Consider the following 56,333-nt stretch of genomic DNA (forward strand, 5'->3'; position numbering starts at 1 on the left):
CAGACAGTCAAAAAACCTGATCATTTACCATGGGGGACATACCCAGGCATCCTTCAGCGCTGGCAGCCTTCCGTTTCCAATAAGCATCTGCCTGTGTTTTTTAGCTGCCCATCAATCAAAATGTTCGCATGCCGGACATCCATACACAAATAATGTTTTCTCTCTGTACTCCACCCCTAATGTGGGAGAGTGTGCTTGTATGTAAGTTTAGACTAGAATTTCATGGGTGGCGACTATGTCCAAGGAGACCTGGCAAGAAATAATACCTGTCATACACAGACCACATCAAAACGTTTTCGAAGGTTGGCTTGCTTTAAAATATTGAGCCAAAATACACCAGGTGAAATGTGCATTTATATGATGTGCATAACTGCTCCCTGAATATCAAGTTTTGAAAGGGTTTTTCCATAATTGAATCAAGAGTGACTAGTGAGAACTATTGCAATAACGTAGCTTTTTTTTTTTCTTTCTTCTTCTTCTTCTTTTTCTTCTTCTTCTTCTTCTTCTTCTTCTTCTTCTTCTTCTTCTTTTTGCACCGTTTTTTGCCAGAAGTAGGTTGCTGAGCAGAAACTTATCATTCTTAAAAAAAAAATCAAACATGTGACTGTAATAAAAACCACTCCAAAGATCAGAAATTAAGTGTTGAAATTTATTTATCAGATGGTAATTCAATATAAATTTAATTAAATAGCACATAAAAATGTTAGTTGACCAAGGTGGTTCACAATGACAGCTACAATCACAGATACAAATAATCACAAATAAAAATAACAAGCCAAGGTATGCTCCATTTGAAGGCCAGGGAGAAGATGTGTGTTTTCAGTCTAGACTTAAGCTGTCCTAAAGACTGAGAGGACCTGACGGACAGAGGGAGACTGTTCCACAGTCGGGGCACAGCCACAGAAAAGGCTCTATCACCTCTGGTTTTATGGCAGGATGATTGTGTAATATACACATTCAATTTAAAATGTGTAAATAATTATTACTATTTTTTTCTATTTTGGCAACAACACAAGGTTGAAACTCTACCTAGAGTTTTAGAACCTAGACCTAAGGGTCTCCAGTCCATACTCTGTATAGATGTTTCTGCACACTATGTTGGCTACAGGTTATGGTGTATTCTTTTCCTGCCAGTATCTTACTCCCTGCTGTTAGGTGCTGGATTGTTTCAGGGGCCTTTCTCCACAACCTGCACCTGGGTTTGGTAACTATCGTAACAAGTTTGGGCGGGTGCAGGTTGGTAAAATTAGACCCTGCCGACAAACTCGGTTGCTTTGCCTCTGTTAGAATTACGGCTCCACAAAAGGCCATTGTTAAAATTTGTGCCCTCCTTTTTCTCACTCTACTTCTTTTGTTAATCAATTAGGCATAATTTTATCGGTTCAGAGTGGGCAAGTAGGGGAGAACGGGGTTGGCTGTCACACTTTCAATTTAAATTTCAATTCTCAAAAATTGGCAGCCTCAGATAGATCCATTTTAATCTGTAATGGAAGCCTAAAGGGCCATGTCAAAATTCATGGACTTTTCACTCCTCAATATAAATCTTTTCCGAAGATATGGACTGCCATACACTGCCATATACTTTACACTATACATATACTAGGGGCTTCTGTGACAACCATCCCCATTGTGGGGTTGGTTATCACACACTATGGGGTTGGTTGTTACAATGCTATTTCAATGGAAGGAAATAAAATAAAAAAAAAGTCAACTGACAAAAATGTGTATTTCATTGAAATCTTTTAATTTAAAGCATTTACTTTAATATTTTAGTTGAAACAACCGTTTATTGAGGCTACAACCTCTCATATATCAAGAATATTCACAATTACTTGAAAAGAAACAGTATAAAACTGTGTATAAAAACAGTACAACAGATCAGACATAGGCCTACTAAAATCTGGTATTTCTTTCACTTATACCATGAACTTGTTGAATAATTTTTGTACTTCAGTGTCCGTGTCAGAACCAGAAAATTAGTATCAAGAACTATATATCAGACAATAAAAATACACCAGAACAGGCCTGCTGCCAGTTTCTGTGTTTATGCAAATGATGCTTCATAGCTGCAAATCCGCGATTAGCCGTGGATCTGAAGGAGATCTTCCTACTCTTCCGATTCCCTGATTGGTATTGATTTTGGTTTGGTTTATACAAAAAGCTCCCTTGGGGTAAAAGTAAGAAGATTGATAAGAGTAATAAGATTTTGGTTTGTATAGTATTTTGGAATTATATATTTTTGCTTTAAAGTTGTATAAGTAAAGAGAACTGTTTTAATTAGTGTTTATTTGTTAATTGTTAAGTTAATTATTTCCTCAATTAAGGACACCTTTCCGTTAATTGGTTTTTATTTCACTTTAACTGGACAAGATATCCCGAACATTGGACACCTTTTGTTGTTTTTTGTTGTATTTGTATTTGAACCTGGATTTGTATTAAATTATTGTATATATCTTTAAGTTTGGTCCGGCTCGTTTTGTTGTCGACCCTATTCCCCTGGTTTTTGAGACGGGGTCGTAACAAACATCAGGGGGTGTCTGGCCCATTTTCTATCTACAAAAACAACAAAATTACTATATGTAACACACCATGCATGACGGTGCCAAAACTGGGGTTTTTGCACATGTGACAACCAACCCTGGAGAGAGCGTGACAACTATCCCCAACAGGCATTGTTAGCTAGAAGTTAAGCTAGTAAGCATAAACATAAGCCTAGAAAAAAAAATTTTGAACTGTAGCTCTCCCTTTATATTATAAAATAGTAATAAGTGTTACATTTTAAAATGCAGAAAAACAAAAGTTACATTTTAATGTCAAAAACATAAAATGTCCTCTCACCTCAATGTCAAGAGTCAAAATGCTAAATTAACCGTGTAGCTAATCTATGACCACTATTCAGAAAATTTCAGTACCACTGTCTTTCAACAGCTTCCTCCAGTGGTTGAGTTGTAGCCACTGTAACTACCAACCCGTGTGACAACCGACCCCGTTCTCCCCTACTTCCAATTTGATAAACATACGTAAAGCATCCATTACATCCGTGAATACTACGCACTACGTAATGTGTTTTCCTCTGCGCATGCATGTCACTTCAGGGCCACATACCATTCACACTTGAGTGTGATGAAGGTCGCATTGAAATGATAATGTGAACGACCACGCAAATAGGATTTCATTAAAATTAACATCAGATTTGAGCATTAAGACCTGCAGTGTGAAAGTAATGTGTTTGGCTCCTCTGGTATTTTTACTAAATGAGGCGCTCTCTCATTTGACTTTTAAATGTAAGAAGGCGTTCCTCAAAATTTTGGAGCAGACACTACATTTTTGAACGGCTTCCCCTTAGTCCATCACAATATAGAAGTCCATTTCCTTTAGAAAGTGAAGCTGGTGTTCCCAAAAAAGAACAGTCTAAAGCCCAATTCTGCCTTGAGATTCATATCCATGATAAATGAATATAAAGTTCAGACCTTAACTGTATGTTGGCTGTCATAAAATATGGCTGAGTTCAAGTAAGAGTTTCATGGGTCATATTCTGTCAGCATATCTCAAAAGAAAGCAGCATTTCTGCAATAAAATCTACTAGTCAGTTGCCAGCATGAACAGCAGAAAGCAAAATATCCCTCAGCATAAATGGAAACTTACTGTTGGTCTTTTCCTAAGCCAGGGACTTTATTATCATGAAACTCTGCATGAATCAGTCATTAAAATATGATTGTTATGGACCATTCAACATAATCTGGTATTTATATGCAGCACTTAACACAATCAACTCAAAGTGGTTGCTTAGTGTATGCGTTGCAAAACAGACTGGGATCATTGGGCATATCGAGATTATATATATATATATAAATATATTTATTTTTAATTTAATTTTAATTTATTCTACTTTATTAATCCCAGCTGGGGAATTCTTTCTCTGCATTTAACCCATCCTAGTTGCTAGGAGCAGTGGGCTGCCAGGCCAGATTCCAGCGCCCAGAGAGCAGTTGGGGGTTAAGGGCCTTGCTCAGGGGCCCACAGTGGTTTACTTTAGTTGCCAGCTGGGTGTCCTGGGTGGGTGCAGGAGTCATAGGAGGGTGGCCTGGCAGTAGAGTAGCAGACGTCAGTATTGTACAGGGAGACTTCAGCTGAAGTTTGCTCGTTCAAAAACGACTGGTTCAAAGCACGGTAAGTAAGCCACATCAATCTAGCAGACTGTGTGCAGAAGCTGGTCCTTGTTTTTGTTGTTTTTATTCATGCATATGACGAGACTTATGACACCACTGTCCTTTTCTTTATTCTCCTCCTATTACTCTGCTTGTCTCCAGCTTCTGCTTATTAAAGGAAAATGACCAATGTTGTTTCAGATATATTTCACTGGGTTAAATTTCTACATTTACTTAATTCAAATTAACTTAGCGTATTAATAGCAATTTGCTGTTTAACCATCTTTTATCTGTATAAATCATAACCAGTTGTGAATATAAAGTTTCATCATCTATAATTAAACGTTACATCCATCATCGTGGACCATCATTTATTGTGACCTACTGCCTGCATGATGGAGCTGATGGGGTATAAGCTAGCTGGTGCAGCTACTTACATTCACAGCTCATTATTGCAGTTTTCTTACCCAGTGAGGTAATTATACTTCTCACATGTCTCAGCTGGAGAGTGGCTAACATCTTTTAGGATGGAATAAACTCTATTGTCATTGAACAGTAATGTGCAATGAAATTAAACTTATTTCTTTAGCACATTTAAAACAACCTCAGTTGACCAAAGTGTTGTACAGGACAGTCAATAAAAACAACATCAGACACAATAATATAATAAAATAAGTAAATTAATAAATAAAACACACTTAAAATGCAAAAACCAATACAATGTACAACAAAAATACACACTCTGCCTAAGATGCAGGATTTGAGAAATCACTAGTACAGTATGCACATTAACTTTATGTAAAACCTACACTCTTCAGTCTAAAAATTAAACATGTTCAGGGTGAATGCAATGTAGAATGCCCTGGATTTTGGACATAAACTACTTTGTTCTGACATACAAGATGTTTTGTTTTGCTTTGTTTTTTATAAATAATATTGGTTCATTATTTATAGTAAGAAATATCATGTACTTACAGTTGCAATAGGTCTGTGAGTGGGTGGACACAGATTTTTTTTTTTTTTTTTTTTAACAACGGGTAGGTATTTCAGTGTGGAGAGAGATGTTAGTATTTTCTCAGCCAAAGCTGCATATCTGTGCTGTCCATCACCTTAGATTTGGTTTTATTTGGCTCCTTCCCTGGCATCTACTCTTGATTTTACTGTGCTGACATCATTGGGTGACATACATTTACATATTTTACTCTGAATGATCTGACAACAATATAAAGACTCCTCTGAGCAGCACCTAAAGTGACCAGTCATTACAAGCAATGAACATGTTAGATGATTCAGTAATACCCTGTAACTGTAATTGCAGTTCAGTAATTTGGTACTTGCTCTAAGATATGGAAGCGAAAATAACAAATATTCCCAATCACTGACAAATAAATCATCTTTATTAGCTCCAATTCAGTGTCTTTTTGAATATTCCTCTGTGTGGGTTTTCCACACAAGGAATTTGAACACTTGGAAATTTAAATTATATTTATACTGAGAAATCACTAGTACAGTATGCACATTAACTTTAACAAGACTTTCCAAGATTTTTGGATACTTTTTTCTGAAATGACAAAAGTTATACAGTAGTAAGTGGGCAGTACTAACAGTTTTTCTCATTTTTATGCTGAAGACAGATTTCAATGAAGTAGCTGGTATGTAGCCTGATTTTTGATGACTGGTGTGGAGAACTCATTGTGGTTCTATGATTTCATGGACTAGCATGCAAAGGCATTTTTGTATGTCCAATGAGGAGCACCAATAAACATTTTCGCCCAATCAAGGGTTAAGCCCGACTATTCTACAGCACTAATGCTCTCTGCTCTGTTTGATTAGGCCAACACACAGGAGGTCCACTGCCACGCTGTTTTCTTTACCTGGGCCCATAACTCTTAAAAACACACAAACACTTGGGTTGTAAATGACCTGTTCATCACACAGTGACAGAAGAGGTGATTCTGGACTCTTGGTGGGCCAGGTGTGCAGATCAGGACAGTTGTGGCGTGCCAAGACCTGTTGGCATGGGGACGCAGGACCGTGGAAAGTTCTGGAATCTGTCGCTGCTGGCAGGGCAGAGCTCCTGAGCAGGACTGGTGTTGGCTTTGCCTCCAGCTGTTTCTGTACAGACGTGCTGAATGCCAACAAGAGCCAGAGGCCAAGATCAGCCCAGAAAGTCTGGCCACACACAGGCCACTTAAACACATACACATATACACAGACATCCACAGTTATACAAGCTCACATAAACAAACATATATGCATCTTTTTGCAATAAGAACAACAAAATACCCTAAAACTCAGAATATTTTATGATACATTTATTATACATTATATTTTATTATATTTATTATATTTTATTGTACATTTCATCTTCAATGCATACTTATTTGTTTCTGTGTAAAATAAATTTTCTATATATGTCCGTCAAAAAAAAGTCGCAACCTGGATTTAACTAAGAAAATTGGTATGAGCCTGGTATTGGATAATTGCTTCATGGCCGATTATCTTTCGGCTGGCAACAAGTTATTTAACCCCAACTGATGCAATGAGTGGCATCTCATTACTTAAACAACCATTTCAAAAGATACATCATGTGGTCCTGAAAAAGATGTTAGTCTGAAAAAGGGTCAAATTATTGTCATGCGTCAAGCAGAGAAAACATCTAAGGAGATGGTAGAAACTACTGAAAATGGGTAAAGAACTTTCCAATGCCATAATAAAAACTGGACGGACTGTGAGGAATCATCATCTTCCAAGAAGAAATGTGGTAGAGCAAAAATTTTGAATGATGGTGATCGAGAATCACTTTTTTTTTCAACTTGTCCTGTTCAAGTGTCCAGAATTTGCTTTGTCTAATAAAAAATTTTGTGTATAAGGCTCCTCTTGATAAACTTTTTTTTCCATTCTTATTTATTTTTTTATTTTGAATAGTTGTTTATTACTGAATTTACATAGGATTGCTGGACTTGACTGTGGGGGACATGAAAAGGATAAAGAGTGAATAGAAATGGACAGTGGAAAAAAGAAAGAGGAGATAAAGATACACCAGATAGAAAACAATGACCATTCAATACTAACAGAGACAGTGTTGATTGTGTCAGCATGCAGAAAATGAGGAATGAAGAGTGCTCAAGAACTGAGTATGATCATGCAAATGCGACCATACTTCTGCAAAGGCCTGAAGCAGACCATGGGAGCCCTGAGACCTGGACAATCAGCAGCAATCCAAGCCACCACACCATGAAGACAACCATACGTCCGCCCAGAAATCTGCAGAGAAAGGTCCCAGCCAGAACCCTCCATGGTCTTGGGGCACTGGCCCCAGTGGGCCAAGATTTGCAGCCACTGACCCCACTGGGCACCGGCCACCCAGGTTGGGCCAAGCACAGGGCCCAGGGCCCCCAGAGCCTGAACCCTTGCTCTGACACACCTATCTCATCTTAACTCTTCCACTATGCCCCGTGAGAGACACCCCTGGTGGGTAAGAGGACAGCAAGCCCCAAATCTGACCCACACCACCATAATCAGCTGACTACCTGAACATACTGAAAGAGCAGGTTATTCCATCAATGGATTCTTCTTCGCTGATGACACAGCCATATTCTGAGATGACAATTTCAGAATGTGCTGGAGAAGACTTTGAGCAGTGGCCAGACTCTTCCATCATCAATACAAGATCTTGTTGAAAATATAATGCATTACTGGATTTTTTTTTTTTTTTTTTTTTTTTTTTTGGTCAGGCAGTGTGTTATACTAGTTGTGCTGTATCTTAGGTTACATCAGGATATAGGACAGTAACTGTAAAACACTTCAGTCAGATTGAATTTTTATTTGTTTTCACTAGTGATTCAGTCTTGTACACAAAACAATTATAACTAACATACCTATTTGTTTAAGTACTTAGATCAATAAATAATCAACCAAGAAATGTATTCTGCAACTAAATAACTTTTTTAAAAAATAATAAATTAATTTATTAACAGATTTAAACAACAATGAGCACAATATTGACTTGAAAACATACTATACAGTGTCAATTAGCTCTGCAAAACAAACATTTTCATTGAAAAAATACTTCACACATTACTGTTTTCACTCTGAGCAAATATACAAAACAAACCCTTTCATTTTTGACTAAACATAATGTGGCAGTGTATTACATAGTACTGTAATGCTTTTGATTGAGGAACCTTTGAAGGCGGTGTCAGTGAATAATCGCTATGTTGAAATGGTCCACCACAGAAAAATAAACTTGCCATCTTTTGTTTTCCTTGTGTGGTTGAGGGTAATTCATTGAATAAAGAGAAATGAAAGGGAATTCTTTTGAGGCCCTTGTTTGCTAATTCATTACCTTCTGAAGACCGGGGAAAAGTGGCTACGGAAATTATAATTTATTGAAATGTATTTCAGTGGTAAAGTTGGCTGTGTTTCTTGGAGAGTCAATTCCTTTTTAAAACTATCACGGTGAGTTTTGTTCAATGAAGAGGTGAACTACTTTTGTGGCTGAACCCAAAGAAGGAATGTGTAAGTTTTGTGACCAGTGGAATCCTGAAGTGATGGGAACTGGTAGTATTGGCATGTTGAAAATAGTATGTAGATTGAGTAGAAGTTTTATGTGCCTCAAGTGAAGGTTCTGAGTTTCCTGTTCCTGGGGTGCGTCAGGAATTCAGCATCAACATCATCAACATCATCAGGAATTCAGTGTTACAGCAAAGTGAAAGTGAATGAGGCATGTTTTAAGTGGTACTGTTCGGCTGTTTGTCTGCCTGCAAGGTCACCAAACGGTACTAAGCCATATCTAATGAAGCTTGATAAAGAGGTGGAGCATCGACAGAACAAAAAAAAAATATGGATCACTTTCCATAAACCTGCACTCTGCCCTTCTGGTTCACCACTGTCTAAGGTTTTAATGTTGATCATCAATCTGCACAAAAGAGGTTCATGGTACACCTCAGGTATAATGTAGTATACTAAGATACATATTTGAATATGGCTTATGCAGCAGTCATGCTCTTTCAACTGATTTGAGTTTTAGTTTTGTGACCACATCTCCATCCCTCTTCATCTCTTCAAAATGAAACCACTTTATGCAGAGCACATAGGTCCATTGAAATCTAGTTTAGCACATACATGCTGGAGTTAGATGAGCTCCATGTGCATTGTCTGGATATATTAATCCAGTTTTTAGACCTTCAGTCTGTATTATTTTGGCAAGAACAACTCGGTGACTCTTTAACTATCGACCTTGAGACCTACTCTTCTGCAGGTTTTTGATGTGTCCTTTCTGTAACACACTGGACTCAAATAAAATAGCTCTCCTCAACACCTTTTTATTAAGTTCTGCACAAGCCTATTAATGTGAGTCAGATGCAGCCAGGAAACATTTAGAGGACAGCTCTCGAGGACTGGAGTAGGAGATCCCTGGACCAACATGTTAACATCCATTTCTAAAATTCCAGTTTTGGTCAGACTAGTGTCATGTGTGAAAATAAAAATAAGAAAATGTCAGAATATGCTGAAAGTGAATGTAAATATATAAAAAATGAAACAAGCTCTGTGATGGACTGATGATCTGTCCAGAGTGCACCTCTTGCCTGATGACAGATGTAATAGGATCTAGCCTCCATGACTGAATTGGATAAATGGGGTAGAGAAAATGGATGTTTAAAGTGATTGCATTTGGGCTGCTGGTGGCAATAAGTGGAAAGAAGTAAGTGTGCAAACACATCAACACAAGCAGAGTCCAAAAACATGTAATGTAAAGTGAAAATGCAAAAAAGGTGCAAGTAATCGCTCAAGAAGTCATGGGCTATTATTTGATTTTTAGTGATTTAGTGTTTTGTCACCAAGAAAAAAACATAAGCCACTGAAGGGAACGCTGGATCTTTCGACAATAAGGAGCACTCGACTGGAAATTTTTTGAAAAAAGTACTATTTTCAATGTGATGATCACTAAAATAAATTTTGATGTACATGTGAAGTTTTATTGCGTGTGTCCTATTCATCATGTCACTCTGTCTATTCATTATCCACACATTTAAAAGCTTGTTTAAGTATGACCTAAAGGTAAGACTTCCTCTCTCTGGGCGCAGAGTTGGTGGATATGGTTAGCAGCAGTCATAACAAACATTTGTCAAAATAAGCTTCATCTGATGACAAGCTTGGACATATTGAATGCCTGAAAGTGTTTTCAGTCCAGGTTTCTGATGATGTTGTCTAACAAGAGCTTTCTCTCAAATAGTATAGACGGAGGAAACAGGAAAAGATGTTCTTGGAAACAGAGTCGACATAATCCAGGAAAGCAATGTTTTTAGCATCATGCGCACAGCTGGACATGCAGTTTCCTCAAGCTGTTACAAAGATTTTCATTGAATTCGCCTCAAATCATTATGTTGTCACTTCAATTTCAGTCCCACATGTGGCAATGCGTACCTTAGCATGTGTGGTTAGTACATTTATTGCTTTACCAGAGTGTGTCCATCAACTTGCAAAGTTTCACCAATAAACTCATTTCCATTTAACATCTGCTGCTGATGTTATAAGAACATGCTTTGTTTCCACACCTGTGGTGACGGCCAGCCCTCTCATTTTGACACCTGAGGCTGCCATCTGAAACAGTAAGAGCAATAGAAAGGTGACAACAGTTTTCCTTCCTAGTTTACCTCCCTGCACCACACTGAGTCTGACAAGCTGCTGAAAAATAGGACCAGGTCACATTTCAGCCTCAAAAAGAATGTGCAGGGGCTGTGAGTAACCCTGTGGTCTGCCTTGGCATGTTTGGTTTGGCTCTTCATAATATCATGTAGTGTGCCATTGAGGACCTAATGCACGAACACCAAAGAGAAGAGTTGAGGGCGTTCCTACTTTGGACCAATGTGGATGCCAAAACCTAATAGTAGCACTGTAATCAGTCTTCCCCCTAATATTAGCACCATAGCTTTTTCTCCAGGGTGGCAGTTGGTGTGTTTGGCTCACTTCGTCCTCTCTGACCTTAAACTCAGACCTGCGGCTGAGTAAAGCACCTCTTGGCACCTTCAGCAGGTAACACTTTAATGGGATACAGCATTAGCCTCCTATATGATGCTTTTTACCTTAGTGTAACATAGAGGACAATGATCCCAATGATATCCAAAACGTCCTCATGTCAACATTAATCTTGCATAGCAGAAGAGATTACAGTTGATCCATTATGTTACCCTGCATGTCAGAGGCTATTGCTGCCATATGGTTTTATCATTGAACACTGCTTAGAAAATCTCATGACGGGGGTTTCTTTTTTATCAAAGCCAGACGTTCCTTACAGTGTAAGGCTAAAGCAGGCACTGAGAGCAGGCCCAGCTACACAGAGAAATAAATTGCGTGTCCCGAAAGGACTGGATATTAACTGAAAGATAACTTGGTCAATATACTTTAAATCGTAGCTGATATTCAATATCACCCCTACTAGCTACTGTGGCAATTCTAACACTGCACAGTTGCTTTCTACTATTACACCTGTGCTGAATTTGCAGGAAAACTCATATCCTCACCCTAAACGAGGAGATTGTGTCAATTAAACCAGAAGTCGATCTCTGGTCAATCAAGCCACCCAGCATGAGCCCTCACTGTAAATTAAGATTAAAATTGATATCCCCAGCAAGGCCAATATTTTTTTGTTCTCCCACTAAATGTCGGCGATTTATCATTCAAACATCCTCGGGTTTTGTGTAGGTACTTTTGGACCTCAGGTTCAGTGGGTTTGATGCTCAGCCAGAGACAATATCGAATTTATGCCAAAAGTCCAAGCTGTGAACGCTTGTCTGAGAGTTACCGTAAATCCTTCTACTCCCACCACTAAGAACCTCAGAAAGCCGCAGCCCTGCTATTTGCCACCCCTGTGGTCCTTACAGGTAGCCACTGAGACTTTCTAAATTATGATCTCCGTGTATAGGAGAGCAACGCGAGAACAGAGCTCAATGGATAAAGGCTTACCTGTTGCTCCTTATTTTCCGCAGTGGATACGTTCTGGGGCAGTCAGCTATCCTCTGCTTTGATTAATCTGGCTCTTTATTGGAAATGATGGAGATGATTAATAACTTATTATCCTGCCCCTCTGACTAAAAGCTCAGTTTTCAGATACTTCAGGACAAGTTCTGATAGTTCTGTTATTCTGTAACAACTAAACTTCTTTTCTTGTTTTTCTGCTTAGTGAGCCTTTCAAACTGTCCTGTGAAGATATAAATTATGACTGTATATGCTGTGCTTTACTCAGGGCATATACTAATGTTCTACTTAAAATTATTAATAAACAATAAACATGATAATGTTCTTAATTTAGACTTCTTTTTTTTAGGTGGAAAGTGTTTAGTCAAAAGGGTCCAGGAGGTGAAGTCCAACACTGCCCCCACCAGGAGTTCCCAGCAGGGTCCTGGAATCACACATCAAGGTCTGTCGCTGGCCCTCGACCCCAGCCCAGGCCTCTGTGACAGGGAGGGGCCTGGACTGAGTGGGCCAGAGGAGACAACACACCATAGCTGTGTGTAACTGCACAGTGAGTCCTTTCGCTCATTGCCATGTTGTAGCTGACCGCAGGATTGCAGTGTTTATTTAAGAGCCGGTGCATAAGAGAAAGGCGGACCACCGGCAGTCGCCACCCGCCAGGCCCTGGTCAGGATCTGGGTCTCATCTTTGTTGAAAATGGCTCTAGAACCTGCCACCGCCCACCAGGTGGCCTATATTTAGCAACAAACTTGAAAACTTCATTCTTAAAAAGCTGTTTAGATTTCCATTGAGAAGGGGGTTCAGAGGAGGACGGGTGGGGATGATGCTGCTCTCTGGGCTCACCTGTACAAGATAATTGTGTTACAACTTATCTGAGATAGAAACAGCCTGTAAAAGGTCTTAAGTTGTAAAGATGGAAAATCAGAATCAGAAATACTTTAATAATCCCAGAGGGAAATTGCTGCAAATCCAGTTGGAGGCATTATTAGGCGACTCATTTCTTTACCTAGATGGAAACTAAAACTTGAACATTTTTCATTTCAGACCCACAACAAACTATGGGTTGAAATAAATGTGAGCTGCTCTTTGCTTAACACTCAGAGTAAATTAGGTTACTCAGGATTAAAGATTGTCACAAGTTCAGTTTTTAAACCTCCATTACATTTAAGCCTGAATGAAAACAAAAACCAAAGAACTACAGAGGAAAGTTCAGCCTCTTTGACACTATATCATATGATGATTTGCTGATTCTTTCTTTTTGCTTCACCTTTCTCATTTCTCAATGTTTCATTGATCTTCGGAGGAGAGCAAATCCAAGACAGGACATGCGTATTACATGTTTTCATTAGCCCTCATATATGCCTGAATAGTGAAACAATCCCCCTTTTCATGCCCATGGTCTCATTCAGTGGGTGGCGAGAGCACCACTGTGATTGTAGATGAGGGAGCAAGGTGATTTTTTTTCCAAGGTGAACACCTCATGGGAGATGACTGTTTGCTGCCATTAGTATAAGTGGAGGAGTGTCAGTTAACCCGACACTGGCACCAGCAATACTTAATACCAGATGGAAGGAGCTGTCCTTGAAGTCTTAACAAGCAGGCACTGAGAAACAAGCCTTTATTCAGTGTGAGAGAACATAGAAAAAACTGATAACTTTGCAGGGTTACCACAAAGTATATGTTAAATCCCACATCGGAAAGGGAGGGATAAAGGAGATTGAAGGGGGTGGGGAGGGGCAGAAGTCCAAAGTGGATAAAAACACAGTTTAGATGTTGCTGACTGTAATTTTTTTATTGCGTTCAAAATAGGCAGGAATATTAAACAAAGCAGTGGTTGTCACGCTTAAGGATCCAGCTGCTTAAGAGGTGTCAAATTATTGTACCTCAGCTGGATGCATCAGCGTTGGACGCCAGGGGGTGAGAAAAGAGCCAAACCCAGCAGACTTTGGCACATTTGTCCTTTACCACTGGCACGGATGAGCCACGCTGTGAGGATTCAGAGCATCGATAGGCCCCCAGTGTTTTGCTACCCAAAACTATGAGCTGCTACAAGATTCAAGACTGCCTCCTGGAAGAATGATATATATGGTGACAAGTGCTTTTTGCCCACATGATGCACCCAGTCTGCTCTCCAAATAATGGAGCCAACTGGCACCTCATTCTGCCAGCAAGACACTGAGGCCCAAAAGTTTCCATTTTCAAGATTGAAAAGATAAGAAGATATCAGCTAAAGTAGAAGGTTTGTCTTGGCTGCAGTAGATACAGAGCTGAGAACTATTACTTAGAATAACTTGATACCAGAAAGCCCCCACATCAACCAGCAAGGAAATTACAAGCACAGGTTTGTCAGTCTATGGAGGCACCTCACACAAAGATCCCCAAAGAGGTTTCTTGTTGTCAGCTTTGATAAAATACGCTGTTTTTCCATTTTCGGTACGTAATATGGAAATTGACCTCAAGGTCTGCCAATGATTGCAATAAAATGCTGCATTCATTGAGCATTAAATGGTGGTGTAGAGTCTCTGGTGATTGTCCACTTTTCATTCATCACATTAGCTTAACACTTCCAGACAGCGATTTTTCATTTGAGCGAGAGGTTTGTGACCTTAGAACCCAGGCATCCACAAAAGAGGGGAAACATTGGAGGAGCATGGCAGTGTCATAACAGACATCTTACAGGAGCTTCTTTTTTTTATGTCTTTTTTATTATGAATAAGTCTTTGGCTCTTCCCAAACTTGTCTGGTACCAGTGTTTAACCATGCAAACAGAAAAACTAAGCAAAGGCAGATCTGTTGAGCGACTCAGCCAAGTAAAGCACGGAAATATTTCTTTCCTGTTAACTCAAGAGTCTGGCAGTCACTTGTGTGAGGTCGCCCTCTCTTTTTTAGTCGTGGACCATCAGCCACTTTCAAAAAGGCACATTAAAAAAGAATCTACCTCTTAATTAACCTTGATAGTATTTTTTTCTGAAATCTATCAAATGAGATGAGTCCTTTAATACCATATGATGCATGTATAACATAAAAACGTTGGCATTACTGGATGTTTTTGGTTTAAAATTCCCTTCATTTCTTAAAGTATAAAATTACTGTATTTCTAAGTCTTTTACCCTCCGGAGCTCAGGTCTGTGCTAGGGCACAGAGGATTTATTTTGGCCACAGGGAGGCAGCAGAACAAACTGTTAACACAACATTGACATGACCTCATTAAGTTAATTTCAGGAGCTAGTAAGTGAACAGTTGCCTATCCTTACATTTAGATATATTTTCAAAATTAGCTGTGTTCTGTACTTTCAAACTGTAGATGTAACTTGGTATTTGAGCATCCAACACCAAGTAAACAAAACTTGTGATGTAGAAAACGCAAACAAAAATACAATAACTCTAATTGTAGACAGAATGAAGCCAGTACATTCAATGTTTTGTCTTGTCATCTTCATTTAAGTTGTTAATATAAATTCTTTTCCTTCAAGCCTGGCAGCACAATCAAAAAAGTTGGGATGGTGGCAATTTAGGGCTTGTAATGTTGTTTTTAAAAAGATGGAGATCTTATTTCAGGTGATGCCAAAATGTCATTGTAAAGTGGACCATTCTCAGTAACGTTACACTGTTCATTTACACTGCCTTGTTGGGTGGCAAAAAGCTAGCTGGGCCCCGCTCCTTAACTATTGACTATTAACTGTTTCTCATCATGGGTGGTGCTAGCAGACTTAACACCTTCCAAACCAGTTCAGTACTTATATGGTCAGGTCAGACAGTGATATTTGCATAAAAATTTATGATTTTCCAAATTCCTGGTAAAAAAAAAAAAAGAAAAAAAAAAAACTCAACACACATTTAGCCCGTGTTCAGGATCAGCAGGCAGTCTGTAAAAAGTAATCCCGTCCATGAGATGTCGATCATCCAAAGACAAAGCACAGATGTACCATTATTATTATTGTGCTAGCCTTGCTTTATTGGTGAAACTGGAAACCTCTTCTGTTATTCTGTTAGGTAGATTTTCTGTACCTTGTGTGATCAATCTTGTGATAGAGCATCTATGGTAAAATTGACCTGTCTTATTCTTTCATTCAGTAGTTGGTTTTGGGGCTTTCAGAAGAATCTTTTTCGCCCTATGACCTTTGATGGTGGAGATGAGCTGTACGCTGTTGGGGAAAAGTACTTGCTGTTTGCATCTGAGAGTGAAATGTAGGTGGTTTCAGTAGTCTGCAAGCTTCCTTGACATCCTTTTATATTCCCGCATTATTCAGGATGAGGACTCTGTTTGTTCCACATGAACAAAGATCCAAATTGTGCTTCTGATTGAGAACTTCTGAATTACTGCTTCAAAATTTACCAGCAGCTGTAGGAAACACTTTCAGTGGGCCTCTTAAAATAATACATATGTTTATATACGTCTTTGCCCTACGAATAATGGAGATTGATGGCCTGCAGTAAATTTTCCCCCAGATGATCCAACATGATGTCCCATGAGTGCCACAGTGTGAACTTCTTCATTCACTTCACACACAATAATGTTTACTTTAAGTTCAGTGAGGACATGAGCAAGTGTGTCTCTATATTCAATCGCCAAATAAAACGGGAAAAACCCAAATCATAATAGTAATACAAATATATAGAGGAGTACTTAACAGGCAGGTGGCCAAATGGGCATCAACAAGGCCAGAGAGGTAGTCTCATTTTTCCTTCTGACAGAAATACCTACAACTAAGTGTGTGTCCTTTAAGTAGAGTTTGGATTGTCAACAGATGAAAATATACTGTGTGAGCATTACTAGATGGCTGTTCCAAGGCCAGGACACACAAATCTGAACTCTGGTGAAATACACAGCTCCTGCTGCCCGCATCCTACCCTCCTTATTGGACAGGAAACTGCCCAGGACTTGATCTTAATTAGTTTGGCAGTGAGTAATAAGAGTAATAACATCTTCAGAGGATTAGTGATTATTGTGATAGATTAGAGCAGGAAAACTGGCCTTTTAAGTTGTGCATGGCAATATAAAATGCTCTGATTATGTAAGGATGTTAAGTTGAAACTTTTGTTAAACTAAAAAATACTTTTGGACCAAGGAACACATGTAGCCCAAAAGGGGACACACCTATAATCTTACAGTGTGTTGAAACTGTGCAGGATTGATTAATTTCACAAGTATGTATTTTGTTGTGTCAGTGGAATTGGATCAGACATTCACTGGGTGGTAAAGGTTGACTTTTCCTAAGGTACTTCTGTGGTTGGCTCAATTGGGATTTAGAAATGGATAAAAATCCAAGATAAACTCAACTGAGGAGTCTGTGTTCAACTTTTTTCTAAATGATCAGAAATTCTCTTTTAAAGCATGAATGTTGGAGTTTGTGTTCATTTGAGATGGACCATCTTTTCCAAGGACAACATAACATTTAATAATTCAATTGCCGATTCAACTTTCTGTAACTGCTCACTGGTTGTTATTTTAAATAAATTGCGTTTGTCTGTCATTTAATTTGTTCTCTTGATTTATGTAAGAATCATCGGTCAAGAAGTGTCTGGTTGACATCAGACTTAGGACTTCCATTTAAAATGAACTCATTTTGAAAATGTGAGTGTTGACGATTAAAGAGTAGGCTTTGATCATTTTTCAGAGGCCATGACTGTTATGCTTAAAGAGGCGCTCTCTATGATTCTTGGCCTAAACCTTATTTTCTGTGTAAATTACATACAAAGAAAGCTTAAGAGGTGTTTCTCAAGGGCTCAACGTTTTTTACGCTTACACTCCATTGGCAAATCGAATATGGAAAAGTTGAACTATACTTGAAGTGCTGTGTTTTAGTGTGGTCTGGGGCTGAGGCGGGCATCAATTGCGTGGTTTCTGCAGCAGCATCCCAAAGAGGCCAGTCTGAAGGACAGGTGGGGAGCCGCACGGTGCCACCTCAAACCACTGTCCCCACAGCTGTGGGGGTGATGTTATGCCCAGAGACCCAAGACAGACAGAACCTGTTTTAACACTGATATGTCTTAGTGAATTATTTCATCGGTTAATCCATCAATTATCTTTTACTTTATTCAAGCATTTTAATTAACGATGTCAGAAAATCCTGAAGAAATTGCTTTATTCCAATCATCAAATTTGCTGCCATCATTTTCATTTTCATGCTGCCATGATGTTCTGAAACTCACCATCAAGAAACAAAGTGACAAAGAAAAAAAATTCTAGCCCATAGTTGCCTTATTTTGTCCAAGCAAAATTATTTTCAATACTTAACACAATGCTGCAAAAAAAGTCACAAATCCTCACATTTGTTAACTATTATCCATCAACTATTTTCCAAGTGGTTTGTGCGTGCGTGCGTGTGTGTGTGTGTGTGTTGGGGGAGGGGTATTATTACGTGTTCTCATAGGATCAGAGCACATCTCTCTGAGCCCTACTACATTTATGAGGTTGCTTTCATTATTTATTTCATATTTTGTTTCTGAATTACGTGATTTTGCTGCCCCCTTCCGGCGAAGAGGTGGGCAATCTACATCGCTTAACATTTGCCCATTTGCTATCTTGATGAACCTCTATAGACTATCAATATAGACTGATTATTATCAGCTATTAGGATAAGACCTATATCATGCTATAAATACGGCAGACTGAAAAAAACAGCTGTCCCATTTTACTATTTAGTGCCATTGAATCTTCATTATCATTTTACGCCTATCCTTTACTTTAGATTCAGATTTGTAACTTTTAACTCTCACTTGTTGAAATCATATAACAATTAAGCCTATTACGACAACTAATACAATTTTATAATTATAAATAATCGAGAGGATTTATGTAAAGCCGTTGTATAAAACACGCAACCTCCGGTTCCTTTGTGGCGGCTACTTGCCAGTTTCCACTCATAGCAAGCCAATCAGATGGCGGCTCACTGCGGTCCTGCATCCAATGGCGAAGCAGCTTGTTTTCTGGCCTTGTTGCGACCGCGGACAGACAGAAGCAAGTGGACCGGGTAGAAGCTAAGCTAATTCAGTCATTTTAAAGCAAGTTATTGTTTATTTTTTCGCGGGTTTCATGTTCAGCACATGCGTGGATCCGTTTTCGAAAAATAAATAACATTTGCAAACAGTCTCGCTGCTTGGCTAACAAGCAGAATTGCATGTTTATTTAGATAAACCGCCTCTGTGCTGTTAGCTTGTTAGGTAGCGGGAAGGCGCCACTTCTGTTTGACAACAGCGCTATTCGCTCACGTTCCCGGTGTTGTTTTTTGTAGCGGTTCTCTTAACTGGCTTATTTCCGTTAGCTTCGAGCAGCAACGTGCGAAATCTCACACTGGTTTAGAAATAAGTTAGCATGGCAGAATTCCTCGAAGATCCGTCGGTTCTCACTAAAGATAAGCTGAAGAACGAGCTTACAGCAAACAATGTGCCCCTTCCCAGCGGAGATCACAAGAAAGAAGTGTACGTGCAGCTGTATCTCAAAAACCTGACCATACTGAACAACAAGAAGAGTCCGCCTTCAGATACCTTCTCCAGCGATGAGGAGCTACCTGCTCCTGTGGTGTCCAACAAAAGCCGCTCTGGAAGAGTAGGTTTTTTTTCCACTTTTAATTTTTATTTTTTATTATTATTTTTTAATGTTATTAATTGGGGCTTATCTGCCGCCCAGCTTCTGTTTGGACTGAAGTTTTTATCCTTTCTTTTTTTCGTCACAATCACTGATGCGTTTTAAATGTTTTAACAGAAAGCCACCAAAAAGACAGATAAGCCTCGCACAGAGGAAGTGGAGGTGACAGATCTCGCAGATGAAGATTTAAAACAGCAGCTGGCAAAGCATGGTGTGGAGTCGGGACCCATTGTCGGTGAGTTCCCGGGTGCTCTTTGTCATTATAAACTATTTACAACAATAAAGTCCAATTCAGAAGATTTTTTTAAAATTTATTTAAACAGGTAAGCTTTTGATTTTTTTTTTTTTTTAAAGTGTAGCGATATATGTAGTATTAATTCATGGGAACATAACCAAATTAAAAAGCAATTCACATTTAATCAGCTTGGACGTTTAATGAAATGTAAAAAAAAAAATATGTGAAAGTTTATCACTTTTTAAAAATTGTGAGACATGAAAGAAAAGTGCTTATTTATTTAGTTTTGAGAATCACTTTGGTGTTTTTTTTTTTTTTTTTTTTTTTTTTTTGATTTAGTGTGTCAAATGTAAGCATTGACAAATATACAATACTTCATACTGAATTGTCTGAGTGTAAAATAAATATGGACTCTTTTAACATTGTAAATGCATTCATTTTCAGTCTTGGGTCCTTGTGTTTTTAGTAGCATTTCTGCAGAGGTGCCAAGTGAGCTGAGCCAATAATAAAAAGTCACATAGAAGCACTTTAGACAGCTGATTGGTCAGAGAGTCATCACCTGTGTGTGTAAAATGACTTTACAGCAGCGTTACTCTCTTGCTCACACTGACTTCATTCTTTACCCGTGTGAGTAAGTAAATCATTTGTAAATGTGCACGATTGCTTATGGTGTATGATCAGTTTATACAGATTTACACATGGCTCTTTTTCCTCTGCTGAACTGTGTAGCACACAGTTATGTTTGTAATATATAGTAAAATGCAGTTGCCCCTATTAGCATGTTAGCATTTTGCATAGAAGCAGTGTCACTTGGGGCTACTATAACATGCAGATCCTGTTAAGGTGATATTTTGGATGTGCAATGCAGGACAAACTATTTCCATGATATAGAAGAAATAAAAATCCTGAAATACTTGTCTTATAAACTGTCAAAAAAAGAATTTGCATTCTCAGCCCCTTTCTTTCTATTTAGCTTCTACTCGTAAGGTATATGAGAAGAAGCTGCAGAAGCTTTTGGATGAGCCTGCAGCTGAACCTGAAGCTCCTACAGATGTCACAACTATCCCCAAGGCAGACAGTAACCAGAACGGCAACACAAATTCTGACCAGTACAGTGACAAAGAAGATGGTGAGCTCTAATCACAGTTCTTGGGATGTTTTCAAACTTTACCTCACTAGAAAAGACTAAATAACCTAAATATTCAGCATTACAAATCTGTGGTGTTAAGCTATTAGGAAATGATCCTTAGAGATGTTTACTAAGACTGTTTTTTGTTGGTTGGTTGTGTTTTAGAAGAGATTGCTGCCCCTGAACCAGAGCCAGTTCCTGTGGTAGAGAAGCCTGTGAGAAGCAGAGGGAAAGCTCCTGTCACTGTCCGGACCAGCAGCAGACGGCAAACCAAGGTGAGACCCATCTTACCATCCACTAATGTAGAGACTGGAGTTTAGTTTGAGCTTTTTTTTTAGTATGTTTTGTATTACATTTGCAGGTAGTGGAGGAGATTGTTATTGAGGAGACCCCCAAAAAGGCCAGCGAGAGTGTGGTTGAAGATATCCTTGCCAATGAAATAAGCACACCCACAGGCATTAGGTAACACTTGATCATGCTTTTTATTTTTCCTTGTTTTTAGACGCTCACACACATTTGTAAATTTAAAGCAACAGCGTTATTAAAATAGTATGCGGATGATATTTTTTGTCCCATCAGCGCAACATGCAGACGTCCAATCAGAGGGGCAGCTGGTCGACCCATAAAACCAAGTGAATACTGGTTGGATGAGTCCCAAGTGCAGCACAGCGTCCACACCGAAAGCCGCAATTACTCCGAGTCCAAATCCCGACCGAGCGGCTCCGTCTCCTCAAGCAAAGCACCTGTCCGACGAGGCTTTCTGTCAGTGTTGTTCAAGCTTCTGCTTCTTGTCGTGGTGGGCGGCTCGCTCTACTACGTCTACCAGAACCTGGATTCAGATCAGATCAACACCCTTAAAGGCCTCCTGGACAGCGTGATTGTCCCACTCCAAAGTGCAACAGAGAAGGCAGCCACCTACCTGGGCATGGGTAGCAGCGACGCCGCAAAGAGCACCGGCAATTAAAGACCCTCAGCAGTCCCTCGCCATGCCCACACCTCCTCCCTGCCACAGCCCACCGCAACCCAAGCAGTAAACAGGGATCACATCTTCTTTTCTTATATATTTTGATGAAGACACAGATTTAAAAGAAACAGTAAACACTTTTGTTGCCTGACTCCAGCTTTCCTCTGACTACAAGAGGGAGGTATCCTCAGACAGTAGCTTCTGGATCATCCTGTTATGTGGAGTCAAAATAGACTCATTTTAATGTTGATTTTATTCTGTGAATTGTTTGTGTCTTTGTGTGTATTAACCCTTATATGTAGAAATGAGTGTGGAAAAGGAGAGGCCAGTTTATCCGTGCATGGTTGTAGTTTTTAACAGTCATACTGTAGTTTTATCTAACGCTCTGTGCCAGGTGTTTTTCTGATGAAGTGCCTGGACACTTGTTAGCACTTAGTGCCCTCCCGTTTATTTTATATTCATGCACAAAGCAGCGCTTCTACTAATACCAGTACTGGAATGTGTCCAAGTTTTCATATAGATTTCAAAAATTGCTTTGTAGCTTTAGAGGTAGCTAGAGTGATTCATTATTTCAATGGTGCTCAGGTTGATTCAGCTCAAACTTTTTTTTTTCTTTTTTTTTTACTGTGGTCTGTGGTGGGAGGAGACGTCATGTAATCAGGACACATCACTGCATGAGGAAAATCAGCTGATTCAAAAAAAAAATCTTTTCTCTCTCTTTCAGTGGCCGATCACTGCTCAGATAAACTCACATGGAGCTCTGCAATTATGAATTAAAGTACAATTAAATCTTCATTTAACTGACGGTAAATTGAGGTAGAAAACTTTGACGTGTTAAAGTTTCTCAGACAACTTCACAAGTGAAAGAGCTGTTTAATGTTGATTAGTTGTCATGTATTTCAGAAAAAGCCCTTTGAGGTAACTTAAATTGCATTTAATTTTTTTTTTTTTTTTTTTTTTTCCTTCTTTATTTTCTTTATCCATCCCTACAAGTATGCCCATTTGAGTTTACATGCGCAGGGTTTTAGTGCTCTGTTGTGCTTTTCCTTTTATTTGAATTTGTGGGTTTGTTTTGTAAGATTTCTGATCCTTCAGTCCTCCAAACAGGACTGGCTGTTGCAGTGCACCCACATAGCCCGCCTCACGGACTGCATACGTCCAGACATGGAAGATCTGCAAAGAAGACACAGAGAACGTAAATCCTTTTTGAGACAGTTCACCTGGTTTATTTTTAACAGTGCGACACATCTGCCTGGGCAAAATTACATCAAAAAGGCTTCTCTGAGTCGGGTTGGTTACCTGCTAGAAGCGAGGATGCGTTCGCTGGTGGCGACGATGGGTTGGAAAGATTTCTGTGGAGGTTTTGTTTCAATTTTGATATTTTTCTAAAGTGGTGTTCAACTTTTTATAGCATATTTTAAGATAACATTTTAAAGCAATATGTGATACATGGAACTAATACTGTATCTTAATCTGAATTTTGCTGACTTAATCCAAGTGATTCATCATCAGGCAGCTCTCCCACAATGGACAGAAATGACAGGGGTTATGTGGGTAAGGATTTTTAATCTGTTTATTTATGATGTAGGCTGTGTATCATAAAATAAACTTGGGTGTCACCATTTTTTTTTTCCTTCTTGGATCCCTAAAGGCCGACTTCAATACTTTTTTAGATGTGGCCAGTTTATTACAACAAATGTATACATTAGTATTTGCAGTCTTCCTATAAAATCAGGTCTTTTTAGGAATTTAAGAGCTTTTCCACCTCATGAATATTGCCAAATTTTTAGGTTATAGGCAAACAAAAAGTTAGCTGTGATTTCAAGCAAGTCATACGAGGAAATAACTTCCCTTGTGGTGGTATCTTCCTACCCTTCAAATCTTAATCTCTGACTCGTTCATACTCCTAAACATTTGATATTTTGAAGTAGTTCTATATGAATCAGTAAGTTACAGGGTATTTTTTATGTTGTCTTGTCCTCTGACAACTAAATTCCAGTCAGCTGATCCTTCAGTCTTAAGTGAACATTTGTGACGAATGTAATTAGATCTCCCGGCATTCCTGTTTTATTATCTTCATAAGAATCTGCCAGTCTTGAGGTCATAGTCAGCAGCTTGACCTTTACAGAGTACAGGTGAGTTTTATGCCAAATTTAAAGACGTCTCAAACATCTTCAAGACTTTTCACAAACAACTTGAACCTATGATGCCTTCCAGGCCACAAATGTTTGAAAATATTCTGATGACTTTTCGTCAGGCAGTATAATATTGAGCTTTTTAATAACTAAGACATGAAAAAAATAGACACTCATTTAGTACAAGGCTAAAAAATTCAAGCATAGCTTCCCCTTTATGGCAAATAACACTGATTTGGGTATTTCCATTTTATCCTGTTGATTTTACTCTCCAATGTGATTTTGTGTCCCTCTGCTGGTTTCCTGCTGTATGACAAAATGCCCTCAAGATGCTCTGATTTAAGGTTAGAGTTAAGGACTCAATAACCAAACATCTTCTCTTTAATATTCCTGCCAAAATAAACTGGAATCCACCTCTTCTGGTGCAACTGGGAGGCCCCTGGTGCAGCACTGGGATGAGTTTGAGTCACTTTCATTGTCAACACTTAAAGTTCTATTTGGAATTTATAAGATTTGGAAGGATTGGATAAACATCTTTTTTAAGGTAAAAAGAAAAACACATAATGGGTTTAGCAGGAAATATGTGTGGAAGCAGCTGACGGAGGTGACCCGTTGGAGTGCCAAAGTGAGACATGGAAGGGGGATGGAGAGGCTTAGTTAATTAAATCCAGTAGGCTGCAGGCTGACTGCACAGCATGAAGAGGAGCATGCAGATAGTAACACGCCACTCCTGAGTCCCTCTGTAGCTTTGGAGAAAGAACAAGCAGTTACTTAAAGTAGCCGGAGTCTCAAGACAGCAGGTGAACAGCCATGTTTTCATGTGTAGATTAGAGAAATCTGACTGTCATAGATATACTTTATTTTTATTTTATTCATGTATGTTTGAAATAGATTCCGTGATGTTGAAGTCATTTTTGAGTACAAAAGTAAAACTCTTTTTGGTTTTGTATTAATGGCAGAAAATGCTCAGCTTTGTTTTGCATTTTCTTCTTAACCATCTCTGTACCACTTGTGCTCATGCATTTGGTCCTTTTTAAGAGAGTCACATTTCAATTTAGTTCATCCAAACTAAAGGGGAAACGAGTGGATGACGTTGGATGTTGACAGCTTTGTCTGCTTATCCAGATGCACCAACAGAACATCCTCAGTGTCACCAAAAAGATGGTTTTATGATACTTAATGTTGATGAGATTTTAGAAATTATGTGCTTATGTCTAATACAGTAAGCACTCCATCTGTATAGAGTGTGTATGTGTGTGTTTTACCTTGAACTACGGAATGTATTTTGGTCTGGGAATAATTACCAAGAAGATAATATAAACTTAAAAACTATAATGTCCCTATGAAAGTATAATCTTTACAAAGTTTAACTTTAGTTACAGTATTTAAATGTTTTATGTTTCGCTTTACTTACTGTGTATATGAACACACTTTTCCCGAAATTTAGAGGGTATCTCAGGTCATTTGTGTTGAGGTCTGTGGCTTATTATTCCATCATCTGAGCATCATCAGAACTTTAAACAGCATTTACTCCAAGGCAATGATTTATTTACCAACTGTGCGTTGATGAGCAAACCGATGTAAACTGCTGTCCCTCCTGACTGACCTTGGTGCTAAGCCAACTCCGTCCCTGCTATTGTTTACATGCTTTGTAGGTAATCCAGTTTCACTCGGGGATAATGAATGGACAGTTTCTCCATTACATTGTCAATGCCTTGTACTTGCTCTTAGAGATGAGTTAATTATGTAGGTATCTTTGCTCAAGGATAATAGTCAGCTGCATGTGTGTAATGGTATTTACGAAGTGGAGCATCTAATTTTGTACTATTTCCAAAGGTGTAATTCAGATTCTCTTAACCCTTTATCAGTCGTTCATTAAATACATGGGCATTTAAAACCATAGAAAAAAGGTTACTATAATATTGAATGATATTACAAAACTTTAAAATAACTAGTTATACAGCAGAAAGTGGTCAGTACTAAAAGGTTTTTTCCAGTTTTATGTTCTTGGGTAGCTGGGATGTTGCCTGATCTTTGGTGATTGGTGGGGAGAACTCAGCGGGGTTCTTTGATTTCATGGACTAGCATGCAGAGGCATTTTGTATGTCCACTGAAGTAAGGGTTAATGATATTATTAAAATAATATGTTAGATGATTTAATTCATTTTTAAGGTTGTAAATAGAAATCAGCTTGCTATGACACCCAAAGTTGCTGCTCGTTTATAGTGCAGGTGCAGCAGATGGAAGCAGAGTTAAGGGATTACAGTAACTCCTTTAACCGTCTGCAGTCAGTCAGTCCAGTCTGACATCCGATTATAGTGCTCTGTTCTCCATGAGGGGAGGAGGATGGAGGGAGAGGAGAGGCGAGGAGCTCTGAGCAGCTCACAGCTCCTCCGTCCGGCCCTCAGTCACATGTGCTCTGTGCTACTGCAGCAACTGATACCTGCCTTGACTCTGGATTGCAGTGACTGTGTGAGGTGTTGTGGATGCAGGGGTTACGCAGCTCTGTGGGAAACATACCTTAGGTATCCACTCAGTTTGCCATGCTGATTACATGGTGGTATTTATACCTTACAGCTCGGAGCTTCGCCGATCAAAGCAAGTATTGCTGCTGTTTTTGTGTCTGGCTGCGTGTCGTTTCAAGGTGATCTCTGTGTGGGATGGAGTGCAGTCCCTGTGATTTTAGTTGGGCTAGATTAAGATGTTACTCATGCTTTTGTGAGTGCTGTTGGGATGAATGCCAGGCTTAATTTTTAATCCCTCTAGGCTTTGACAGGCTGCAGTATTTATGAAGTTTGAACATGTTAGCCTGCAGGAGAGTTTGCTTCTGTTGTGTTTGAGACATGTATATCATCTATTTATCATCTGTTTATTAGTAATCATCATATTACTTGACTAGATCCACTTTTCCCTTCCTCCTTTGGTTTACACTCTTCAGCACTGAGAATGGCTTCAATCCTGCAGAAGCTGATCACCCCACTGTTCAGCGGTACACCAGATCCCCCCAGGAATAAAGTGACAGTTGTGGGTGTGGGCCAGGTTGGGATGGCCTGTGCCGTCAGCATCCTTCTGAGGGTAAGAGTCCTAATGTTTATGCTTAGATTACCAGCCTGCTGCTCTCACAGTATGGGGTAATACGTAGGATCCTCCTAGACTGACACCGGATTACTGATCTCTTGGCATCTGAACTCGATCTTATCTTCTCTCTGTCCATGTTGAAGGAAACATGTCATTGTCATTACAATCACAAAACTTCATCTGACTTTCCACTAACACATTGCAGCTGGTTTTACTTCTTTGCAGATAAGGGCAGGAAAATCATGTCCAGACAGTTGTAGGAGCAGGAAGCGTGACATCCACAGTGAACATTCCCTTTACTTGCAATTGCATTTTAGAAAGTTGAGACTAAACTATCAGTTATATGACTGCTCAACGATTATAGGAATTAGTGGTATCTAATAGGTCAGAGTGCAGTTTACAATTAACTGTATATTTTCCACCTACTCCAGAACTGCAATAACAAAATAAAAAAGCCCTCTGCTCCAGAGTTAGTGTTTTGTTTGCCTCATCTGGATTAGTCTTTCAGTATAGTGGAAAGGCAAGGATGGTATTCTAATATGAATGAAAACATAGATGAGGATATTTTGTTTTATTTCTGCCATTAGAGTAGATTAAATTTCCCACTCTGGAATTTTAAAATAAACAGCCTGAACTTTTGTAAGTGCAGAAAGCAGTTTTGTTGCTCCAGCGTCGACTGGATTGTTCTGACAGCCACTGGGTGTGTTGCAGGAGCTGGCTGATGAATTGGCCCTTGTGGATGTGGTGGAAGACAAGCTGAAAGGAGAGATGATGGATCTGCAGCATGGCAGCCTCTTCCTCAAAACCCCCAAAATAATTGCATCTAAAGGTAAGTTTATGTCTCAAATATAGAAGGTAATTCCGTTTGTATAAACCTGTTCTGGTGCACCTTTGTTGCACTTCACTGTTCAGTTTTTGGGCTCACAAAGTTGTTGTGCCTCTGGGCTGAAGGTTAAAAAAGGAAGTGAAAGTGAGACTCAGCATAACGGAACAGGTTGATGTTGTTAGTTGCCTTGCAGTAAAGGCATCCGGTTTGACAGTAACGCTACTTGTGTACAATGAGAAAAATTTTAAAGTAAAAAATGATCCGTCTCCCACCACAGTTCAAAACATTGAAATTTACATGCCAACTAAATGTAAATGTCTGTAAAGTCTTCACAACTATGAGTAAAGCTTAATAAATATTCTTTCTTTTTGACCTGCACAGGCTAATCTACTAATATTGCACCCTAATATTTGGAAGAAACAGTAGATAAATGAGCCCTGCGATGGACTGGTCCAGGGTGTACCCTGCCTCTTGCCTGCTAATTGCTGGGATAGGTTTCAGCTTCCTGAATTGTATTAAGCAGTATAGAAAATTAATGAATGAGTACATTTATGTTCCATCTACTATTTGGGAACATGAATGTACCTTCTAAGCCCTTAGAAAAGTACCTTAAGGTCCAATTATAAGCCATTGAGGGTACATGAATCCAGATTATACTTTAGGGAATAGAAATGAACATGTACTGTACTCATAGATGCCAGCATCTATTTATAAGTAAACAAGAATAGAATAGATTAGAACCAAAAAGTGTAAACAATGTGAGTTTTTTTTTTTTTTTTTCTTTTTTTCTATTTTTTGGTCAACATGCTGACTTCTCTTTCTCCCCTGTCAGACTACTCAGTTACAGCTAATTCCCGCATCGTTGTGGTGACAGCTGGAGTCCGTCAGCAGGAGGGAGAGAGTAGGCTGAACCTTGTCCAGAGAAATGTCAACATCTTTAAGCACATCATCCCGCAGGTTGTCAGATACAGCCCTGACTGCATCATCATCGTTGTTTCCAACCCAGGTGCTGTCAGTCAAAATGTTATTACAGCGCTCTGTTTGTCTGTCACAGGCAAAGATGTGCAGTGTTTATCTTGTAATGCTGATGATATCTTCCTTTATTAGTTGACGTTTTGACCTATGTGACCTGGAAACTCAGCGGCCTTCCTAAGCACCGCATCATTGGCAGTGGCACCAACTTAGACTCTGCACGCTTCCGCTTTCTAATGGCCGACAAACTGGGGATCCACCCCAGCAGTTTCAACGGATGGATCCTGGGGGAACATGGAGACACCAGCGGTGAGGACTGCAAAATTTAAGCAAATGCTGCCGCTCTAAACTGCTGCTGAGCAAGCTCAAAGAAGGTGTCACTTTATCTTAAGATCATATGATGGCGGATGTTGTAAGTGTGTGAGATATACGATATTTGTAAGGCTGATGGTTTCAACATGTGCGTTCATAGTACCTGTATGGAGCGGAACAAATGTAGCTGGAGTCAACCTGCAGACATTAAACCCTGATATTGGCACCGACTCTGATGAAGAGAACTGGAAAGAGACCCACAAAATGGTTGTGAACAGGTAGGCAAGATCCCTTAAAAAAACACATAATTTTCGTTATATGATACATAGCTGCTGCAGCTCTTGTCATCCTCTATTTGAAATGCTCTGTTTTAGATCATGTCTCTGTAAGGATCCCCTCTGATTGCCCAGCTGGCCCAGCTTGCAACCTCTGTTTCATACCTCAGTCTCACAGCCTGAGAATAATTGTGGCCACATAAGAGCTGTGTGCTATACTGGCCCCACACGACACATAAGTGTCTAAAGTGCATGAAAGTTCCTGCATTTTCTCTTCCAGCCAACAACACTGTATTTGTTGTGCTTTGATTGGAGCTATGAGAGTTTAAAGTTAAGTTGCCAAAGCAGCTGCTCATTCTTTGTTTGAGATGTTCCGAACTGGCTGAGGGACATATTATTCATAGTAGGTTAATCTCTGGTATAAATGAGGCATCACATGAAGAATTTTCTTTGGGAGAAAATAAATTTTATTATTGTTAACTTTGACTTTTGAAACTCAGGCTGTTTATATGTGCAAAAAGCTACACAACACCCTGAAGGAAAGTGGAAAATCTTTATAGTGTTGACTGTGAAAAATGCAGTATATTCCTGGGGGAAGATTTTTCTTTAGATTTGTTTCTATTTTGTTAAAGTAATTTGAATAAGGGGACGCACATTCTTGTTACCATAAATATGAGAAGTACTTCAAAACATGTTAATAACATTACATAATTTAGGAAAATAGGTATGTACATATGCCACCATCACTTCCATAAGCCACTAATATATTAGCTTAAACTGAAAGCAGTTTTCAATCCACAGACAAGTTTAATGTATTCTTAAAGCAGAGTAAAAATGGGGACAAAAGTAGCTTTTTTTATTTACTTTCAAGTATTTGTAATACCTTTAACAAGCCAGACAGCTCCAGGATCTAGCATCTTAGCTGTGTGTTGTGTCTCTCAGTGCTTACGAGGTGATCAAACTGAAGGGTTACACCAACTGGGCCATCGGTCTGAGTGTGGCTGACCTGACAGAGAGCCTCATGAGAAACATGAATAGGATTCATCCTGTCTCCACCATGGTGAAGGTACAAGATGGCCACATGTACACACTCATTCATTTATTCTTTCATTTATGCAGATATATGCTCAAAACCCATTTGGCATGACTCAAAGTTGTAGGACTGAAATATAATTTATAGTATGCATTTTTAAAACATTGTTTTTAAAAATGCCAGAAAAAAATGCATAATTTAAAATATATACCTTTCACACTGGACACAAAACACACTAACATCTGGCTTTTGTGTCCATTGGGAAAAGGTACAGTGAGCATCAATGTCTCTAACTGGAAATAATTTAGGTATTTATTGACTCCTGACTAAATAAATAAATAAAATTATGCTACATGCTATTTTTCATCCTTTGTAGGCCTGTTTCTATTGTCTCATGATGATCTTTCGCTCTAACAAATTGGTATTTTTGTATGTTTTTAACATTTCAGACTATGTAAAAGAAATAGTTGTATTTTCCTAACAATTATATTATTTAAAAGCTGAAATAAAAACATGATTTTTTGCAGATCTGCTGGCAGTAGACGTCATTTTTGTTTGTTTCTGTCTTTACTGTATGCACATCCTGACATTATGGTTCTTCAACACCAGGACATGTATGGGATCAGTGATGAGGTCTACCTCAGTCTGCCCTGCGTGTTGAACAACGGAGGCGTGGCGAGCGTGGTCAACATGACCCTGACCGACGATGAGGTGGCCCAGCTGCAAGCCAGTGCCAACACATTGTGGGACATCCAGAAGGACCTGCAGGATCTCTAAACGAACACCAGGGGACGGCATAGTTGCATCTTCCTGACTGCCGGTCACTTAGAGTTTCATCACTCTGCCGTCACCAAACCCAGAAAGCTTCACCTTCTGCACTTTCAACCCACTGCTCTCTGTAGCTTCACAGTGTTGGGAGTTTCATCCCATCAAATTTAGCTGTAGGTGTAATTGTTGAAGAGACCAAAGTTGACATAAACTGGAAGAAATGCTCTGATTAATGTGTCCATGAGTTTGGGACCATGAGTCACTTATGTTGCTTTGATGCAAAATAAAGCAAGTTTGTTGGTGTTTGAGGAGCATAGTTTCCATTATTCTGTGGTACACAGTAAATATATTCTGTGTTAGTTTTGCAGGCACAGCATAGATTTTGTTAACATCAGCCGGCGGTTACTGAAGGGGATCTGGAGAGCGACAGGCCCTAAAAGTTCGAACCAGAAGGTTCAGATGAAAGCTCCTGTTTCGTTTTCTCTCTTCTGCCTCTCTGATAAACAAGATCAAAACTGAAAATCAGCTGCCTCCTCTGACCCCAACATGACTCCTTCAGTGACGTCAAGGGAGAAAGTGTGAAGATGTATGACTGAATGTTGGTGTTAATCACTGAGCTGTGGAAATGAGTGTCATTAATGCTTAAAGCTTCATTATTTAATTACTTCACTAATACAACTAACAGAAAATCCCTTTAACTTTACAGAAGGAACTCCACATGGAGGTGATTTGGTTTATTCACACAGATATTAAAATATAATACAGCTTACACACAATATATTTTATTTTCACAGAACAGATAACAGTAAATATGTTTAGCAGCTTAACACATACTGTAAAAAATAATTTAATTGCACCAGCCATGTTCAAAAAGAAAAAAAAATAAGCTTTTGTTACTGTTAGCCTTCACAGATGGTTTCAGTCCAGCTCTTGATAGTTGAGGTGGTTATCTGGTCCACCTCCACCTGAGGAAGTAAATTAATTTTAAAACAACTTAGATGGTGGTCAGGAAGAGTTAACGTCATGAGTTTTACCTTCTTCCACAGCGCGCTGCAGGAGCTCCAAAAGAAGGAATGAAGCCAAAGACGACCCACGTCCATCGCTGATCTGGTTGTAATTCACTGAAAAGAAAAAGAGCAAAGGCATTTTGAAAAGAAGCTAAATGAATATTTAATGCCTGTCTTCAAACAAAAGAAAGTATAGATACAAAACTGTGTGAAGAAGATATATGTGGAGTTTGTAAGATTATCATCATACTCATAATCTGGTGGTAAAATGTGTTGGTATCACCTTTAATTTTACTGATGTCAGGCAAGTTTTTAAATAGCATTTTTAAACAAATGTACAGTCCAACACATTAAATACATATTAGTACAGTCATACGGTTTCAAAGATGTTGAATTAAGCTCTAAGCAGTCAATCCACATCTACAGATTTTCAGTAGCATGACACGTTAATCACATATTATCACGCGTTAGACACACCTAAATGTAAAGTGTCTGCGTCCTCTCTGCTGCCACGCTCCAACACTGAGCGATGTCCCTCTGCAACACATCAACATTCAGCAATGTTTTATCTGGACGTAACCAGGCGGCTTCAGGATCACTGTGTTTGCTGCTAAAAATATGTCCTTACGTGCTCCTTTCAGGTATAAGATCGCTTGAGGAGTCCAGTTTCTCCTCTGCAAAACCATTCAAAAAGTCCAGTTTTATCTCAAATGAATATTTCTAGATATGAAATTTATAGAGAAATAAATCTTGCACTCACCTGTGGAGCAGTCCAGCACTCGGATACCAATACCACCACAATAAGTGTGACTTTAAGAGACATTGCTGAACTCTATGATCTATCACAAACAGCGCTACTAAGAAAATCAAAATAGAAGAGGAAGTATGTTTTTTTAGTTTTTTTTTTAGCATTATAACTAGAAATTTATCCACCCAGCCAAAATGACCAGAGTTCTGTTTCTATTCTTAAGCAGCATAATATAAACATTTTCTTAGAGAGTTACAGTTAAATTGTAGTGAAAGTTATAATATAAAATATGTCTATAGGAAAAGTTTGAATTGCTCCCACTACTGTTAACTATAACTTCACAATTTTATTTCACATGCTAGCATATTATTAAGTATTGTTAGTGGCATATTATACTTATTTCACTGTGCTGCACACACATCTATTATATATATCTATATGCATGTATAAGACATTTAAAGAAAAGTAAACCAACAACACTAATAATTCTAAATAATAATAATAACAGTAATAATAATACAGCTTACTGTTGTTCCTTGCTCTCCTGTGGGATGCTGTCTGTTTAATCAGTGGTAAGTGCTTGGTCCTCCTTTGTAGCTGCAGTGGCGTCATTTAAAGAAAACAATAAATCAGTCATTATAGATCATTAGTGATGAGGCTGACAGGTGATTTAATTACATCACACCTCAGACTCCAGCTGACAGGTGCTGTTGAAGCCGTCATTGCGCATTAATTGGAGACACATAGAGAAGGTTGAACTTCTGAGGATATCTTCACCAGGTCACCACAAGCTGACGACAGTGGTGAGACTTTATGAATGAGCCTCATATGATGACAGCGAATCCGTGAGTGTGTGGGTGCAGACACCTGCAGGGGGCCTGAGGCTTGAAAGCAGTGTGAGGTTGCTTTCCATAAAAAGCTGCATGATCGAGTTACTACTACTTGTTTTTCTCCTGAGCATTATGAGGGCTTGTTTCTACATTTACTGAAACATTTAGGCGATGATGATCATTAAGTGAAGCTACAGCCACAAGGTTGCATTAATTACCTGAGAAATCCCCCCATAAAAGCTGCTGTGTCCATTTTAAAGCAACTCGTGAGTTCATCAGCAGAAGTGCAGAACTTCAGCGTTATCATCCTGCCTGTAAACAGGGGCTTTAAGGATCAACTCCTTGATCACCATAGGGCCAAGCGGAGGTATTGTTACTGGCTTGAGTTCACCTGTCACTGCTTCCACAGGAGCTAAGGGTCAGCGCTATGCACTGTGAAGAACTGATCAGAGCACCTCTATAAAAGCAGACGTTTTGTCAGTTTTGCTGGTCTGGAGCCAAGGAGGAAAGACATCAACAATGATCCTAGAGAAGCAGCTGTTACTGCGGCACATCAGTCCATGACAGGGAAATAAGGTAAGGTATAAAAAAGCAAGCGGCATAAAAATTTATATATTTTGTACACATCTGTAAAAAAAAAGGATAACATCTAACACTGGCCTGTGGGAGACTGTGCATTCATATGGTGTATGAACAGTAACATTGACACAGAGCTCTGACGTCTTACTCATCTTCACACTCAGGAGTTGAAAAGTTGGATTTGCTGGAAAGTAAAAATCTCTGTATCCGAAAGCAATAGGAGTTATGTACTGGATCAACATTCTTGCTGACTATACAGTAATTCATACAGTAATTAATGACATAACTGATCTCTACAGCCTCTACAATATAGAAAAGACACACTTTATTTCAAGTATGCACTTAGAAAAGTTACAGTAAAACATTTTTGTCACAAATGACTTAAACCTTTTTATGTTAGCTTGTTTTTTTTTTTTCAACATTTCACATTTCTGTTACATTAAGCTCGACCTTATTTAATTCATAGTTTAAAATTCCAGTAACACGTCATATATGAACCTTAAAAACATGCTCTCAGGCACGCAGTCCGGATGCTGTCAAAGGGTCACAGCTCTGCTTGGAGTTAGTCGGGTGGTCCCAAGTATTCAGTCTATAAATATAACAGAGGAGTGATACAAAAAAGGAAAAAAAAAAGCTGTTTGTTTTTCCTGTAGCAGTCAGATACTGTTTCTCGCTGGAGAAGAAACTCGATGATATTCGTGGAACGCCCATAAACACCTTTGTCTCTTTTGTGCAGAATATTATTCAGATTCACAGCAGAGGACTGGCAATGATCAAAACATAGTCACTATTAGAAGCCATATAAATACTGGAATTGTCCTCTGTTGCATCAGCAGCTTCATGTTATACCATAGTGTTGCTCTCACCAATCTTGTCCACCAGCTGAAAAAGAGCAAGAAAACAGGGTACAGTTATTTATAAGTGACTCATTCAGGACTGCAGTCATTCTCTTCTGAGACATGTTTTACACATGAACAACGAAGTATTTCTGGAAAATGTTTTTACAATGCATTTCAGGCTTTCTCTGGAGTTATAACTTATATGGACACATTTTTGCTTGGTTACGTGCTGGAGATGCCCCCGCACAAAACGCAGATGATGCAGAACATGTGTGTAAGGTTTTCTTAGACTTTTAAGGTTTGTAACCAGACGAAAATTCAAATGTGGGTTGCAGTATCCATAAATATGTTAGCATCCCAAAATATATCATTCCCTGGCAAAAAAGTATGGAATGACTTGCAAACATGTATAACTTGCTCTTTAAACACTTTTAAACAGGGATCAGTTTGTTCACATTTGGCGTTTTGTGGATTAAATTTACTTTTTTTACATATTAATGTATTTTGAACCACGATGACCTGGATAATTAAGGACCTCCACAGATGACCACAAGATTATTTTAGAAAAAAACTGTTTGGTTGTTGTGTTAGTGTGTGGCTCATTGACGGGCATAACACTTACTGCACTGATCCCAGGTAAGCTGAGCAAAGATCCGAGCACAGGTATGCGTCTGATAAACCCGACTGCTACCGGGAAGAATCCCCTGTTAACAAAAAGCATAAGTGAGACAAGACAAAGACTGTTACTGATGACAAGATGTACTTTCCATCCATTTGAGCTAACCTGAATAAGAGGAAAAAACCATAGATCTCTAGAACTACTCCAATGATCGGCCAGCCGATCAAAACCACAAAGATTCCTCCCAGGAAAAAGCTTGTGGCTTTGGCTTTGTGTCGCTGGAAGAAGAATCTGAATGTGCGTTCCAGGCCGATGACAAAAGACAGACCTGAGACAAACAGGATCTGCATGAACAACAAAAAGCACAATATGTTTAGCAGCTTTCAGGCCAATGTGAAATATTTGCATGTGTCACAACTGCATGTTATGGACTCACATTTCCAATGGCGAGCAGAGCTTTGTCAAAAAACAGCATCATCCCAAAGAAAAGGAAAAACACACCAAACCCTGTAAGCCCCATCCCAATTTCTGCAGTGATCAAGAAAAAGTTATTATTATATGTGATTCATCACGTCATTTAATGTAGTCAACAGCACATCATTAAAGACGGAATATATTGTAAAAACACGAAGGTAAACTTGGAGCAAAGCTGTAGCTTAAGATAGCAACTGAAATACTAATAAAACGTAAAAATTGGTTTGTTTTTTTTTATCCTGCATATTGTAAATAGATAGACTGAGGACGTACTTTTCATTACAAATACTTTACAATGACGTATAGATGCTCTCAGCCAATCATGTTTATGCTGTTAGCCTCGTACATTTAGCTAAATTGGGTCTGATGCTACAAAGAATAAGCAGAAAAACGGAGACACCTCTTACTTTGAGAATCCGTTAGCGAAATCATTTTGACAGCTGCTGGATAATTTATCTACTCGTGCAAAGGTCGTAACGTTTTAAAACTTACAAATTATTTAAAATTGTAAGCTAACTAAACTGTTGCTACTACGATATCAGCGCCACCGGCAAAGGAAGAGCTAGCGGTTTCTTTACGGCACCACGTCTAGCAGAACCACGTCGTCACGCAATCTAACAGAGATCGTCTATGTAGACAGTTTCCATTGATCAAGCAAGTTGTATGACTTTTCATTGTGTTAAATGTGATTACTTTCACAGAATTAAGAAATACTTTCAACATCTATCCATCATTTTCTATACTGGATTTTTATTTATTTTATTTATTTTTTTTTTTTTTTGTTTTTTTCAGATTTGTAGGTTCGTAGTTTTTGATATCCAGAAATTTAAACAGAGTAATAGCTCTTCTTATCTCAAAATATTTAGTGACGCGTGCACGCGCGTTCAGACGTGTCAGTGCCTCACAGTGATTGTGCAATTATTAGCTCACTAAATATTCGTTTTAACTAAACACGTCAGAGTTTAACTGATAGAGCTGGTTATAATTCTATATATAATTTAAATGTAGGTTGTTGTGTAATTGCTTATTAAAACGTGAAGTACGTCGTGTATTCTTCTCTGGCGTTTTTATCTGGACTACAACTCCCATGAGGTTATGGGAACAGGAAGAGCAAAATCTCAGATTCCGACGTGTTCAACTAAAACAGGAGTTTGCAGAAAAGGAGAAGACTTCCTCCGAAACACGAACCGCGGCTCATTTTCAAAAATGCGCCGCTCGGTGGGACTCTGAGCGACGCTTTTTTGCCGAGTTTGTTGGGCTGTAAACCATCATGGGGACCGTGTTTGCCATTGTGCTAGTTTTTGTCGGATGTTGTAGCAATGTGGTATCCCTGGAGCTGCTTGTGAGGTCAGTGACAAACTTGGAATGGACTCGTCAACTCAAAGGTCTTCATAAATGCAGCAAACGTCTGTTTGGACACAGACCTGTAGAAATGGGGTTTTTTTTGTTTTTTTTTTTTTTTTTTTTTTTTTTACCTTTTCCCCCTGTACTGAAACACATCAGTGTAAGGGATGAGATCAGTAGGTTTTAATGAATTAAATCATTGTGGCTTTTTTGATGATGAGTGTTAATCTGAACATGCACGCAGCTGCAAAGAAGAACCTGTTTAGCCATGTATTAGAAACCAAGCCAAGTTACAGTAGAGTAAAATGTGCATTTAGTATTATTATTAGTATTATTTTATGCTCTCTATTCCTGTAACTGATCACAGTTTCACTTATCTGATCACATGTGGCCCATGCAGTATTTATAAACCTCCCGTCAAAGCTTTACATAACATCTTAGTAAAGCTGGGTGGCTTCTGGCCTGATCATAACGGTCACCTGTTTTGTCTTTCAGAGACTTTCCAGGATGCGGCAACATAGTGACCTTTGCTCAGTTTGTGTTCATCGCTTTAGAAGGTTTCGTCTTTGAATCAAACTTTGGGAGGAAGAAACCAGCTATCCCCGTCAGGTGAAGAAATAAATCTGTTTCTGTACTGTTTCAGGTGAGACTGAGAGTTTACACTTAATTAATGTTTTAATCTTCTTTTTTTCCCCCAGTAACTATGTTATCATGGTGACAATGTTCTTCACTGTGAGCGTCATCAACAACTATGCTCTCAACTTCAACATCGCCATGCCGTTACACATGATCTTTAGATCAGTAAGTGTTGCATCTTTTTTTCACTGAACCCCCAACCCCCACCCACACACACACACACACCTCAGTCTGGCCTCTGTGCTTGAACCATTGTCTTGCTTCTCCACAGGGATCCCTAATCGCGAACATGATCCTTGGAATAATCATCCTAAAGAAGAGGTAACCTTCCCTCCTCCTGCATGCTTCACAGCTCGTTCAGTGCACTGTGGATTGATTGCATCTCACTTTTTCTCTCTCAGGTATTCAGCCAGCAAATATCTGTCTATAGCTTTAGTTTCAGTAGGAATCTTCATCTGCACCATCATGTCTGCCAAACAAGTGGTGAGTTTTCTGATGACCTTAGCAATTTAACAAAGCATCTGTTTCATTTTCAGTAATGCACTACTGCGTTGTTTCTGCAGAATATATCCAACGAGGGTTCAGAAGACCAAGGCTTTTATGCCTTTATGCACTGGCTTATTGGTGAGTATTGGTGCAAAGATTTAGTGAATTTATGAATAGTAGAGCTAGTTAAACAGCTGGTATTAGCTGATGAACTTGGTGCTGTTATGCTGATTTTTTTTTTGTTCTGTTCATTAAGGCATTGCCATGTTGACCTTTGCCCTGCTGATGTCTGCGAGGATGGGCATTTTCCAGGAGACATTGTATAAGCAGTATGGAAAACACTCCAAAGAAGCCCTGTTCTATAATGTAAGTTTTCTTCCAGCTCAGACACCCACACAATCTCAGCTGAGTTATAATGGATTTTGTTTCTTTGTATTAATAGTTTTCCAGGAAACTGTCTCATTAGATTTTACATTAATCTAATGCAGGTTGATCAACAGAAAACTCTGTTCATGTCTTTCCAGCACTGCCTTCCTCTTCCAGGCTTCCTGCTTCTCTCCACAGACATCTACAACCACTGCATCTACTTCAATCAGAGCAGTGAGTTCCTGCAGATGTTCAGGGATGCTTCTGTTTGTGGAGGTCACTGATCACAGATGTAAATAACTATTATGTTTTCTTCTGTTTTCTGGCAGCTCCTGTACTCCTACCGGTAGTTGGAGTGACCATGCCAATAATGTGGGTCTACCTGCTGATCAACGTTATCACACAGTATCCTTATTATTATTATTATTATATTTCCAACCATCTAAAATTATTCTTTTAAAACTTTCTTTGCTCTGATCTTTAACTTTGCATAATTTTTACATTCACTAAATTAACTGAAGATGTGAGGGGAAAAGTATAATATATAATCTTCAAATAGCCAGTTTATCCATTTTCTCAGAGTCTTGTTGTAGACCCTAATCATTCCTTCAGGTATGTGTGCATCCGCGGTGTGTTCATCCTCACCACAGAGTGCGCTTCGCTGACCGTCACACTGGTCGTGACTCTCAGAAAGTTCCTCAGCCTCATCTTCTCCATCATGTACTTCCAAAACCCCTTCACTACCTGGCACTGGTTGGGCACAGCCGTGGTCTTTGTGGGTACTCTGCTTTACACGGAGGTGTGGAGCAGCTTGCAGACCGCCCTGCGAGGACCCAAGGAGAAGAAGGCAGAGTGATGAAGAGAGACTGGTTGGTGGGTCAGGAACTCTGCCAGCTTGTTGGACTTTGAGATTGTTTTTAACTTGACTTCAGTGGTTATATATGTTTAAAGCCATTTTGTTTTAATACTTGGTCATGCATCCGAAGTCAGCCCCTCACAAATACAAACAGACGTTGGTGCTATTTTACGTTTATTTTTAATTTTGTCAACAGATCCCACAAAAAAAAGACCAAAACTAACATGGTTCATTGGTACAAAATGCTCTGATGGTATTTCAGTCTTGTATGTGAGCTGAAAATGATCTCAGGTCCTGGCCTGGTTGTCACTCAAACCGCACCAGGGGTTAAAATTAAGTCAGCATTTCTCAACTGTCCTCTGATATGTGGCTGGGCAGCTCTTTGAGTTTTAGTAGAGCTCACATAGAAGACTGTACAACCACATCTCACATTCGACAAATGTTCGACAGTGTTTTGATCTTCTGTCAACTTTCATCTTGAGAGTTTCAAGTCCTCTCAGTACACCCAATCCTCAAACAGCAGACACAGGTTCACTATGTAATTTTATGTATCCAGCTTAAACTTTCATCTGTTTTGGTTTTTAAACTAATTTTCAGAACTACTGTCCAGTTTCCAAAGAGTTGAAATGCTGAGTAAATGGAATTATGAATAGATACAAGTAAATCACTAAAATCATGTATTGCTATAGTTTTGAGAGTGACACATTTTCTTGCTAGTTATAGTATTTCAGCTGTCAGATGTTTTTTCCTGATTGAAAACATTACACAGCTTGTATATTTACCCCATACCAACATCTTTGGAATATGCAGCTGGCATCAAAATAGAAAAGATTTTGTATCAATATTTGGTAACTTGTGTCTCTTTCAATTTCCTCTAGAGTTGAAATTATTTGTAAGTCCTTGTATATTGTTTTTAATCATGCTATGTTTTGGTGAAGTTATCTTTTTCACACTTTTAGCATCGTTCATCCACAAACAGTTCAGTTAGATTAGCTGTATCTCCATGTGTTTGTGTTGTGTTCCAGCTGGCTTTAACAGACTATACCTGTAGATTAGAAAAAGTGGTCCAAAAAGATTGGGGTAAAATTTATTTGCTTAGGGATGAAATTACCTGTTTAAATTGAAATATGTGCAATGATCATTCATGATGAGCTGTAGGCTGGTATTTTGGTACCCATCATATCAGATATTAGTACACATTTATTGTTGGGTTTGGTCTTTTCTGGGGATCTGCTGAAAAAACTGAAAAATACAAACTCACCAGCCTTACCATTTGTTAGCTTTAATACCTCAGTGACATTTAAGTTCGGACACAACTTTTTTTTTTTTTTTTTTTTTTTCCTGTGATCTTGTTTATTTATTTTCTCAAAGTTTTAGTTTATTTGATCCATGTTGACCAGAATTACATTGACCCAGTAATTTAATGCTGTTTAAGCAGAAGACATTCATGAATGAGTTGCAGCTGGAGCAAGATATAAAGTTTATTTATGCTAATTACATAGTGTGTCCTTATGTTGTCTCAGGTATGTTAGAACAGTACTTGTCAACAATAAATCTTTACACTCCGTGTCTACTGAAATTATGAAGTTTTTAAAAATATGTTACTGAATTCCCAATTGAGTTTGTGTAATGGGAACAGTCAGGTTTAGCTGTAAAGAAAGCTTGGACAACATGTTCTCTGCAGTCAAGACTCAGTGGACCAATCCGCACAGGCGTTGCTCAGCTCCATCCAATGGGAGCTACCGTTGTTTGCACGTGGAGGTGGGAGGGGTGAGCTTGTTGCAGCTGTGAGGAGCTGATTTCACTGATCGCCTATGCACTGTGGATTAAATAATTCTGGTGAGTGGCAAACTCCTGGTTGAAGCGTGTAGCTGCAGCAGCGGGACTGGATGGGGGGAAACAGCCCGAGTCATTTCTCTGAGGAGGACGAAGGCGGAGGAATAACTTTTGTGAAGGGCATTCGGGTGAGTGGAAGAAAGCTCCTGGCAACTGGAAAGACAAATTGCTGCAGAGTGCTTTAGTGTTCACATTTCATTCTGGGTCAGTTTCAGGTTACTTGTCCTGCTTGTTTGACTAGTAAACTTCAGTAAACTTGCCCTTGTGTTGTCACTGAGCACCAAGTCAGCAGCTCCACTCCTGTGATAAATATAGACAGAGCATAGTTAGTTATTACTGACATGGAAACATGTAGCAAAGAGACTTTCTTTCATCTTTTTATACAATTTCTAAAATTGCAAACTAATAAGCTAGAATTCCTTAATATGGTAAACAAACAAATGTGCTTCAACTTGCTTTAGTTTCTTGACAGGGTTGTTATTAAAGGAAGTTCATATGTTCATATAAAATCATATGTGTGTGTCAAATTGAAAGGAAATTAGTGTTTAAATTATGCTTGTCCTCAGTAAATCATATTGCTGGAAACGCTGTTTATTTACCGTTTCTATGGTGCCACATTTGTTAGGAAAATGCATTTGTGGGATGAGCAGCTTAGTTAAGTATGTGGGTTGCACCCTTAAAAAACTTGCAGAATCTTCTCTGCCAAACTTATTCTGCCAATGACTCTTGTTCACTGTTGTTTAGTGGATTGGATGATTAAAGTTTGAACAAACAAGACATATTGGCAATTTAATAACAAACAGGGAGCTCTGTAACATGTGGAAGACCCATTCACAGCCACAACAGCCTGGCACTTCCTCCTCATGCTGGTGAGGAGCTTGGGCTCACACTGCTGTGGGATGGCTTCCCATTCTTCAACCATCATTCGTTACAGATCAGCCAATGTGGTTTTGTTGGTCACTCTGGCATGACTAGCACACCCAAGTGATCCCACAAATGGTCAATGGGGTTGAGATCAGGAGCCCATTTAATCCTTTTTACTCCCATATTCTGGAGGTATATTCTGGTAAAACCCTGCTCTGTGGGAGCGAGCATTGTTGTGCTGGAGGAAAGAGTTCAAACCCAGACTGTGGAGATATGGGATTCCCACTCATTGCAGAATCTCACCTTGAAGTCTTTCTGCACTGAGATTGCCTCTAAAGATGACAGACCTCATATTCCCTTTCAAAGGAAGATGCCACCCCACACCATCACACTTTTTTCATGGGTGGAAAAATACATACTCAACTCTGCTGCTCATCCCACAACTGCATTTTCCTTACAACTGTAGCACCATTCAAAAAATAAATCAGGAGGCTCCCCGACAGTACAAGATTTATTTCCAATAAACAGTGTTAGAACAAATCCCTTCTTCCCAAATGCCTCATCTGGCATTTTTAGTCAGTTCCTATTTACTTAGTTTTAACAAAAAATTTAACTTGATTAACCATAGGTTACAGTTTTTTTCTTCAAAACTGCACAAGGCTACATGGTCTTCTACAGCTGATTAATGAAAAGCCAAACAAAGTGCAACAATATCCAACAGATGTACATCTTGAAAATATTATAGGAATTACTGGTTTAGACAACACCCCTCTGGACTTCAGATCAGACAGAAGCAGCTGCAAAAATAGAACTTAAAACACCAAAAGGATGAGCCTGGAAACACCTGAATAATGAGAATAAATGGTGGTTGTACCCAGTGGCAGTCATACCACTCATTGTTTTTATGCTTTTTAATTTCATCAGCTGTCAGATAAAGTCATCAACCGGATGAAACATTCATCAAAGCTCGCCTCTCCTCATCACTCACCTGAACCACAAACACAAGTGGTCACTCCAGTTCCTGCCCCCTCTCTTGAGCATTTATTGCCTCTTCTGACACCACCTCCACCTCCATTCGTCGCCACTCCTCTTCCTCAGGAAGCCTTACCAACACCGCCATCAGTGGAACATGTTCCTCCTGTAAAACTAGTTCCCCCTCCTCCAATTAGGTTTCACACCCTTCCTCAATCCTCAGTGGAGCCTACACCTCCTTCTCCACCTGAAGAGCCAAAAACTCTCCCTGTTGTTTCTACTCCACCTCCACTGCCATCCACACCTCCTCTAAGGGGCGACACACCTGTGGCTTCGGAAGCTCTTTCTCCACCTTCTGCTGCTGAGCCAATAGTCCTGCCTCCAGCTGAATCCTTTATTCCACCTGTAGAGCCAGAAACCCTGACTACACCACAGATAGCAGAACCAGTCGGTGAACCTGCCATCCTCCATTCACCTGTCGAGTCATCTCCAGCATCCATGGCTCCGCCCGAGCCTCCATGTCTTCCCTGTGAACGTGAGAATCCAACACCTCCAGCGACTATTGAGCTTGTTGCTGTTGCCCCTCTTGAATGTGATGCTCCATCGCTTCCTTCAGTGGAAACAGTTCAACTTCCTCCTAGTGTCGAAACACCTCCAGCAGCTGCTGAGCCTCTCGAATCTGCTCCTCCATCATCTTCTTTAGTTGAAACAGTTCAGCTTCCTTCTACTGTTGAATCTCCACCAGTTGAAACAGTAATCCCCGTTGATTCAGCTCCAGCTGAAGCTGTCGTTCTTCTACCGCAAGCAGAGCCCGTAGTTCCATCTGCTGCAGCCGAAGAAGTGCCTGCAGCTGTAGCGCCAGCTGTTGAACCAACTCCACCTCCTCCGGAGCCTATCTCAGCACTCCCTCCTGCACCACAACCCTGTTTGGAGGAAACATCACCACCCTGTCATTGTGAGGACCATTCTATTGTACCCTCTGGTGCACCTATAGTTGTACCCTCTCCAGAGCTCATAGCACCATCTGCTGAGCTCGTAGCACCATCTCCTTCTGATATAGCTCCACTTGCTGAGAAGCCCACCCCATCTCCACCTGCTGATGTTGTTGAAGATGAGGCACCTGTTGTTATCACAGTGCCACCTCCTGCAGCAGGTGAGTTAGATTCGACATAATAACCGCAGTTACTGATGCTTGTAAATGTCGCCCAATGTGCTCACTGGAACAAGATTAATGTCTAAAGCTACTCGTGCTGTTGCAGGTCCTGCAGATGGCACAGTTTAGCTCACATGCACCCTATTGGAACAAATAATAGTGCCAAGACTTAATTATTAAATTAGATATAGGAACAAAAGCAAACTCAGGAATGCAAAAGAAATAGTAAGCAAGTTTTTTTTTTTTTTTTATTATTTTTATTAAAAGAATGGTGTAAAATGTTGGCATTAGGGGTAAGACACCTCACATAGGTTAGCTTGTTGGATGTCTAACTCATGGTTGTGGTTTATTTGATTCATCCTTATTATAACTGGAAATTAAGAGCACTTAGCTTTCACATACCAACTATCAGCAGCACATTATAAAAAATGGTGAGGGGAAAAACAAAAAAACTCCTGCTTTCTTTTGTTTATGGTTTTAAGCTTTTAATAACAGCTAAACAACAAAATATACTAATTCAATATTTTTTTTTCTATGTCTTCATATGCAGCTTTACCTGTTTCTCCAGAGGTTGTGGAAGAAGAGCTGAGGCAGAAGATCAAAGCGGAGATGCAAAAAAGTCTGGAGGACGAGATTAAACATAAAAGGGAAGAGCTGCAGCGACAGTAAGGACACAAACGTTTGTGTGGGGGCTGATTCGGGTATTTTTGAAAAGATGGAAGGGCTTTTTATGAATGAAATGTAAAATGTTCTGCTGAGGATGCTCGGTATGAAAAGTGCCCATCAGTTTATTGTTAATCTAATCGGCAACATTTATGAGTCAAGTTTAAAACTGGTCATATGTAAGGAACTAAAAATGCATCATTCATAGCCTTTTTTAAAAAAGTAGCTGTTAATTTCCTTTGTAATCATTGAAATGTTTATATTAATCCTGCAGAAATTATAAGTAATTTACATGACTACCAAAGTGAGAAATGAAGAGCATATACGCTCTTAATCTTAATAAATATGACGTATGAATTCAAGCACAAAGATTTCTCATTAACCTTCACAGTTAAACTTGAAACTGGTCAGTTTATGGGATTAAGCTAAGTAGGAAATCCTCATACTTGAGCTGGAACCTGCAGCTATTACCACTCACACATTGTCAATCGGATAATTGTCTGACCGTGCCAGCCGTGTAAAAGATGTGTGCTTTGTGTTTGTGAAGGCTGGAGGAAATAAGGGCTCAGGCTCAAGCAGAGGCGAAGGCAGCAGCTCAGGCTCAAGTGGAAGAGCAAGCGAAGAAGACTCTGGAGGAGCAGAAAGCGGCATACATGGAGAAGCTGACAGAGTCCATCGCAAAGGAGCGAACTAAGGCGGAGGATGAGAGACTCATGGTGCAGCTTTATGTAAGGAGTTGAAGACATACATGGCTTTATGTGTCAGGATCTCTCTCTCATAAAGATTCTCTTTCCTCTTATTGTGCTTCTTTGTCTTTCTCGTCCTGTTGTTTCAGTGGATGGAGCTGAAGGTAAGACGGTAGTCTTTTTACATGCATGTCTGACTCTTCCTTGTTCAGTCTGCTCTAATCACACTTCTGTCACTACTGCCATCCTTTGCTGCTGTTAATTACCTCGAAGAAAGAACAAAAAGTATCACAGAAGCACAAAGAAGATGGGTGTTGCTGCATAATGAGCTTGCTGCTGTGCTGATGTCTTCACATGTTGAACTCACACAGGCTCACCACCTGGAAGAAAAGGAGAAAGAACTGAAGACACGAGATACCCTCTACAGGGAACATGTCACAAAACTAGAAGCAAAGGTAAGTAGATATAAGTGACACTTAAAGTAAAAGTAGATTCTTAAATTTCCGGGGCAGAAATCAAATTAAAGCAAACTAATGGAATTGACCGTGTTGACTATTGTTTGTAAAAGATTTAGAAACCTTTAGTATTCACTGAATCACACCCAGACTGATTCAATCTACTTAGAGGCTTGTTGAAGTGAATTGATTCAGAAATTCTTCACTCTTTATAAACATGACAATTCATGTTTACACCAGAATATTATATTGATAGAGTGAAAATATGGCATGAGGACTTAGTGTCAGGGCAAAGAGCAGAAAGGGACTTTTAAATCACCCAAGGTGTATAAAGAGACAACAGAGAGACCTCTCAGGAAAGGAAACAAGACTTAAGATGTAGTGAAAGATATAAGAAATTAGCATTTCACAACTGATTATGAAGAGTTTTGTACTCTTGTATCCAAGTTACAGATAAAAGATGATTTGGGGATTTTTTTTTTTTCTCAATTTCTGGCCACTAAGGGGCAGTGAGACTCAACAATACACTTAGTGCAGATGAGTAATCACTATAATATATCAGGATTTTTCAACTCCAGTCCTTGAAGGGCACTATCCTTTCTTTTTTTTTTTTTTTTTTTTTTTTGGGGGGGGGGGTTCCTTGCTTCAGCACACCCAGTTCAGATGAAGCAGATCTCCTCAACACTTGTTCTCAGGTTCTGAGAACAGGTGAGTTCAATCCAGGAAAAGGCTAAACCTGCACCCTTGAGGACTGAAGTTGAAGAACTCTTTTGTATGTCGTTGCATTTTACCTTGATGCTGAATGTTTTTGCTTTTTTTTTTCTTTTTTTTGCCGTTAGTGTTCAGAGTTTTATAAAGTGTCTGCTGAAAGCTTCCAGAAAGGCAAGAAAGAAACTCAAAACCGTTTTGCGTAAGTCCTCATCTTGTATTTCTGAATCAGTGTAAATGAATAGCTCTAATCCATGTTACATAAGCATTGCTTTAGCTTTTGTAATTAATAGTACAAATGACAGACAAGTCTGCTTTGAATGTTAGTAATAAATTTAGTGTTGTGTAGTCCGAAAGCGGCATTAAATTGGATCTTTGTGGTTTTGCTCCCTCTGTCTCAGACGTTTTGATGTCCAGCCAGTGTGTGGAGACCTGCAGGGCCAGATACTGAAATGTTACAAGGAGAATACGGGAAAGACTCTGTCCTGCTCAGGCATCGCATCAGCCTATATGCAGTGTGTGGACAACGCCAAGAAGGTACAACTTAACATTTAAAGGTTTGAAGTTTAACACACAATTTATTAATTATTGATAACATTGTATCCTTATTTTCTTTCTACAGAATAAGTTGAGCACTGGAGGGTAATGTGGACCACAGTTTAACTTCTGCAACAACACAAAAATGGACGTAAATCAGAAGAACACCATGAAACAGAAGAGTTAAATCGCCTTTTTCATGTTACTGAAGAGGTGCCATATGCCCACAGACTTGCAAATGTGGTGTAGTAATCAGATGTGGTTGCAGTGCCATAAACAGTCTAGTCCTTAAGACATTCAATATCAGTCACTGTAAAACCAGCTGTGCCAGTAATAAATCGATTTAAAATGTGAGGAAAACAAAGATTTAAGTCACTGGTGAAAAATATGTGTGTGCCTTGAAGTTATTGGATTCCTGATGCATGAAAGAACTATGACGTGAGATGAGTGTTGAACCTGTGTGAAAAGATGGCATTAATAAATCTTGATTAAAATATCTGGGCTAGTTCATAATTTATAAAAAGATTTGTTACGTGGTTGCTAAATTCAAGCAAAATGAAGCACCTCAGCTTGAAAAGATCACAAGATCCTACATACTGAAGATAAAACAGTCACCAGTAATATGGGGCAATGTTGCACATGCTTCTGTAGAAAATGACTTTGGTTGAAGGAGGACAAAAAAAACATTGTCATTAAATACAGCACTTGTAAAATCTGGGCATTTCTTAAAAACATCTTTATATCTAATTGTGATAGTCACTGGGCTACTTTGCCTGAGGGCCCTACATATGATATATATTCGTCGTTTCCATAAATAACTATAATTCTTGTAAGACCTGCTATAAAAAAAGTGAGTGTGACCAAGAATCTGATGATAGCTGTAGCTCAGTTTTTCAAAACGTCCAGGTCAATCACTGCAGCACAGCAAAGATCTCTGTTTATGGTGGGTTGACCAAATCAAATCAAATTTTATTTATAGAGCACTGTTTATATACAAAGTAACACAAAAAATAACATAATAAAATAACATAAAAAATTCATTAAAAACAAAATTTAACAAAATTTAAAAGTCTTCACACATTAAAGAATAGAACAAAGAATAAAAGGCACAATCGTACACAAACTCACACACATACAAAGCGCATGCACACTCCCCCCACCTGCCCATACCACATCCTGTACAAACATGAACTCCCATCACTAATAACTGTCTCTGAAAAAATAATAATAAAATTAAAACATCTGGCTTGATGCTGCTGTGAGGAAATGATATCTTGGGGATCCAGTCACACCAGAATCCAGCCCACCCATGACCGCATAGGGCGCCACCACAGGAACCACCCAGGTGAGGACAGGCCGAAGTCCACACCACAGCCAGAAGGCTGCAGTGCAGGACCCCCAGCCACCCAGACAAGGGCAGTCACCATGGCAACAACCCAGCAGACAGAGCAAGTAGAGCTACTGGTGTGGAGGATCTGTAAAAACAAGAATAAATAAACTCAAACAATGAGTGACAAGAATACAAATAAAGGAGTTCAGGAAAAATATAAATAAAATAAAGGCATTTATAAAAACTACATGGGCAAAAATTAAACAATAAAATGTAAAACAATAAAACAGAAAGCCATAAAAAATAGGTGGTAAAAAATAATAGAAGAATATATGGTTAAATAAGCTAAATACAGCTATAAGCTAGACTAAAAAGTCAGGTCATAAGCCTGTTTTTTTTTTTTAAAAACAGTTTCTGCAGCCCTGAGGTTGTCTGGTAGGCTGTTCCTCAGTCGAGGCCCATAGTGGTGAAACAAGGCCGCACCATAAGTTTTGGTTCTGACTTTGGGAACAACCAAGAGGCCGGTACCAGAGGACTTCAGGGTCTGCGGGGGTTCATAATCTAAAAGTAAGTCTGATAAGTACGGAGGCCCAAGACCATTAAGACATTTATACATAACTGTAAGAACCCTAAAATCAATATAGCTTCCTCCTCAGTAGACAACACATAATGGCCTGTATAGATCTTCAGATACTCAGATAAATGTAATACTCTGTAAATGTAAATGTATATATCATATACAGTATGAGCCACACAGTCACCAGCAGAGGCTACTGCGTCTGCAGGCACAGGCTGCTGATTCACTGACTTCTGGCTGCGTTAACTGTGTAATATCTGAATATTTTGTTATCAAACACAATAATCTTGACAGGAGCTGCCCGTTGTTCAGTCCAACTCAAACTTTTCAGTGTCACATGCACATCAACCTACAATATCCCTCACCTGATAATCCATTAAACTTCTCACGTCTATGCCAAGTATTACTAGCAACAAAAATAGCTCAGCACTAAGTGTGCAAAGTAGCAGTTTTCACGTTTGTACTGTTTTATAATAACTGATTCATAATTATGTACCACAACACAGTTTTTGTAAAGTTTTTGGGGACTTAATAAAGTAGAAGAAATAAGGCATCATGCTACAAAATCAATAAAGCTAAAAGTAACGTCAAAGTTCAGCTGTGAAATAATGGTAAATATTGAAAAATCTCCATCATATTTCACTGAAATATAGAAGAGAAAATATGCTGCAAAAAGGACAAACACTTAAGGCGTGGTTAGGTCTGTGTAAACACAAGTTTTTGTCTATCAAAATTAACAGTGTTCAATTAGTTTAGTAAAAACTGTGTAGTTAAGTTAGGAACTGTGTGTGCTGGTGTGAAGTGTTATCATGTGATTGTAGGTACACCATGTGGATGTCTGACTATACATTGCATGTGGATGCAGACACAGACAGATCTTCTTCAAATGGTACAAGTTTTACAGTTCACATCCAAAAGACTTAAAGTTTTACACACTTTTTAAGAAATATGTTGAATATTATTCTAACTATTGCCACAAACTCTACTGTTTTAATTTAGTACTGTTTGGCTGACTGGCTTAAACCCTTTTTGTCAAAACTTCAGTTTTGCTAATATGATTCATTTTTGTTACTGCAATTGCTTCACGTAATTTCCACGCCTTTACAAAAGAGGTCAACAGATTTTGATGTGCTGAGGTAAAGATGAAGTGATTTGGTTGTGCAGAGCAGCAGCCTCTGCAGCTGCTCCTCGCCAGAAAAATAAAACTGAGGTGAAGCTGTGGTTTGCAGACCAGCCTTGACGTCAGGGTTAGCCGCAGAGGAAGTGGTGCCCAGGGCAGCAGTGTTTTTCTGTGGCTTTCTGTTTGTATATACAGGAACATGATATTGTTTAAATGAATCTGAGTTCACACATCAGAGGATCCAGAAAATAAAACTCTGGCATGTATCTGTGTTTTTGTGCATATTTGACTTTTGTTGTTTTTGTTATTTTTGCGTTCTGTTGTCCCACCTCCTGGGGAAATACAGCTATTGTTTATTATTACTATTATTGATTGTTATTACAGCTGTTTGTTGGTTAGTTATCGTGTTATATGAATTATGCTTTGAACATTTAGATTTTTTTGACAACTAACTCTGGATAGTTTTGGTTGTATAGATCCCTCATAGTATGTTTGGGATTACTGGTGTTATTTAAAATGGTTTATTTTCATATTTAAATGAGGGGTCTTTTTGTGTTTTTATTAATCAAGTGATGTCTGAAGCAACAGTTGAGTCTCGTGGGGTACCTCAGGGCTATGCTTAGGGTCCATTTATCTTTTTATACATATTTAAGCTAGGCCAAATCATTCTGGCTTTATGTTGACAAAATTCAATTATAGTGTTCATTTAGAACCTCTGAGTTTAAAAAATAATTTGTTTAAGTGATTGCCTGTCAGAGATTATAAAAATGGCTGAATGACTTCATTCTGTTTCTTCAATTAAACACTGATAAAACAGGAACTTTCCTGAAATTAGGTAGCATATCAGTTTCTTAGGCTCTTCCTTTGAGTCAAACCTCAGAAACCTGGGGGTCATCTTTCATACTTCAGTGTCCCTTGAACATTATTTCAAACAGCTAGTTTGAAACTTTTTATCATTTAGGAAATATTTTAAAACTCAGACTACTGGTGTTGGAGGCTCAACTAGAGATGATTATTCATCCTTTTATGTCTAAATTATTAGATTATTGTAAGGTCTTTTTGTTTGTTCTAAGGAATCAGCTTTGGGTTCCCTTCAGACTTTGCAAGATGCTGTAACAAGACTTTTAACTCAACAACACAAGGCCATACATCACTCCAGTTTTAGCTTCTCTTCATCAGTTTTCAGTCAAGGTTTAAGTTTGTCTTAAAATTTTAGTTAGTCAAGCTTGACAGTAAATCTTTGACCAGATGAAACCTTATTTTTTTCTCTCCCATGCTGTTGGGTCATTCAAAGTTAAAGGATTGCAACACGCCTAACAGTAAAAGGGTCAACTAGCAGGTCATCTGCTGGTAGAAAGCTCATTACAGAATAACCTATTTGAGGTCTAATAAAGCAAAGAAATCCTAAATCAATCACTGTAGCATCAGATAATGATCCAAAAGGACATTTAAAGAGTGAACAAAAGATGCTGATAGTAGCAGTTGCTATAACAACATGACAGAAACCAACCAGATATTCAAACTGGAGTGACATTTCCTTTTTGCATCATAAATTATTCAATGTGAAGTGTCTGAACGGATTTAATTAGTCATATCTGGACAGCTGGAAACACATTTGAATCAGAGGTCTGGAGGAAACCTTTATCTTGACATGGAATCAAATCTGGACATAGTTTTTTATTTGTTAAGTCACTAATAAGATATTAGAGAATAAATAAATCTTCCATACACATACTGATACATTAACAGCGTTAGGAATTGCGTGTTTGCATTAACAACTAGAAAACCCATATTACTGTTTTAGAGCAGTGTATAAACAGTGTATAAAATAAATCACACAAGCTCTTGTATTTGGATGAAAATCTTTTGAAGTGGGTATCTAAACATGTTGCATTCAACTACGAAGACTATACTTTGAAAATAAAAGAAGAAAATGTAACATTTCAATTATAGTGGAGGCCACAAATCTATAGAAAAATCTGAGTGAAGTGTGCTATGAAACACCCATGAAGAGGCATAGATGTAATTGTGTGTCCTTGGTATCTCATATTAAATAAAAAAGCCCATTCATTCTTCTAAGAAACACCATAAAATGCCTACACAAAGATTAAATTCACTAGATTAAGTTAGAAAGTTAAGGACTCTACTCCTTTGAAAGGAGACTGATCATCGGTGTGGGAGGTGTGCTTGTGGCTTTGCCACACAAATGTGCTGTGAAACTGAAGGGCTAATGTAAATTAATCACGATATTGGATATGGAAACAAACAGATGCTAGATCTACATAGGCTCTGCGCTGGATGGCAAACATTTGGCTTGACATGTGAGACATTAAGCTACCTTTACAAGGCACAGTTTGTTATGCAATCCGGTCCTTTCTTTGATGCTATAGTGATTGTTACCAAGGACATCTCTAAACCTTGCAGATTACTGGAATAAGATAGTTACATAACTCTGATTTGTGTGTGTGGTCTCAAGGGTGAGAGTGATGTCTGATGGTAATAGTACCTTAACAATTCTGCAAGGAAAAGGGCATGCACACAGCTAGTTCAGCAAAGTCAACTTGTGATTACCTGAGACATTAAACAAACAGGAATTTGTAGCTATTTTGTAATTTACAGTTTATTGAGTGTTTAATCTACATGTTATATATAATAACTATATTTCTGCCTGTGGGAGGGGTCTCTGACCCCTCCTCCTCTTTTCTCTACCAATGTCCCATCCTGTTATTGTTCACTGTCTTGTTCTCTCCTACTCAGTTGTCCCTATGGTCCTTCCCACACATTCACCCCAACCCCTTCTCCCATCTCCAGTTTTCTGTACATTCCCCAGTATAATCATGAAAGTTTTAAAATATATTATACATTTTATAATGCACAGAAAATATAATTAGTATAAAATGGCATCAGTGTCTAAACATGCTTGTTTCAAAACAGCAGCCTTATATTTTTTGGCCACTTGGGGCAACAGAGAGTAGTTTCAACCACAGCAGTGATATATTACCAAAGAAAGAAAGAAAGACAGAAAGAAAGAAAGAAAGAAAGAAAGAAAGAAAGAAAGAAAGAAAGAAAGAAAGAAAGAAAGAAAGAAAGAAAGAAAGAAAGAAAGAAAGAAAGAAAGAAAGAAAGAAAGAAAGAAAGAAAGAAAGAAAGAAAGAAAGAAAGAAAGAAAGAAAGAAAGAAAGAAAGAAAGAAAAAAAAAGAAAATAAGAAAGAAAGAAAGATGCTTATTTTTTCAAAGCAACACTCAACAAAATAAGTCACATTTTTTCTGTCTGTTAACTTTTAGTGGTTATATTTTAAGTCTTTGGTGTTTGTAGCATTTTTTGTTGGTAAATGTAGTTCTCTGTTTCAGCAAAAAACAAATAAATAAATAAAACTGTTATCCTGATGATTAAATAATAAGCGCTCAAATGAAAGCATCAAGCAGCTGTAGCTGTTAGTGATAATTCACTATGAATGACTCATTTTAGGATGCACACTGTTTTCACACTGACACTAATATTTTCATTAAAATGCAGAGTAAAGCAGTTTCACTGAGATTTTGATCAAATATTTTCATTATCAAGACATTTTTAAGTGTGTTCTGTCGGTTTAAAGTTGGACACAAATTAGCTCAAATTAGCATAGAGACTAAATGATAAGAAACAGGTGTGGGGTGTGTAAACAAGTGTTGTTTTTTTGTTTTTTGTTTGTTTGTTTGTTTGTTTGTTTGTTTGTTTGTTTGTTTGTTTTGTTTTTTTTTGTTTTTGAGTCCTTCATGGATACCTGCAATACCACCAAATAATAATATCATACTGTAACATTTTTTTTGTATTATTATTTGTTTTCTTTTTTATTATTCAAGATTTAGAAGGGGTTACACATATCTGATTGTTTTGTTGGGCATTAAGGGGTTAAGTGTTGCAAAAATATTGTTGAGTGCATTACTTAAAATGTAGATTTACAATTACACTATTTAATACCAATAATAATTAGGGTGCACAATGAAACAGCTGCATGATGAATATTCACAGTATGCAATTGTTTGGAGGAAAAAATAATGAACTGTCATTATTAACTGAAAATTTTGCACAGTGGTTTCTGACTATAAACAAATACTGTGCATAACTTCTACCAATGAAAACACTTTTGAGAGTAATCATACTTTCTTGATTACCACTGCACGTGCCTCAGTTCAGCAGGCTGTGTCATGACAGCAATTTGTGCACTGAAAGTCTCAGTTTATCTCATGCATGCTGGTTTTTAAACAGAGAGAAAGAAGAGTGAAGAGATCATGTATTCTTAGTTTCTCTGAGTTTTTGTATGAGTTATTGTCTTATGAAGCAGCTGGGTAAAAATTTGGGTTTGCACAAGAAAATATCTGAATGTTGTCTGTGAGACTATGGACGTCTAACAAGACAATCTTTATTATGTTGCTTATAAATTCACACATAGGTGGAAGGATGCAGGACGAGAACAAGCGGAGGAAGTAAAAGAAGCTGGTTACACTCTATAAGGATGTTGGATTTCATACAGCTGGGCATTTCTTGTGATAGGGAGAAAGAGGAGGGTTTTGTGAGGAGATCAAGGTGAGACGCTGCTGTGACTCAGCTCTTACAGCCGCTTCCTTTGGCATCTCCAGCGTGGACAGATGAAAGGAAGAGGAGAGCAAGTCATTGTGTGGTCAGCTGAGTCATCACATAAGAATGGATTCTGGGAAAAGACGCACGTGTTTGGTGTTGGGGGATGGGCTCATATATATATATATATATATATATATATGCACGTGTACAAATGAACTATGCCTTTGGTGTTTGACAGAGGTACAATTATTCCATTTCCTGTCACACTAGAGGAATGTGGGGGGGGGGGGATTGCTGCTCCCTGAGTCATGCCCTTTCACCTGCCACCTCCATATGGATAATATTTCAGCCTTCCCTTTCCCTCTTGGCCAGGGAATTTCCCAGTTTCTGTGGTTGTTCTTGTAGAGGAAGTTACAGAGTGTTTGTTCAGGCTGGATGTTTAGTCAGATAACTAATGCTGTGCCATTTTTACAAAAAAAAAAAAAAAAAATCCAACCGTTTTCTCTAAACAGGTAAAACAGCTATAAAAGGAGATACAAAAGTATGGATTTCACAGAATTCAGAGCTTGTCACATGAAAGTGGGGAGAAAACAAATAAAGGGAATTACATAGATGAACAGTAGCTGTGGAGTTATTGACCATGAGT

General features: G+C 38.8%; 6 protein-coding genes across 7 annotated transcripts; 4 read left to right on the forward strand and 2 right to left on the reverse strand.

Annotated features, from left to right (window-relative positions):
- Positions 1–19,044: 19,044 nt before the first annotated feature.
- Positions 19,045–23,663, forward strand: tmpob (thymopoietin b). The gene is made up of 6 exons (XM_041997896.1): positions 19,045–19,674; positions 19,831–19,948; positions 20,922–21,077; positions 21,243–21,352; positions 21,439–21,539; positions 21,657–23,663. Exons 1-6 carry the CDS (start codon positions 19,441–19,443, stop codon positions 22,039–22,041), a joined length of 1,104 nt encoding a protein of 367 aa, XP_041853830.1. The 5' UTR covers positions 19,045–19,440; the 3' UTR covers positions 22,042–23,663.
- A 2,943-nt stretch (positions 23,664–26,606) lies between these two features.
- On the forward strand, positions 26,607–31,719 carry ldhbb (lactate dehydrogenase Bb). The gene is made up of 8 exons (XM_041996728.1): positions 26,607–26,774; positions 27,115–27,251; positions 27,966–28,083; positions 28,913–29,086; positions 29,188–29,361; positions 29,525–29,642; positions 30,582–30,705; positions 31,282–31,719. Exons 1-8 carry the CDS (start codon positions 26,720–26,722, stop codon positions 31,447–31,449), a joined length of 1,068 nt encoding a protein of 355 aa, XP_041852662.1. The 5' UTR covers positions 26,607–26,719; the 3' UTR covers positions 31,450–31,719.
- Positions 31,720–32,313: 594 nt separating this feature from the next.
- On the reverse strand, positions 32,314–33,875 carry LOC121647375 (spexin prohormone 1-like). Its single transcript, XM_041996731.1, has 6 exons — positions 33,723–33,875; positions 33,208–33,279; positions 33,076–33,121; positions 32,925–32,984; positions 32,475–32,561; positions 32,314–32,405 (listed from the first exon to the last, which is right to left on the reverse strand). Exons 2-6 carry the CDS (start codon positions 33,268–33,270, stop codon positions 32,359–32,361), a joined length of 303 nt encoding a protein of 100 aa, XP_041852665.1. The 5' UTR covers positions 33,271–33,279; positions 33,723–33,875; the 3' UTR covers positions 32,314–32,358.
- Positions 33,876–34,907: 1,032 nt separating this feature from the next.
- golt1bb (golgi transport 1Bb) lies at positions 34,908–37,132 on the reverse strand. The gene is made up of 5 exons (XM_041996730.1): positions 36,944–37,132; positions 36,499–36,590; positions 36,228–36,406; positions 36,066–36,147; positions 34,908–35,486 (listed from the first exon to the last, which is right to left on the reverse strand). Exons 1-5 carry the CDS (start codon positions 36,966–36,968, stop codon positions 35,448–35,450), a joined length of 417 nt encoding a protein of 138 aa, XP_041852664.1. The 5' UTR covers positions 36,969–37,132; the 3' UTR covers positions 34,908–35,447.
- Positions 37,133–37,428: 296 nt separating this feature from the next.
- On the forward strand, positions 37,429–41,845 carry slc35b4 (solute carrier family 35 member B4). Its single transcript, XM_041996729.1, has 10 exons — positions 37,429–37,883; positions 38,376–38,489; positions 38,579–38,681; positions 38,788–38,837; positions 38,918–38,999; positions 39,080–39,140; positions 39,259–39,368; positions 39,527–39,602; positions 39,698–39,773; positions 39,981–41,845. The coding sequence occupies exons 1-10, from the start codon at positions 37,807–37,809 to the stop codon at positions 40,222–40,224; spliced, it is 993 nt and encodes a 330-aa protein (XP_041852663.1). The 5' UTR covers positions 37,429–37,806; the 3' UTR covers positions 40,225–41,845.
- A 123-nt stretch (positions 41,846–41,968) lies between these two features.
- Positions 41,969–48,238, forward strand: chchd3b (coiled-coil-helix-coiled-coil-helix domain containing 3b). Of its 2 annotated transcripts, XM_041996726.1 has the most exons (9): positions 41,969–42,188; positions 43,849–45,049; positions 45,600–45,714; positions 46,260–46,440; positions 46,548–46,562; positions 46,770–46,853; positions 47,693–47,763; positions 47,963–48,098; positions 48,184–48,238. In XM_041996726.1, exons 1-9 carry the CDS (start codon positions 42,114–42,116, stop codon positions 48,205–48,207), a joined length of 1,902 nt encoding a protein of 633 aa, XP_041852660.1. In that variant the 5' UTR covers positions 41,969–42,113; the 3' UTR covers positions 48,208–48,238. The 2 variants fall into 2 exon arrangements, with proteins under 2 accessions (XP_041852660.1, XP_041852661.1); XM_041996727.1 differs by lacking the exon at positions 46,548–46,562.
- The last annotated feature ends 8,095 nt before the right edge of the window (positions 48,239–56,333 follow it).

This window comes from Melanotaenia boesemani, chromosome 10, assembly GCF_017639745.1.
Source record: "Melanotaenia boesemani isolate fMelBoe1 chromosome 10, fMelBoe1.pri, whole genome shotgun sequence".
Taxonomy (NCBI): Eukaryota; Metazoa; Chordata; class Actinopteri; order Atheriniformes; family Melanotaeniidae; genus Melanotaenia; species Melanotaenia boesemani.

What these genes read in the sequence shown, in the direction of transcription:
- tmpob (XM_041997896.1), top strand. Translation starts at nt 19,441, where the DNA reads ATGGCAGAATTCCTCGAAGATCCGTCGGTTCTCACTAAAGATAAGCTG. An exon ending in ACAAAAGCCGCTCTGGAAGA is followed by an intron (nt 19,675 to 19,830) that starts GTAGGTTTTTTT and finishes ATGTTTTAACAG; the next exon opens with AAAGCCACCAAAAAGACAGA. An exon ending in GTACAGTGACAAAGAAGATG is followed by an intron (nt 21,078 to 21,242) that starts GTGAGCTCTAAT and finishes GTTGTGTTTTAG; the next exon opens with AAGAGATTGCTGCCCCTGAA.
- ldhbb (XM_041996728.1), top strand. Translation starts at nt 26,720, where the DNA reads ATGCTGATTACATGGTGGTATTTATACCTTACAGCTCGGAGCTTCGCC. An exon ending in CCGTCAGCATCCTTCTGAGG is followed by an intron (nt 27,252 to 27,965) that starts GTAAGAGTCCTA and finishes GGTGTGTTGCAG; the next exon opens with GAGCTGGCTGATGAATTGGC. An exon ending in CTGTCTCCACCATGGTGAAG is followed by an intron (nt 30,706 to 31,281) that starts GTACAAGATGGC and finishes CTTCAACACCAG; the next exon opens with GACATGTATGGGATCAGTGA.
- LOC121647375 (XM_041996731.1), bottom strand. Translation starts at nt 33,270, where the DNA reads ATGTCTCTTAAAGTCACACTTATTGTGGTGGTATTGGTATCCGAGTGC. An exon ending in CGCAGACACTTTACATTTAG is followed by an intron (nt 32,562 to 32,924) that starts GTGTGTCTAACG and finishes TTTTCTTTTCAG; the next exon opens with TGAATTACAACCAGATCAGC. An exon ending in GCAGCGCGCTGTGGAAGAAG is followed by an intron (nt 32,406 to 32,474) that starts GTAAAACTCATG and finishes TTACTTCCTCAG; the next exon opens with GTGGAGGTGGACCAGATAAC.
- golt1bb (XM_041996730.1), bottom strand. Translation starts at nt 36,968, where the DNA reads ATGATTTCGCTAACGGATTCTCAAA. An exon ending in CTCTGCTCGCCATTGGAAAT is followed by an intron (nt 36,407 to 36,498) that starts GTGAGTCCATAA and finishes TTGTTCATGCAG; the next exon opens with ATCCTGTTTGTCTCAGGTCT. An exon ending in GCTTACCTGGGATCAGTGCA is followed by an intron (nt 35,487 to 36,065) that starts GTAAGTGTTATG and finishes GCTCTTTTTCAG; the next exon opens with CTGGTGGACAAGATTGGTGA.
- slc35b4 (XM_041996729.1), top strand. Translation starts at nt 37,807, where the DNA reads ATGGGGACCGTGTTTGCCATTGTGCTAGTTTTTGTCGGATGTTGTAGC. An exon ending in TACACATGATCTTTAGATCA is followed by an intron (nt 38,682 to 38,787) that starts GTAAGTGTTGCA and finishes GCTTCTCCACAG; the next exon opens with GGATCCCTAATCGCGAACAT. An exon ending in AAGAAGCCCTGTTCTATAAT is followed by an intron (nt 39,369 to 39,526) that starts GTAAGTTTTCTT and finishes ATGTCTTTCCAG; the next exon opens with CACTGCCTTCCTCTTCCAGG.
- chchd3b (XM_041996726.1), top strand. Translation starts at nt 42,114, where the DNA reads ATGGGGGGAAACAGCCCGAGTCATTTCTCTGAGGAGGACGAAGGCGGA. An exon ending in AGGGAAGAGCTGCAGCGACA is followed by an intron (nt 45,715 to 46,259) that starts GTAAGGACACAA and finishes GTGTTTGTGAAG; the next exon opens with GCTGGAGGAAATAAGGGCTC. An exon ending in TCACAAAACTAGAAGCAAAG is followed by an intron (nt 46,854 to 47,692) that starts GTAAGTAGATAT and finishes TTTTGCCGTTAG; the next exon opens with TGTTCAGAGTTTTATAAAGT.